Source organism: Scophthalmus maximus, chromosome 17 (assembly GCF_022379125.1).
Source record: "Scophthalmus maximus strain ysfricsl-2021 chromosome 17, ASM2237912v1, whole genome shotgun sequence".
NCBI classification, from domain to species: Eukaryota; Metazoa; Chordata; class Actinopteri; order Pleuronectiformes; family Scophthalmidae; genus Scophthalmus; species Scophthalmus maximus.
Genome location: NC_061531.1, coordinates 1,693 through 62,640, shown reverse-complemented (window position 1 = coordinate 62,640; position 60,948 = coordinate 1,693). Strand labels below are relative to the sequence as shown.

The 60,948-nt window shown below is 48.6% G+C and overlaps 1 protein-coding gene and 1 long non-coding RNA gene across 2 annotated transcripts; one reads left to right on the top strand and one right to left on the bottom strand.

Moving 5' to 3' along the window:
• Window positions 1-607: 607 nt before the first annotated feature.
• gps1 (G protein pathway suppressor 1) lies at window positions 608-13,801 on the top strand. The gene is made up of 14 exons (XM_035615669.2): window positions 608-763; window positions 3,249-3,341; window positions 4,096-4,277; window positions 5,840-6,004; window positions 7,418-7,553; window positions 7,821-7,898; window positions 8,036-8,096; window positions 9,414-9,499; window positions 11,044-11,138; window positions 11,240-11,345; window positions 11,738-11,818; window positions 12,023-12,160; window positions 12,246-12,380; window positions 13,392-13,801. Exons 1-14 carry the CDS (start codon window positions 665-667, stop codon window positions 13,464-13,466), a joined length of 1,530 nt encoding a protein of 509 aa, XP_035471562.1. The 5' UTR covers window positions 608-664; the 3' UTR covers window positions 13,467-13,801.
• Window positions 13,802-29,257: 15,456 nt separating this feature from the next.
• On the bottom strand, window positions 29,258-30,744 carry LOC118289484. Its single transcript, XR_004786075.1, has 3 exons — window positions 30,624-30,744; window positions 29,602-29,759; window positions 29,258-29,447 (listed from the first exon to the last, which is right to left on the bottom strand). It is a non-coding gene; the product is annotated as an uncharacterized LOC118289484 (long non-coding RNA).
• Window positions 30,745-60,948: the final 30,204 nt, after the last annotated feature.

Below are 60,948 nucleotides of genomic sequence, written 5' to 3'. Positions count from 1 at the left end.
GTCTAGTTATGGTGGTTTTCAATCTGGAACTGGTCTCATGTGGTCTAGCGTTGAAAAAAGATGTGAAATCACCCCCTTTTGGCATTTTTGCAAATAGAATAAAGGTTTCACAAATCTGAAAATATGTTTTAAAGAATATTTGGCCTCCCTGTGACCATCTTGTCCAGATTTGACAAGTCTAGTTATAGTGGTTTCTATCTGAACCTGGTCTCATGTGTCCTTGAGGTGAAAACAGCTGCAAAATCCCCCTTTTTTGGCATTTTCACAAATAGAATAAAGGTTTCACTAATCTGAAAATATGTTTTAAAGAATCTTTGGCCTCCCTGTGACCAACTAGTCAAGATTTGACAAGTCTAGCTATAATAGTTTTCTATCTGGACCTGGTCTAATGTGGTCTTGAGGTTAAAAAAGCGGCGAAATCACCCTTTTTTTCTTTTCTTTTTTTACCATTTTCACAAATAGAATAAAGGTTTCGCAAATCTGAAAACATGTTTTAAAGAATCTTTGGCCTCCCTGTGACCATCTTGTCCATATTTGATAAGTGTAGTTATAGTGTTTTTTTCTATCTGGACCTGATACAATACGGAGGACAGGTCGCTCAGCATCGTAAGTTAAGTTCCCCTTAACTACCCCCTTAACTGGCGAAACGGAAGCTGCGAATCGGATGCTAACTTCAGCGTCGTGTGTATACCCTGTGACGGTAAAGACGCTGAAGTCAGAACAGAATAAGATGCCTTTGCCTGTCCAAGTGTTTAACTTTCAGGTACGTTTTAGGATTGCTGTTTATGTCACCTTCTACCAGCGAAGGTTGCTCTCATGTTCAGTTGACAGTGGGGTAACCTTAGCTAGCAGTTAGCTAGCTGGGCTAAGATTCCGGCAACTATGACTGGCATGGTTAGAGATTGACATCGCCATCATTTGTTCCTTGTGTTGTATTTGTCATATGAATAATTTACGAAGATTCACCTTGAAATATCAGGTTTTAAATGTGTTGGGCGTTCTTTGTGAATGCTCTTTCCTTAGCGTGGCTACCATGTTTATATCTTACTCAAAGAAAACGGAATAGCTAATGTGATTTGTATTGGGTTGATTCCTGTTTGGAGCATTGGATTATGCCGAATTGAAGAATGTCTCTTATATTTTCTTAGAAACGTTTAAGATGCGTGTGTGTCTGCCAGGAAGTCAAGCCATTTCATTCGCACAGATTATTTTAATGGAGTTTTAAAGTGAAGGCTAACAACTGGTTGAAGGCCTCTATTGGATAATAACATCAACAGCGTTGGTAGCGGCGTTGTTGCAGCGGAGACATACACCGACAAAACAACAAATGACGCTAGTAGTGAGCAGTAACAGAGATAACATTTTGGATTGCTCAGCCAATGCAAAACCCAACCTAGACTGGAGAAAGATTCATCATCTTAGCCTGCAGTTAACGAGATTTAGTATTACCAAGCTAACTTCCTGTTACTAACACTTATCAGTCATATGAGCCCCAAATAGTAGCTACTGTTGCCAAATATTTTGCCATTTATATTACTCCTGCGACACGTTTCTCTCCGCAAAGGTGGCTTTATCTTAACGACAGTAACCAAGTCTGAATAGTACACCCTCCACTTCATCAGCCCGATAACCTGTCACAAAGCTTACGCGGCTAACTGCTGCTAACGTCCCTTCAGCTTTTCAGCACGGACATTTTTACTTTTGCTGGTAACTACAGTACATCCTGTTTAGAACAAGACTATGGAGCTGCTTTGCATAGTTATTGTACACAGTTGACATTGGCATATACTGTATATAATTTAAAGGACAACGTTTCCAGTACAACTAATTCTCACATGGCCCTTCACCAATACACTGACTACTAGTAATAGCAATATAAACCAGCTCTCGAAGTGGTTTTAGGATTGCAGTTTGGTGCAGACAGTTATTTTGTAATGGTAGAACATAGTTAATTGCATTTTTTTTTACCATATTCTGATTCAAACCCCAGTGGACTGCAAACTGATTGATTGATAGATAGATAGATAGATAGATAGATAGATAGAGCAGCAGCAGGGGATTTCTGACTCTGTGACTTGTTGTGTATACTGAGGACAGCTCCTGAGGCCGACAGCAGGGAGTGAGATTAGAGGGTAATTCAGCTCTCTTTGGACATATCTCCGGTTAATTTATGAGGATCAGACCGAATACCTGCCAACAGTCAAACAACTGATCAAACGCATTTCTGGGAAAATTGAGTCATCATTTTTACAGTACAGACATGGATGAAAAATAAACCTGATTAGATTGATAAATAATTAAAAGCAATAGATGTTTAAATGAGTAATACCAATAAAAACTGACTTTTATCAGCAAAATAACGGACACAGTGAAATATTTCCCATGATTACAAATGCACCATTTCAATCAGATAGAGTATCAGACATAAACTACTTTCCTTTTCCTCTCTCCTCTCGGCAGTAACAGTCATATTACTTTTATCTGCGTCACATTCAGAAAAGTTTTTCGGTTCCTGTGATTATTTAAAGCCTCCAACTTCTTTTAATATGCTTACATTATTTCAAGTGCCTCTAAAGAAGAATTACAGTTCACCTCAATAAATGTCACTTTCTGCCATCGCTGTAACAAAACTGATTGGCAGGTATATTACAGTTCCACCTCATCTCATATTAGTCTCTTCATTCATGGTGCTGACTGTATTGCTTGTAGGTAACAACTCTGTCTCTTTCACCTCGTTGTGCTCGTAGCCCAACAGGAAACCCCAGAGTTAACTGAGCTGATAACCAGCTTCATGATACAGGTTAAACAGGATGACCGATGTTAGGCTCAGTGGACCCAGATAACCTGACAAGCACTAGGAGATAACCTGACAAGCACTAGGCTAAGGTGAATTTGCTTTGTGATACCTGAAATAAGGTTGCTTGTTTAAGTTGTGATGGCCCCAAATAAGCCAGCATCACTTATTTCTGTCTGATAATTTTTACAAAGCTTAGCTGCTGGAACAGACTGCTGTGTCCTCTTTGTTGTGGTTGTAAATAATTAAGTGGTTGACAGTCTAAAATGTTCATTCCATCTTACAGCATTAGAGCAAAGAAAAAGGATTTGCTTATTGGAAATAGGAAAGTAGGCATGTTCTCAATGCATACTAAATTTACTACAGTATTATTTGTTGTACTTTTATTTTAATGTTATTGAGCGCTCACATATATGACATCTGCTAAACTCTGTGCCTGCTGTATTTCTGTCAGGGGTCTGTGGAGCCCATGCAGATCGATGCCGACCCCCAGGATGACCAGCAGAATGCTCCAGACACCAACTACATAGTGGAGAACCCAACACTGGTATTAATCTGACAGACTTTCATAGGCACTTATACTAACCCATAATGATGGTACAGCAGTGATGTAACAGTTTGTCTAATTACAGCAATGATTTACATGATGCCTTTGTGCCAGTGATGTGAAGCCCATTTGTTAAAGGGCATTACCTGTGTCAAATCAATACCTGGTATCCAACAATGCCAGATAACAGCACGGCAGGCTGTAAACCAGAGCTGGACAGATAAAACTTTTGCGGGGCAGATGCTGCTACAATATTAGGGATTAAAAAAATATTCCATATTTATGTATCGGACGATTTATATAAAAATATATATATTTTTTACCTTTTTAAACCCATATGTCAAAGAAATTGAGGCTTGATATTTTACAGATTTACCATGAACTTTCTGATGAATAACTTTAATTAAAAAGAAAACAAATATATAAAACAAAATAAACAGATTTATTTTCATAACAAATATAAACATAAATGCTGATACTGATATTTCTGCCGAAGACTCATATTGGCCAACATTATCAGCCTACTAATGTATCAGTCAGGCTCTACTGTAATTGTTTAGAGTCTTGTCTCAAAGATACCTTACTACCAAACTAACTGGGAACAGAGAGCAGGGTGACAAATAAATCACTTGCTGCTGTGATGTTCCTTCTCTGCTTCTGAATGCTCTTACAAATCATGTCACCTGAACATTTTAGTGGAGCAGTTTTGCCATTGTTTTAATGTGATCTCTCACCTGTCCCTCACTTTGTGTAGGACCTGGAGCAATATGCGACCAGCTACAGTGGATTAATGCGCATTGAGAGGCTTCAGTTCATTGCTGAGCACTGTCCTCAGCTCCGGGTGGAAGCCCTGAAGATGGCCCTCACCTTCGTCCAGAGGACCTTCAACGTTGACACTTATGAGGAGATCCACCGCAAACTCACCGAGGCCACGCGGTATTTGTAGGCTTTTGAAAGAGTGCAAACTTAGCATGTTAAAAATTATAAAGATGTGGTCTTACCTAAGTCATTGATGTTTTTCTAGCTGTCCGTTTACCTAAAAGGAACACTGTAATTTACATACTCATTGTCACAGGTTTTGCTTTTGTGCCACTGCTTTCGTACTCCACCACACTTTGCTCTCTTGCACATAGATCTCAGCACTGCTCACTGCTCGGCACTGTACTAAATTGAAGTTCAGGTCCTATTTTTTATAATGGAACAAATGCAGAACCTCATTTGCAATTAAACATGGCAAGTAACTGAGGACTTGTTTGGCTAAACATTGAATTTAACTTTTAGATTGATAATATGTGATGGTGCTTTGACCACATTTGTAAGTAGCATTGGTATTTTCAAAGTATCAAACTGGTTGAAATTGTGCTTGCTAATGAAATCTATTTTTTACCATGCTTTTTCTGTCACCTTCATTGACATTCATACACTGCAGAAAGAGCTGTCATGGGCAATTTAGGGTTAACGGTCTTGCCCAAAGACACATCGGCATGTGGATTAGGGGAAGTGGAGATCGAACTGCCGGGTTAGTGGCGATCGAACTGCCGGGTTAGTGGACGACCGTCTCTACTTCCTGAGCCACAGCCTCCCGAACTGGTGTATTCTTTCCTCCATTCTGTTGACCTCCTTGTGCTTGTAGGCGCAGGTATAAATTAAATATACTGACACTTTGTGTCATTACATGTAAATGTGAAAGAAAAGCTCTTTTTGGGTGTTTTCACACCTACCTTGTTTGGTCCGGACCTATGGACTATTCAGTTTAGCCCAAACCCCAAAAAATGGTGCGAAAGGTGCCTCGGACCACAGTCAACAGACCCAAGATAAGTCCAACTAATAGAGTTGGTCTCGGTCTTGATCAAACTAAACTTTGGTTTGGTCTTTGCAGTGTGAAAATACTTTATTGGATAGTTTGTACTTTCAGACCAATTGCAGGAAGTTGAGACGGCATTAAACGATTGAAAAGAAGCAGAAGTTTTACTTTGAAACTTGAGGGAATGTTTAGGCTGAGTTAATCAAAGCTTAGTTTCTGTCATGATACCGCTTTGGGCGGCTGTGGCTGTGGCAGGAGGTAAAGTCGGTCGTCCACTAACCCGAAGGTTGGCGATTTTATCTCAGCTTTCCTTAGCCCACATGCCGTTGCCCTTGGGTAAGACACTTAACCCTAAATTGCCTCTGACGACTTCCGACAGTTTATGAATGAGACAAAAAAAGCGCAGCAGCTTTGTATGAATATAGGTGAATGTGATTTGTCCTGTAAAGCGCTTCAATAGTACTAGAAAAGCACTATGTAAAAATGGTCCATATATAAACAAAGTCTATTTAAATTGGACAAAATGATCATGATAAAAAATGTTTTGCCATGTCCATGAGCCCCAGGTCAATGCAGTGGAAATGTGAAAAAGTGAATGTGTAAACTGGGGGAGTCACAGTGTACTGCACCACAGTATTTTGGCCAATACATTGCTTTTTCACCTGTCAATAAATATGAATTGTTTTACATCTAGAGAAGTACAAGGTGTGCAGGACACAGTGCCTGAAGGCGGGGTTGTTCCTCCTCCCCTGGACTCGGCATGGGCTGAGTCCACCAGGAAAAAGGCCCTGCTCAAACTGGAGAAGCTGGATACAGATCTCAAGAACTACAAGGGAAACTCCATCAAAGAGAGCATCAGGTATGATTGAAGAATCCGTAGTGTTTTGAGTGTAGTATGTGCTCTGACAGAAGAAATGTATTTTCACAATTTTCTATTGAATAAGAAGATTAAAAAAGCTTATCAGGTCAGTGAATATTAAAGGAATACAGGTTCAGGTTAAAATGTGGTCAGGAAAGCAACAGTAAATGATAATTTCATCACCACATGGCCACTGTGTGTGTTCAGAATAGCAACAATAACTGTAAAGGAGCACAGTAGAATTTACTGAGACAAAAATAAAGTTGTAGCTATTATTCCACCTGGGTCTTACATCCAGATCAAAAAAGCTGTACAGATACAGCAAGAATGTCTGTTGTTGTTAAGAATAGATTTGCTGGCTTAGCCCTAGGGATGAAAAAACTGCATTAACTTCTTACTTAAAGGTCCAGTGTGTAGGATTTAGGGAGGTCAATTGGCAGAAATAATTATATTTTCACCAGTATTCACCTTGAACTACAGCTCATTGGTTTTTTTACCTTAGAATGAGCAGATGAGAACTGATATGATTAATGTCAAATTACCGGATAGATGAGCAGTATCAATATGTGTAGCATCCGTACCGTAACGTTTTACAATTCAATTATATTTAATTTATAGAGCGGCAAGTCACAACATACATTTTCTCAAGGCACTCTACATAGTGAGGTCAATATTACTAATAGTCCAGGGAAAACCCAACAAATCCCACAATGAGCAAGCACTTGGTGACTGTGGATGAGAAAAAACTCCCTTTTAACAGGAAGAAATCTCTGGCAAAACTCAACTCAGTTGTGTGCAGCCATCTGTCTCGACCGGTTGGGGTGAGGAGAAAAATGGGGGAGAGAGGAGAGGTGGGCAGAAAGAGGGGGAGAGGAGAAAAGAGAGAGAGAACAGTTGTACAACCGCATCTTTAATCTCTACCAGACTGATAATTATTATTACGGAAATAATACTGATACTTAAAAATGTAATGATGTTATTAATAATAATAATAGTAATAGTAATAATAACTAACTAATGATTGGTTTGGATCCTTCAGCTCTGGGGTCAGAGATACACAAGGAGAGAGAGAAAACAGAGTTAGTGGCATGTAATGGAAATACATGGGGGCGGAGGGGAGAGAGATGCTCATGATATAAGTTCCTCAAGAAGTCTAGGCCTATAGCAGCATATACAGAAATGGTTTAGTAAACAACTGAGCAGCTTTAACTATAGGCTTTATCAAAGGAGCCTGGTGGCTGAAGGCTCTGCCTCCCATTCTACTTTTACAGACTCTGGGAACCACAAGTAGTCCTGAGTTTCCCAGAGTTTTAATGATAGTTATCCCTTTTCAGTCATTGAAAACAACTTGGAGAGCCTGGCTAATTACCAGTCTTTTCTTACAGTGACCCTCTATCTGTCCTTGCTTTCAAGGAGGGGCCATGATGACTTGGGGGACCATTACCTGGACTGTGGTGACCTCAGTAACGCCCTCAAGTGCTATTCCCGAGCCAGAGACTACTGCACCAGTGCTAAGCATGTCATTAACATGTGTCTGAATGTCATCAAGGTATAGCAAGACATCTGCTGCATTCATGTCATACTGCAGTAACTACTGTAACAACCAGTAGTTTTTTTTTTAAGGCTTGTTTTGCTTCGCTTGGCGAATGTCTATACAAGCATGTCATTCCTTACCATTGTCTGTTATATGTAAGCTTTTTGTGACTCATAAGTTAAACCTGACATCTGTGTTCATGAGTAGGAACAGTGGCTTCGTGCAACATGACAAGAAAGCAAAGGGGTGTGAACAAGTAAATCCTCTGCTATGTTCCCACAGGTTAGTGTTTACCTCCAGAACTGGTCCCATGTTCTGAGCTATGTCAACAAGGCAGAATCCACGCCAGAGATAGCAGAGGTGAGCAGACTTTGTTTCATATGCTGTGTGTACCAAATGTGTTTGACTGAGAGAAAAACTTGACTTTTAATTCCAGCCTTGTTTGTGAGATGATAAAATGCCTTTGGGTGATGCTAATTCTGTTTGTTTTTGTTTAGCAAAGAGGAGAGCGAGATAGCCAGAATCAAGCAGTCCTCACCAAATTAAAGTGTGCTGCAGGTAAGGCAGCGCTTTGCTCACCCAGTACAACCTGAAGTTTATTCAATTCAATTCAAAGAGCTTTACTGGCATGAAAGTTTAAATAACAATGTTGCCGAAGCATAAACATACAATTGTACGTACATTTGGACAGAACACAACAAACAGTAACACGAACATTAACACAACATTAAGATTGATTTATATTCATTATATGTATATATATATATATATATATATATATATATATATATATATATACACACACACACACACACATATATATACACATATATATATATATATATATAAACACATATATATATATATATATATACACATATTTAGTGTGTGTGTGTGTCTGTGTCGGTCATTCACTGTGTGGCACTTGTGGCATGTTAAAACATTGCGCAGCAACATTTGCTCTGTCTCCTTCTCCCATGAGTATCTTTAGTTTTGAGACGTCGTTGAGCTCTTTGAAATCTGACATCACAGAGTTCAACTTTTTGAAATGTATATTCCTTGTTTCATTGAATGTTTTACAATGTAGGAGAAAGTGCATCTCTGGTTGAACCTCACCTGTGGAACAGTGACCATATGTCCTGTTTTCTTTTGGTTTACATGATCTTTTGTGTCTTCCTGTTTCGATGGCCAGTTTGTGGTCACTGAGCCTGTAGTTGGTTAGGATCTCTCTGCTTTTTGTCAGTAGAGAGATATTCTGCTAAAGTATAAGCTCTTTTTAGGGCCAGATAACATAATAATGTACTTTGGCTTTTAGTTTCTTCTTTCCAATGTTCCAGATAGGTTTCTTTACATTGTGTTATGATTTGATTTACTCCGATAGGTGTTTGGAGAGCAGTGTTGTTGTGAGGCTGGTCAGACTGTGTCTGAGAGGGGGCAATTAGCCTCAGGACCAACTGACATTGGGACTCTTTTCTGGGCTCAGCTCTTAAGTTTGCATGGCTTTGGAGTGGAGGGTGTCTCTAGGGATGGATTTCAGGTGGTTAAAAGTTGAGCGTTCTCTTTTGAATGTTAATTTTCAGTGGGTATCTGCCTAATTCTGCTCTACATATGTTTGTTGGTGTGTTTCTGTGAACATGTGAAATGTATCTGCAGAATTCTGCATGTAAACATTCTGTTGGATGTTTGTCCCAACGGATAAAGCTCTGATGACCGTATAGCACAATTTATACTGTCACTGAAAATACCTCTTGAGAGCAGCCAGTAACAGCTGCTCAGTCTGTTTAGAGCAATTATGTATCATTTTTGGGAAATCAAGTGGTAGATATTGTTTTGATACTTATTATCTAAGTCTTCTCCTGTTTGTTGGTGTTTCAGGCCTTGCAGAATTGGCGTCCAGAAAATATAAACCAGCTGCCAAGTGCTTCCTCCAGGCGTCCTTTGACCACTGTGACTGTCCAGAGGTGAGTTGATGACCTTCACTGATGTTGCTCCAGTACAGACAATAACGAATGGTCCTTTCAGTATAGTTTTGAGTAGGGGTTGACGGATTATCAGCCTGGTCATTTATCTGCGGCAATATCAACCATTTACTTAACTTTAGCAATGTCCCGTACATGTTTGTTTGTTCAACTTCATAATAATGCTAAACATATGCTTTAATGCATTTCAACAAATTTTTGTGTTAAGAGTTTGTGTTATTCTAATTTTGAGACTTTTTTACTGCAGACAAATATCAGTTTCAAATATCGGTTAGCAGTCTCTTAGATTAGTAATAATCGGTATCGGCCCTGAAAAAGCCATAGTGGTGACCCCTAGTTTTGAGATACTTGAAAAAAAAAAATTCTTTCAAAGGATAAATGAGATATAGTTGGTGTAATCCCAGAACTCACAAAGTTGAAGTATTGGCCCTCCAGTGTCTTTTCGATAGTCTTTTCTGTAAATTATTATATTTTTGAAACAAGAAGAAGTTTGTATTGTACTGGAAATGTATGAGTGAAAGCATATTGGGAAGACTAATTTAACTGAGGAAACTGCTGTGACCCCAGTTGGTTTCCCTCACATCTCCTGACACTGCCAACATTAAGTTCAGGGGGAAGTACTCTTAGGAAAATTGACGTAGACTCTGTGTCCAGATGATGAATCCAAAGTGGCAGTGACTGAAGCCTGTATTCTCTGGAATGAAAAGCAGAGGGCGACTGGTTGAAAAAAAGAAGACTATGACTATGACGAAATTACTCTAATTCTCACTACATTTATAACGTCAGTAAACATTTTCCTGAGGAGTTTATGGTTCAATCTTTAGTTTCAAGTCTTCTTCAATCCAGCATGATATTCATTTTGTAAATTGTGGTTTCATTTTGAGTAAAATAGATGATGTAGCACCATATACATTGGGGCATAGATACAGCATCATTGTAATCTAGAACCCTCCAATGGGTGCAGGTCGCTAGTCGCTCCTCCAATTGCGGTTATGTCTGGTTAAAAAAAACAAAACAAGATGGCGCTGGCCAAACTGCCAAACTTGAGGCTTTAAAATGGCAGTTCACAAACCAATGGGTGATGATCGGTTTCCACTTGGATGTACTGTTGTGTTTGTCTGCATTTTTAGTTAAGTAATGTCACCTGGTATTATTGCATTGTGGAGCTTTACATAACAATGTTCATGCTGATATACAGCCTTTGAACGTGTGTGTGTGTGTGTGTGTGTGTGTGTGTGTGTGTGTGTGTGTGTGTGTGTGTGTGTGTGTGTGTGTGTGTGTGTGTGTGTGTGTGTGTGTGTGTGTGTGTGTGTGTGTGTGTGTGTGTGTGTGTGTGTGTGTGTGTGTGTGTGTGTGTGTGTGCGTGCGTGCGTGCGTGCGTGCGTGCGTGCGTGCGTGCGTGCGTGCGTGCGTGCGTGCGTGCGTGCGTGCGTGCGTGCGTGCGTGCGTGCGTGCGTGTACGTGTGTGCGCGTGTGTGTGTGTGTGTGTGTGCGTGCGTGTGTGTGTGTGTGCGCGCACCCTTCAGCTTCTGTCACCCAGTAATGTAGCTGTATATGGGGGTTTGTGTGCTTTGGCCACATTTGACAGACAGGAGCTCCAGCGTAACGTCATCTCCAGCAGGTAAGAGCTAGTAGTTTAGTTAATTGCAACTTAAAAATATGTGGGTGCATGTCATGAATAGAAATCTTTATTCATAATCTTTTTTTTTTTCCTGTCCTCAGCTCCTTTAAGTTATTTCTAGAGTTGGAACCTCAAATCCGTGACATCATCTTCAAGTTCTATGAGTCCAAGTACGCGTCTTGTCTCAAGCTACTGGATGAAATGAAGGTTGGAGCCGAAAGAAATGTGTTACGACTTTCATGGAAATTGTCTCCTCTCCTGTGTGACAGACTGTACTTAGTGCACTGTGCAAGGTCCTCTTAACCTTGGCAGGCCTGGACAATTTATGGTTAGCTGAAGGCTGTCCCTAAGCATCATAGTCTAAGGAACTATGGAGCACAAATTTCCTCAATATTTAGCTCCTGTAATAACTACTTCTGCTTAAGACATCTACGGTCTCCGTCTTACTGATTCAACTGCATACATTTTTCCATTACAATGACAACACACAGTAAAGTTATGACAGATGGCAGTCGAGTGAGCACATTACATGTCAGTGTATTATGTAATTATTTTGGACTTGCATGTATTAAGATAAGTAACTATGGGCATTTTTCCAGGATAACCTCCTTCTGGACATGTACCTGGCCCCGCATGTCAAGACCCTCTACAGCCAGATCAGGAACAGAGCCCTCATCCAGGTGAGACAGACACTGTGTACACTGCCTTTCTCTCTATGAAACAGGTCACTTTAGTACATGAGAACGTTAATCGTATCCACACTTATTTTTGGACTTTGTCTTTGTCTGATTATTTTTCTGATAAAGTAGGTATTGAAGAATAAGTCACAACTGTTTAATAGCAGACAGACGTGTGTGTGTTTGTGTTTTTTCGTGTTTTCTCAGTATTTCAGCCCGTACGTGTCAGCAGACATGACTAAGATGGCTCAGGCCTTCAACACCACAGTAGCAGCTCTGGAGGACGAGCTGACCCAGCTCATACTGGAGGGGCTCATCAACGCACGGATTGACTCCCACAGCAAGGTGAAGAACCCACACATATGGCAAATGTTGAAATGAGTCACTTCACTTTGTCTCACTACAAACCCTTGCTCTTACATATTGGTAGATTCTGTATGCGAGGGACGTGGACCAGAGGAGCACCACATTTGAGAAGTCACTCCACATGGGCAAAGAGTTCCAGAGAAGAGCCAAAGCCATGATCCTCCGAGCTGCTGTACTGCGCAACCAGATCCACGTCAAGGTAAAAAAAAGTTAATTCACTGGATAAAAAGTGAAATGGTATTACCATTAACAATTAAGTGCAATACTAAATTATTTAAATTCTAATTTTCATTTCCATCTGTATTCAAGGGGAATTCAGTAAAGTCTGCCCTGCAGTCAAAGGTGTATTTCGCTAATTGTAACTTGACTTTGACGTTTGAGCTTAACTGTGCAGAATCGTGTGCTGTATGTGCAGTTTGTTTTCACATTCACCTACTGAAGGGGGCCCTCTCTCTGTGCTCAGGGAGGTGACACATATTAGCTAGTGTACCAATCAATAGCATTGACCGTTCCCTCCATAGATTAATGTTTTTACTGTACACATTGAAATGCAGAATCCAACAGCACTCAGTCTTTAAGGGACATCAGAATGTGACGACTATGGGTCATATTTGTGCTGTCCTAGACCAGGGCCATGACAAGAGAAAAAGATTTAAAAGAGTGGTCAGAATCTGTGCTCGCTTCTGTCCTATACTAACTTTTTGTTAATACCATATGTTGCCATAATGCAAAATAATCAGCGTTATGGTCTCAGACCTGACTACGCTCCTTCACAGAAAGAAGACTTGCTTTGTTATATATTATGTTTTCATAGGCTGGAACATTAGTCCTCATAATTTGACAACTCAGTTTCAGTTTCTGTCCGTCCAGCCTTAATCACAAACTCACACTTTTCAAACTAAAACCAGCAGTTTCCAAAAGTCTCCATTTTCAGGGTAGAAAACTCTGTTATACTTTGGACGCTAGGCGTACATGAAGCAGCAGTGATGTGTTTTAAAACTTAAACATATCAGTCTGGATGTCGTCTCAGTCCTCTCCACATGGTTTCATTTGTAAATTGTTATAATACCAAAATATTAATACCAGTCAATTTAACAATTGTATTGATGATTACAGACGATAAGTGTAGCAGCTTTGAACGGTGTGACACAGCACTGATACTTGTGAAAACACGTGTGAGAGTGCCTCACAAATCTTTTCCCCTCTTCAGTCTCCACCCAGAGAGGGCAGCCAGGGTGAACTGACACCAGCCAACAGCCAGACTAGGATGAGCACCAACATGTGAGGAGGAAGTCCTGTTCATCGTCGGCATGCCGACTGCTGACAAAGAGGGGAATCACCCATACACCAACACCCATCACAAAACCTATAGTATCTCAGCTGAAGACGGAAGCAACACAATGTAAAGACTCTAATGTTCTCAGATGATCTGTTGTCCCTGTAAGACGATCCAGGGAATGAAACCTTTTGTTAGTCTCATGTTGTGGAGGTTTGGACAAAATGAAAATGTTTTTTGATTAAAGCGCAGCACTTATGCTGTAAGTTGGCTTGTAGGACACACACTGTGGAGACCTCATCAACACAAACAAGGTTTTAAAATAAAAACGCCTACCGAACATATACTCCCTGGTCGTTTTTATATGTTAGTGCCATTTTCAGTTTGACCGATAGCTGGAAGTTAACGGTTTGAAGGATACCACTATTGTATCCATTATTTGTATGGTAAGTACTGTTGCTCTGCAGTGTAAACTTGAAGCTGGGTTTATTCATGGTTTTTTAAGCCCTGTTGCTGTGTATTCCTCACTCCTCAAACTGTTTATGTAGTTTGGGTTTAAAAACCTGATCCAGTTCAGAGCTCAGTACAGGTAGTTTTCGGCAGCTCAAGTCATTTCATTCTTTACTAAAAGTTCAGTTTTTCCACAGGGCATAATTATATCAAAGTAACTTGGCGTCAAATCAGTGGCCTACATTTAAAAGGTGCCTTATCTTACTTACATGATTTGAGATTGCAGATACAGGCTTTCTGATCATCTGAAAAACTGTCAATTCATATACTGTATGAATACTGTATGTATAAGTCCTGGACCTTCATTGAGAATATTGCAGGGCGAATTTTGGAAGGTGTGACTTGAGCTGCTAAGTCACCTGAGGCTGAGAGTCAAGAAGAACCACATTGTAACTGAAACTACAGGAGCTGCTCCAAAAATTTGAATATTGTGGAAAAAGTCAATATTTACCTACCTTTTTATTTAAAAAGTGAACATTTAATATATCCTAGATTCATTACATGTTAACAATAATGTTTCAACCATGTTTTCATTTTAACCAGGGTCGCATCTTACGCCTCTTCTTTGGAGGAGGCCGGTCGTAAAACAGATATAGCTCTGAGTCTGCATTACGGCTCCTGGGCTTTTATCGACAGTGGAAAGACCACCGACTGTGCTAAAAAGCCGGGTTTTACAGAGAGCATTAGCTCCACCGACGTAAACACAACCTCACCAGGAAAGACCTGTCCAATCGGCGAGAACCATGTGATACAGACCACTCCCTTTCCGGTAGACGTTGATGGCGTAGTGTTTACTCTTTCGGCGTAGTGAGTTCTCTTTCGGCGTAGTGTTTACTCTTTCAGCGTTGTTTTTTATTTCGGCTTTGTATTTTCTCTTTCGGCGTAGTTTTTACTCTTTCTCTTCGCTGCCCCTGGATGGAGGTATCAAAGTGATGATGTGAAAGGCAGCCATATACTTGACTACCTGTCCCTCACTGCCATGAAACATTATACAGATTATTGGGCAAAACTCAAAATAGAAGGTTTAATCACAGAAACAAAGGTACCCTCAGATATTTTATTCACGTATACCCATGCAGCTCAGTGGCTGAAAAGAGTAGATGGATGGCGGCATTGGTCAGTTGATATATCACTTTGGTCCAGACTGAAATAATTCAACAATGGTTGAAATTGCTGACATTCGTGATAAAAAAAGCCCTAACCCTGTATATCAAAAGGCTCCACTTTCACTACCTGATAAACATAATTATGAAGTTTCATGAAAATCTCAAAATGGTTTTCAAGTTCTGTTCCACAAATTAAATGACTACAGACGTATGGACGCCTTGATGTCACATTCCTGCTTATACTACAGTGGGTTTATCACAAAAACTCAGTTCACAAAAAAATACAAGAAAAATTGGGACGGCGGGGCGTTTTGCGCTCAAAGCGGCGCATCATTTGGGTAAACCTGCCATACACAGGACTCAAAAGTATCATTTGGGTGAACATGCCATGCACAGGACTTAAAAGTGTAGAGCGTGCTACTTCCTGTTGCCAGCAGGTGGCGCTGTGACATGTTGTCAATATTGACATGTAGCTGTGTTGAGGCCGGGCCTATTATGATGCTTGAGAAATTTGGGACCGATCGGACCTAGTAGTGTAGAGCGTGCTACTTCCTGTTGCCAGCAGGTGGCGCTGTGACGTTTGGTCAATATTGACATGTAGGTGGCTTGAGGGCCGCACTAGTATCATGCTTGAGAAATAAGGGACAGATCGGACCATGCATGTGTGATTACGAGCCACTTCCTGTTGGCAGCAGGTGGCGCTGTGACTTGCGGCCAATAATGAAATGTAGGTGGGGTGAGGGCGACATGCTACTGCCTATTGGTAGCAGGTGTTGCTGGAGTAATTCGTTATAGTAAAATGTGAAAAAATACCCCAAAGTGGTACTCGCTGGATCCAAAATGGCCGCTTTTCCTCAAAGAGCAGTACATTTGTAGAAACTGGATCCAAAATGTCGCCCGTCGGTCGTCAGAGATGAACGTGGAAGTTTGCGCCGAGCCCACGGCCACACCGTTGCAGTGAATGAAATTCTTTTGATATCGTTTGATCACCAAAGTCTGTAGATAATACCGAGCGAATATGGAGTTACTGCGATTAATCGCCTAGGAGTAGTTCGATCAAATAGGACGTCTGAAAATGGCCCGTAAAGCAAGAATTTGGCCCATGTAATTGCAAATGGTTGACTTCCTGTTGGTTTGACGTCATGGTGCCCATGGGGTATTTTCTAGGTCCCGGGAGGATACATGTCCACAAATATTTTCATGATTTTGGATCAAAGTGAAAGGTGGTGAAATTGACATTGAAGGCACTTTGAAGGTCTGTAGGTGGCGCTATCGAGCCATTTTGACACAGAGCGGCCTAAAAAATGACACAGACGGGCTCCCGGCTCCCAGGCGGGCTCCTGGCTCTGAACATGGTAGCCAAGTTTCGTGAGATTCCGAGTATCCCAAGTCCCTCAAACACACCATTTTAGGTAAAAGTTCAGAAAGCGTCGCTACGGCAACGACCTTTGCTCAAGAGGTCAAATTTGGCACATTCAATGCCAATTTCCCGTGTTTGTGTACGTCTGAGGTCATGGCTCCAAGAGGCTTTTTTGTAGGTCCTCCCATGCTGCAGGTGCTCACCAAATTTGGTTCAGGTAGCTCAATGTTTAAGGTGGGGGCTTTTAGTTTTAAAGGTTTTAAGGGGCGTTATGGCGCCCTGTGGAGCCATTTTGACACAATTACGCCTAAAAACCATTTCTGATCCCAGAATTGGGCCCTGTCAACGTGTGTGTGAAATTTCAATAAGCTCCAAGAATTTTGAGTCCCTCAACCATGTATTCGTATTTTCGTGGCAATTATAGAGCCGCCACAGGAACAGCGTTTAAGATATGGCGCCGAGGCCCTAAACGTGACAAGACCAATTTGTCAGAAGCACGCTGACCGAATCTGAGGCCGGTGCGGTCATCCTGGCATGTACGGGACTCAAAAGTGTAGAGCGTGCTACTACTTTTTCCCAGCAGGTGGCGCTGTAGCGTGTGGCTAATATTGACATGAGGATGTGTTGAGGGTCCCCCCAGTATCATGCTTGAGAATTTTGGGGCAATTCGGACCAATGCATGTGAAATGAAGAGCCACTTCCTGTTTACTTCCTGGTTGGCGGCGAGGGTTCGGCGGAGGTTAAAACTTTATCAAGGAATAACGTCCAGGCCCTCTGGTGAAAAGTCAGGATTTTCTCTTGATTTGATCCCACGGATGTGGAGTTGACGCGCACCAACTTTGAAGTCGCTGGTGTGAAATGTTTCCGAGCCGTTGGCCAAAGAATGATGACGGAAAAGGTCCGGATATGCCGAAATTTTGCTGATGGAATCCAAAATGGCGGAAGCCCTGGAGGTCAAAGGTCATGGCTGCAAGAGGTTTCTTCGTGTGTCTTGGGATAATACACGTGCTCACCGATTTTCGTAAATTTTGGCGAAACTATTTGATTTATGAGGGTATTTTGCAACTTTGTAGGGGGCGCTAGTGAGTCATTTTGCCACGCTATTTTCCGGGACCCCTAAAATATCAAATTTTTCACCAGTTCTGATGTGTGTGCAAATTTTTACAACTTTTTGAGTATGTTTAGGGGCTCTAATTAGCGATTAATTTGCCTGAAAAATAATAATAATAATAAGAATCATTACGATTACAATAGGGCTCTCGCCAGCTTAGCTGGCTCGGGCCCTAATTAAGGCTGCAAGCAGCAGTGGACGGGCCCGAGTACTCGAGGGGCGCGCGGGACAGCGGGGGGTGTCGCGGTCAAAGTGGCGCATCATTTGGTTAAACCTGCCATGCTCAGGACTCAAAAATATCATTTGGGTGAACATGCCATGCACAGGACTCAAAAGTGTAGAGCGTTCTACGTCCTGTTTCCAGCAGGTGGCGCTGTGACGTGTGGTCAATATTGACATGTAGCTGTGTTGAGGCCGGGCCTATTATGATGCTTGAGAAATTTGGGACCGATCGGACCTAGTAGTGTAAAGCGTACTACTTCCTGTTGCCAGCAGGTGGCGCTGTGATCTGTGGTCAATATTGACATGTAGCTGTGTTGAGGCGGGGCCTAGTATGATGCTTGAGAAATTTGGGACAGATCGGACCATGCATGTGTGATTACGAACCACTCCCTGTTGGCAGCAGGTGGCGCTGTGACGTGTGGTCAATATTGACATGTAGCTGTGTTGAGGCCGGCCTATTATGATGCTTGAGAATTTTGGGACAGATCGGACCTAGTAGTGTAGAGCATGCCACTTCCTGTTTCCAGCAGGTGGCGCTGTGACGTGTGGTCAATATTGACATGTAGCTGTGTTTAGGCCGGGCCTATTATGATGCTTGAAAAATTTGGGAGGGATCGGACCATGCATGTGTAATTACGAGCAACTTCCTGTTGGCAGCAGGTGGCGCTGTGGCTTGTGGTCAATATTGACATGTAGCTGTGTTGAGGCTGGGCCTTTTATGATGCTTGAGAATTTTGGGACAGATCGGACCTAATAGTCTAGAGCGTGCCACTTCCTGTTTCCAGCAGGTGGCGCTGTGGCGTGTGGTCAATATTGACATGTAGCTGTGTTGAGGGCAACATGCTACTTCCTGTTGTTACCAGGTGTTGCTGGAGTAATTGGTTATAGTAAGATGTGAAAAAATGCCCCAAAGTCCTACTCGCTGGATCCAAAATGGCCGCTTTTCCTCAAAGAGCACTACATTTGTGGACACTGGACCCAAAATTTCGCCCGTCAGTCGTTGCAGATGAACGTGGAAGTTTGCGGCGAGCCCACGGCCACACCGTTGCAGTGACTGAAATTCTTTTGATATCGTTTGATCAACAAAGTCTGTAGATGATACTGAGCGAATATGGAGTTACTGCGTTTAATCGTCTAGGAGGAGTTCGATCAAATAGGACGTCTGAAAATGGCCCGTAAAGCAAGAATTTGGCACATGTAATTGCAAATGGTTGACTTCCTGTTGGTTTGACGTCATGGTGCCCTGGGGTAATTTGTAGGTCCTGGGAGGATACACGTCCACAAATATGTTCATAAGTTTGGATCAAAGTGAAAGGTGGTGAAATTGACATTGAAGGCACTTTGAAGGTCTGTAGGTGGCGCTATCGAGCCATTTTGACACAGAGCGGCCTAAAAAAATACGACACAGACGGGCTCCGGGCTCTGAACATGGTAGCCAAGTTTCGTGAGATTCCGAGCATCCCAAGTCCTTCAAACACACCATTTTTAGGTAAAAGTTCGCAAAGCGTCGCTATGGCAACGCTTTGCTCAAGAGGTCAAATTTGGCACATTCAATGCCAATTTCCCGTGTTTGTGTACATCTGAGGTCATGGCTGCTTTGTAGGTCCTCCCATGCTGCAGGTGCTCACCAAATTTGGTTCAGGTAGCTCAATGTTTAAGGTGGGGGCTTTTAGTTTTAAGGGTTTTAGGGGGCGTTATGGCGCCCTGTGGAGCCATTTTGACACAATTACGCCTAAAAACCATTTCTGATCCCAGAATTGGGCCCTGTTAACGTGCGTGAATTTTCAAGAAGCTCCAAGAATTTTGTGCCTCAACCACGTATTCGTATTTTAGTGGCGATTACAGCGTCGCCACGGGAACAGCTTTTGAGATATGGCACCGAGGCCCTAAACGTGACAAGACCAATTTGTCAGAAGCATGCTGACCAAATTTGAGGCCGGTGTGGTCATCCTGGCACGTACGGGACTCAAAAGTGTAGAGCGTGCTACTTCTTTTTCCCAGCAGGTGGCGCTGTAGCGTGTGGCTAATATTGACATGAGGATGTGTTGAGGGTCCCCCCAGTATCATGCTTGAGAATTTTGGGGCAATTCGGACCAATGCATGTGAAATGAAGAGCCACTTACTGTTTACTTCCTGGTTGGCGGCGAGGGTTCGGCGGAGGTTAAAACTTTATCAAGGAATAACGTCCAGGCCCTCTGGTGAAAAGTCAGGATTTTCTCTTGATTTGATCCCACGGATGTGGAGATGACGCGCACATACTTTGAAGTCGCTGGTGTGAAATGTTTCCGAGCCGTTGGCCAAAGAATGATGACGGGAAAGTTCTGGAAATGGCAAGATTTTGGTGATGGAATCCAAAATGGCGGAGGTCCTGTAGGTCAAAGGTCATGGCTGCAAGAGTTTTTTTTGTAGGTCCTGCCATGATACACGTGTTCCCCAATTTTCGTACATTTTGGCGAAACTAATTGATTTAAGAGGCTTGTTTGCAATTTGTAGTTGGCGCTAGAGAGCAATTTTGCGACACTATTGCCTGGGACCCCTAAAATACGAAAATTTTCAGCAGTTCTGATGTGTGTGCAAAATTGATCAACTTTCCGAGTATGTTTAGGGCCTCTAATAAGCGATTCACTGGAGGTACAAATAATAATAATAATCATTGCCATTACAATAGGGCTCTCGCCAGCAGTGCTGGCTCGGGCCCTAATAATAATCCTAACGGATTCAATAGGGCTCTCGCCAGCTTAGCTGGCTCGGGCCCTAAATATAGATGAGACAGTTAACGATGGATAAAGAGCAATATGTGCACAAGATCAAAAGAGCAAATTGTTGGAGATGCTGATGAATGTTTTTTTTTTAAAGTTTTTCAGATTAATCCCACCCGTATTTTCTAATTGGGGAAGCGGTTTTAACAATAACCCTTTTTCTGAATGGACTTTAAGTACATTTTGTCAAAAGGGATGTATATAAGTCCCCCAAGTAAAAACACCTAGTGCTCGAAAAACAATTTTCAGGTCGGGACACAAGATAGTTGTTTAGTTCCCCAAAGAAACACTTCGAACTCCACACTTGAGTTGCATGCAAAAAAACCCACTGCAAAGCAAAAGGGAAAATTAAGGCACTCAGTAAATTTTTGTAGCACAGCACACTTAATGGTTCACTCATCCGCTAGGGGAGAACAAACAGCTGAATCAAGGTTCCCTCAAACCTAATAAAAAAGAAAACCTAATCGAGTCTTTGTGTTTACAAGTCAAGGCACAATGTTTTTTTCAGAGGAGAATAGTCAGTGGTAAGTGCACACATCTCACCTAATATAGTAAATAAATACCCACCCCAAGTCTCTCATCTTCATCAAAAGAAGGTTTTGGCCAGCCTCCCAGCATCTGATCCCAATCAGTAATCAGCACCCACTTGGCTGTTCAGGGTTGTTAATCATCCGCAACTGGTACAAAAGCCCCCAGCTAAGTGTGCTCAGACGATTTGGTTTTTAGAAAAAGAAGCAACACCCATGGCACTGGCCGGCTAGGTTTGGGAAAGAAAAGATGTTTTAAAAAGGGGGAGCCCACTGACTCTCTCCATTGCACAGCCACATGGGGTTTTCCTCCTTCATTTTCAATAGGATATCACAACAGTGAAAGACTGGGTTTTCGGGGACCAGAATACCATTGTTGGTAGACTGGTCACCCTCCATCCACCATTGCACAACAGCCTGTAGAGCCCTCATCATGTAGCCCAGAATACCAAGTTGGTAGACTGGGCTCATTTATTTTGACCATCTGCAACTTCCTGTCTCCTGTCTGCAGTCCCCCAGTTCAGACGACCTCATTGAGGCCAGTAGGAATACCTGTTTTTAATTTGGCAATCCAGAACCTCTCGGCCCGTACTCTCTGGGCTGCTGACCATTGGGGCTGGCCTTCCAGGCCTGCAATAATCAAATGATCTGCCCCATGTGTCTGGAAAGGATCATACAGTGCAGACACTTTGGTAGATTTGTTGATGTGATAAAGGTGCTGTTTTAGTCGGTACAATAATTAGGGCACGAGCCAGCTAAGCTGGCGAGAGCCCTATTGTAATCATAATGATTATTAGGGCCCGAGCCAGCTAAGCTGGCGAGAGCCCTATTGTAATCGTAATGATTCTTCTTCTTATTATTATTTTTCAGGCAAATGAATCGCTAATTAGAGCCCCTAAACATACTCAAAAATTTGTAAAAATTTGCACACACATCAGAACTGGTGAAAAATTTGATATTTTAGGGGTCCCGGAAAATAACGTCGCAAAATGACTCACTAGCGTCCCCTACAAAGTTGCAAAATACCCTCATAAATCAAATAGTTTCGCCAAAATTTACGAAAATCGGTGAGCACGTGTATTTTCCCAAGACACACGAAAAAACCTCTTGCAGTTATGACCTTTGACCTCCAGGGCTTCCACCATTTTGGATTCCATCAGCAAAATTTCAGCATATCCGGACCTTTTCCGTCATCATTCTTTGGCCAACGGTCGGAAACATTTCACACCAGCGACTTCAAAGTTGGTGCGCGTCAACTCCACATCCGTGGGATCAAATCAAGAGAAAATCCTGACTTTTCACCAGAGGGCCTGGACGTTATTCCTTGATGGGGGGACCCTCAACACATCCTCATGTCAATATTAGCCACACGCTACAGCGCCACCTGCTGGGAAAAAGAAGTAGCACACTCTACACTTTTGAGTCCCGTACGTGCCAGGATGACCGCACTGGCCTCAGATTCGGTCAGCGTGCTTCTGACAAATTGGTCTTGTCCCGTTTAGGGCCTCGGCGCCATATCTTAAACACTGTTCCTGTGGCGGCTCAATAATCGCCACGAAAATACGAATACATGGTTGAGGGACTCAAAATTCTTGGAGCTTCTTGAAATTTCACACACACGTTGACAGGGCCCAATTCTTGGATCAGAAATGGTTTTTAGGCGTAATTGTGTCAAAATGGCTCCGCAGGGCGCCATAACGCCCCCTAAAACCCTTAAAACTAAAAGCCCCCACCTTAAACATTGAGCTACCTGAACCAAATTTGGTGAGCACCTGGAACATGGGAGGACCTACAAAAAAGCCTCTTGGAGCCATGACCTCAGACATACACAAACACGGGAAATTGGCATTGAATGTGCCAAATTTGACCTCTTGAGCAAAGGTCGTTGCCGTAGTGACGCTTTCTGAACTTTTACCTAAAAATGGTGTGTTTGAAGAACTTGGGATGCTCGGAATCTCACGAAACTTGAATACCATGTGCAGAGCGGGGAGCCCTTCTGTATCATATTTTTTTTAAGTCGCTCTGTGTCAAAAAGGTTCGATAGCGCCCCCTACAGACCTTCAAAGTCCCTTCAAAGACCACTTCACCACCTTTCACTTTGATCCAAAATTATGAAAATATTTGTGGACGTGTATCCTCCCGGGACCTAGAAAATACCCCATGGGCACCATGACGTCAAACCAACAGGAAGTCAACCATTTGCAATTACATGGGCCAAATTCTTGCTTTACGGGCCATTTTCAGACGTCCTATTTGATCGAACTCCTCCTAGACGATTAAACGCAGTAACTCTATAATCACTCAGTATCATCTACAGACTTTGGTGATCAAAAGGTATCAAAAGAATTTCAGTCACTGCAACGGTGTGGCCGTGGGCTCGTCGCAAACTTCCACGTTCATCTCGGACGACTGACGGGCGACATTTTTGATCCAGTTTCTACAAATGTAGTGCTCTTTGAGGAAAAGCGGCCATTTTGGATCCAGCGAGTAGGACTTTGGGGCATTTTTTCACATCTTACTATAACCAATTACTCCAGCAACACCTGGTAACAACAGGAAGTAGCATGTTGCCCTCACCCCACCTACATTTCATTATTGACCAGACGTCACAGCGCCACCTGCTGGAAACAGGAAGTGGCATGCTCTACACTACTAGGTCCAATCTGTCCCAAAATTCTCAAGCATCATAATAGGCCCGGCCTCAACACAGCTACATGTCAATATTGACCACACGTCAAAGCGCCACCTGCTGCCGAAAGGAAGTAGCACGCTCTACACTACTAGGTCCGATCGGTCCCAAATTTCTCAAGCATCATAAAAGGCCCGACCTCAACACAGCTAAATGTCAATATTGACCACACGTCACAGCGCCACCTGCTGCCAACAGGAATGGCTCGTAATCACACATGCATGGTCCGATCTGTCCCAAAATTCTCAAGCATCGTAATAGGCCCGGTGTCAACACAGCTACATGTCAATATTGACCACACGTCACAGCGCCACCTGCTGGAAACAGGAAGTGGTTCGTAATCACACATGCATGGTCCGATCTGTCACAAAATTCTTGAGCATCATAATAGGCCCCGTCTCAACACAGCTAAATGTCAATATTGACCACACGTCACAGCGCCACCTGCTGGAAATAGGAAGTAGCACGCTCTACACTTTTGAGTCCAGTGCATGGCAGGTTCACCTAAATGATGCGCCGCTTTGACCGCGACACGCCCCGCCGTCCCGCACGCCCCGCGAGTCCTCGGGCCCGTCCACTGCTGCTTGCAGCTTTAATTAGGGCCCGAGCGAGCTATGCTGGCGAGAGCCCTATTGTAATCGTAATGATTCTTATTATTAGGGCCCGAGCCAGCTAAGCTGGCAAGAGCCCTATTGTAATCATAATGATTCTTATTATTATTATTATTTTTCAGGCAAATGAATCGCTAATTAGAGCCCCTAAACATACTCAAAAAGTTGTAAAAATTTGCACACACATCAGAACTGGTGAAAAATTTGATATTTTAGGGGTCCCGGAAAATAGCGTCGCAAAATGACTCACTAGCGCCCCCTACAAAGTTGCAAAATACCCTCATAAATCAAATAGTTTCGCCAAAATTTACGAAAATCGGTGAGCACGTGTATTATCCCAAGACACACGAAAAAACCTCTTGCAGCCATGACCTTTGACCTCCAGGGCTTCCGCCATTTTGGATTCCATCACCAAAATCTTGCCATTTCCCCACCTTTTCCGTCATCATTCTTTGGCCAACGGCTCGGAAACATTTCACACCAGCGACTTCAAAGTTGGTGCGCGTCATCTCCACATCCGTGGGATCAAATCAAGAGAAAATCCTGACTTTTCACCAGAGGGCCTGGACGTTATTCCTTGATAAAGTTTTAACCTCCGCCGAACCCTCGCCGCCAACCAGGAAGTAAACAGTAAGTGGCTCTTCATTTCACATGCATTAGTCCGAATTGCCCCAAAATTCTCAAGTATGATACTGGGGGGACCCTCAACACATCCTCATGTCAATATTGACCACACGCTACAGCGCCACCTGCTGGGAAAAAGAAGTAGCATGCTCTACACTTTTGAGTCCCGTACGTGCCATGTTCACCGAACCGACCTCAAATTCGGTCAGCGTGCTTATGACAAATTGGTCTTGTCACGTTTAGGGCCTTGGCGCCATATCTTAAACGCTGTTCCTGTGGCGGCTCTATAATCACCACGAAAATACGAATACATTGTTGAGGGACTCAAAATTCTTGGAGCTTCTTGAAATTTAACACACACGTTGACAGGGCCCAATTCTGGGATCAGAAATGGTTTTTAGGCGTAATTGTGTCAAAATGGCTCCACAGGGCGCCATAACGCCCCCTAAAACCCTTAAAACTAAAAGCCCCCATCCTTAAACATTGAGCTACCTCCACCAAATTTGGTGAGCACCTGCAGCTTGGGAGGACCTACAAAAAAGCCTCTTGGAGCCATGACCTCAGACGTACACAAACACGGGAAATTGGCATTGAATGTGCCAAATTTGACCTCTTGAGCAAAGGTCGTTGCCGTAGCGACGCTTTCTGAACTTTTACCTAAAAATGGTGTGTTTGAGGGACTTGGGATGCTCGGAATCTCACGAAACTTGGCTACCATGTTCAGAGCCGGGAGCCCGTCTGTGTCATATTTTTTTAAGGCCGCTCTGTGTCAAAATGGCTCGATAGCGCCACCTACAGACCTTCAAAGTGCCTACAATGTCAATTTCACCACCTTTCACTTTGATCAAAAATTATGAAAATATTTGTGGACGTGTATCCTCCCGGGACCTACAAAATACCCCATGGGCACCATGATGTCAAACCAACAGGAAGTCAACCATTTGCAATTGCATGTGCCAAATTCTTGCTTTAAGGGCCATTTTCAGACGTCCTATTTGATCGAACTCCTCCTAGACGATTAAACGCAGTAACTCCATATTCCCTCAGTATCATCTACAGACTTTGGTGATCAAATGATATCAAAAGAATTTCAGTCACTGCAACGGTGTGGCCGTGGGCTCGCCGCAAACTTCCACGTTCATCTCCAACGACCGACGGGCGACATTTTGGGTCCAGTGTCCACAAATGTAGTGCTCTTTGAGGAAAAGCGGCCATTTTGGATCCAGTGAGTAGGACTTTCGGGCATTTTTTCACATCTTACTATAACCAATTACTCCAGCAATACCTGGTAACAACAGTAAGTAGCATGTTGCCCTCACCCCACCTACAGTTCATTATTGACCACACGTCACAGCGCCACCTGCTGCCAACAGGAAGTGGTTCGTAATCACACATGCATGGTCCGATCTGTCCCAAAATTCTCAAGCATCGTAATAGGCCCTGTGTCAACACAGCTACATATCAATATTGACCACACGTCACAGCGCCACCTGCTGCCAACAGGAAGTGGCTCGTAATTACACATGCATGGTCTGATCTGTCCCAAATTTCTCAAGCATCATAATAGGCCCAGCCTCAACACAGCTACATGTCAATATTGACCACACGTCACAGCGCCACCTGCTGGAAACAGGAAGTGGCATGCTCTACAGTACTAGGTCCGATTTCTGTCCCAAAATTCTCAAGCATCATAATAGGCCCGGCCTCAACACAGCTAGATGTCAATATTGACCACATGTCACAGCACCACCTGCTGGCAACAGGATGTAGTACGCTCTAAACTTTTAAGTCCTGTGCATGGCAGGTTCACCCAAATGATGCGCTGCTTCGACCGCGACACACCCCGCTCTACACTTTTGAGACCTGTGCATGGCATGTTCACCTAAATGATGCGCCGCTTTGACCGCGACACGCCCTGCCGTCCCGCGCACCCTGCGAGTCCTCGGGCCCGTCAACTGCTGCTTGCAGATTTAATTTATTTTGTGATTGCCTGACATACAGTTTTCCACACAATTTACACTCAATCAAATGCACCACATTCCTGGAATCCAGCTGGATCCTTTGCCATACTGGAACATCCAATGCTGTATATCTATTGAAGGCAAATGTAATCACCCTAAAATGTCTGTTTCTATGTTGTGGTGGAGTAGATGGTAGGGAGACATGAACCAACAAATCTTTTAAAAGCAGAAATGACTCTAAAATCCGAGAGAGGATCCATGACACTTTGTAGCCTTTAAAATCCGAGAGAGGATCCATGACACTTTGTAGCCTTTTAAAGTTTGTTTTAACACAGGAATTGAGTTGGAGGGACTATGAGGAGAAGTTGGACACCAGAGGAACCAAGTTTTTATTCTGTTCCACTCTGGTGATCCACTCTCCGCCCTCGAAGCCTCTCTCCACTTCCATCTTTATAGACCTCAGAAAAGTGCAACCATAACCTCTCTTCTTGAGAGCACTAAAGAGTATTGTCGTTGCCCTTTCGACATCATCCCGCCTAGTACAAATCCTTTGTAACCATATGCCTTTAAGGGGATTGTTAAATCCCAAATTATGTTTAGGATGAAAGCTGTTCTTATGTAACAGAGCGTGTGTGTCCGTGGGTTTAAAGAACACTCTGGTCCCTAATGTCCACTTTTGTGGGTCTTTCATGATAAAAACTCAATCTGTAAAGTTTGTAAGTTATACTTCACTTTTATTGAATCATGATGGCTATTTAAAGTGTCAATGTAATGTTTAAAATCCAACTCTGGATGGTTCCAAACTCCAAATATATCATCCAGATACCTCACCTGGAAAAACTGAGTTTTAAGGTACTTGGGAAGGAGGGTTCGTTCCCAGTCAGCCATATAGATATTGGCATATGCCGGGGCGAACCTTTTCCCCATGGTCGTGCCGTGTATCTGGAGGTAAGACTTGGAGTCAAAGACAAAGTCATTACGTGTCAATCCTAATTCTAAAAGCTGGAGGAGGGCATCATCTGGTCTGTGCGAATCTGGATAACGGTCAAAAACTTGTGAAACTGCCATCAGGCCAAGCTTAGTATCTATATTTGTATACAAAGCGTCTATGTCAACAGTGAAAAGCATGGCTCCAGGAGGGCCAGCAATGGTTTGGATCTTATTCACAAACTCATACGTGTCTTTGATATAACTTCCATGCTTCTGGGACAAGGGATTCAAAAAACCGTCAATATATTCAGCGGCTCTACATGATTCACTCCCAGTCGGACACAATCGGCCAGCCCGGGGGAATGGTGTGCCGAACCGTCCAAGTGCTCGGATACTTATGGATCTTTGGGAGCAGATATAATTTTCTTGGACGGGGAGGATCTTGACCAAACAAATAAAACCTTTGTTTAGAAGAGATGTATTTCTTCCTGTACAATTCCTCCACAATCCCCCGGACCAAGACCCGAGTCTCCGACTGTAGGGAGCGAGAAAGTGGCTCATAATGAGCCACATTATGTAGCTGTCTGTTGGCTTCAATAAGATATTGTGTTTCATCCATAATCACAATTTTGGAACCCTTGTCCGCAGGCTTAATAACTACATCATGTTTCTACAAAAGGTTATCCAATGCTCCTCTCTGCTAGATCTGCCTGCCTGCGGTGGAAAGGAAGAATCTTTCTTCTCCATCCATCTCGTCCTCCACATCCCTCTTGCGTTTCCTGGTGGGTCTCACCAGTCTGTAGTACACATCAAACCACTTTTGGCAGAGGAGAAAGGGGAATTAAGATTACTTTCTGCTGTAACAGAAATTATGTTCTGACAGGTTCTGACAGGAAATGTGATGAACTTACATGCTCCTCCTCTGACAGGGCAAACATGGCCACTTGCTGTGCTGCTGTCTTGTGCTCCTTTACCCCAATTATGGAATGTGAATCACATTTTCTCCTGGAAAGCCACTCCCTGAACTGTAAAAAATGAGGATATTACATTAATTAGTAGAGTTAATGACTAAAATATCAGGGGGAAATTTACCAATGCAGACCAACATAGCACAGAAACACTCACAGTCATGTATTCCACCACGACACCATCGGTCGTTTGAGGTGTTGCAAGATCACAACAGCCTCGAGGTAATAGACCACAAAGATGTTCTGGACAGACTCCAGGGTGTCAGAACTACTGTCAGACAGTTTACCTATAACTGCCAAGAAGGAATTTTTCTTGGCAGTACAGCCATGCAGTTTTTTGTTGACAACTGATTTTTGTCAATCAACATTCTATGCCTATGAGAAAAAAATATCAAATTTATTAACAAATCATATTACAGCAGGCAGAGAGAGGACTACCAGTTCTTGACCATTTATATGGGTACAAACCTCTTTTGGGTGATCTCTTTCTTTGAGTGCTTGGCAAGGATGTGCTGCAAAGAACCAATGAAGGCAATGAAGTGCTGGCACACTTTATGGAGTGGCAAATCCTCATTTCTCAGGTCGGTTTGGAGAGTGTGGAAAACCAGGAATCTGTCAGAGGAAGTAAGAGGATTTAAGAATGTACATGTACTAACAACCGGTCATGCTGCTGAGTAAGGTTCAGAATGTGCAACAAAATACAGAATCTTGGCTGAAAGGGTAATTTACTACACTGTTGACATCATAATAAAAAACTGCTACCAACCTTTTCAAGCTCTTGAGGTAATTCTTCTGTGTTGTCTTTTTCATTTTTGCCTCAGAGAGGTCACAGAGGTACTGTCGGATATTCTCTCTGTCATTGACAAACTGCAGGGATGGTGCCTGTGGGTCAGCATAATAGAGATACCGAGCAACATTTTCAACCTGAAAATAAGAGATCATGTTAAATTACCTTCTAGTCATGACTGTTTTGCTTCATCTTTTATTAACCTGCATATAAAGTTTCTAATAAAAACAGTGTTTAATGGTGGTCCTCACCTCCTTTGTAATTCTCATTGAGTAGATCAAGTCATTCAGCAGTGGATGGTCCAGAGCATGCCTCTTATAAAGGCCCTTCTCAAGCATGAGCTGCTTGACCGGGTTAGAATACTTTGCATCTTGGAGACTGCAATGTGGGATAAGAGTTTTGTTATAATAGTGCATACTAGTTATTGATGTGAGCCACATACCAAAAACAACCATTAGATAAGTTGTGAAACTAAGTCTCTCACCATTGAATCACCTTGCCACTGTCAACAGAGGCCTCATCAGACAGTTCACCCTCTTGACTGTCAGTAGTCTGTCTTGTGGATGGTCCAGCTGTAAGCATTGGCATTGGGCAGTGTGTGAGCAGCTCCAGTTGGCTGTCTGGGGGATGGTCCAGCTGTAGCATTGGCATTTGGCAGTGTGTGAGGAGCTCCAGTCACAATCAAGTGATGACGCTCCAGCTCCTCAGTCAATCTTTCAATGAGAAAAACAAGATATTTGAAAATGGTCAATGAACTAAAGTGTGTGAAACTAAACTCAAAGAAATAGTAAAAGGGGATTGTGATGAAAGCAAAATAATAGTTTTGAGTGTGAACGCTTTTCACACACACTCACACAGCAGCACAGAGCTATCAACCAGAACAAAAGGAGGGCCATTAACCAAAACAAAGCATGTGGCCCATTGGGGGATGGGATATGAGCAGTGACATGACCTCTCACAGGAACTCTGATTGAACAAGAAGTATTGTGGGAGCCACCAACCTTTGGATTGGATTTGCATCTGCCATAATTTGAGTAATGACTGCATAACTAAAAGCCCTGCCATTCTTCAGGAGGTCCACAACGTCCAACTTGGCCTTTTCAACCATGGCGTCAATGGCTGCTTCAGTCCTGTTCTTCAAGCATGCCCTCAGCAGATGGCATGACAGGGTCTCGTGTTTTAAGACACAATGGGCAAAGCAGATAGTGGCTGTATGCAGATTTCCTGGAAAAAGAAAAAAAAGGCATTAAGCATAATGTGGTTGATATAGGAATAATAATATGTTAATTAATAATAGGTTGATTAAATAAGGTGCATGAAATGTACAAACTAAAAAAAACACAATTGGTCTAATTCAAAAGCTAGGGTTAGGGTTAGCTCGCACTTTGCCGCGTGACGACGGTTTGGTTTCTCCCAGAGCCGATGGCCTCCAGGGGGCGGCCAGGGCACTTTGCCGGTTCTTTTTTTCTCCCCTCTTCCCGGCCCCGGACTCCTGGACAGTGGGTCGGTGACCAAGCCGGGCTGCGGTGCTCCGTGGCTGCGCGTGTGCGGTGGTGGTCGGAGCTTGCACTTTGCCGCGTGACAAGCATATACTCTGAACATTGCAAAAGCAAAACCATCTGCACCTATTTACAATCCAGTAATAAAAGAAAAAAAAAAAAAACAAGGTAAAACTCTGGAACTTAGAAGCAATGAAAACTTATTTTCGTAGAAGAATAGAAGGTAGGATTTCCCCAGTATATTATTCTGAAAATTGCTGTTGTCACTTGTCTGTAGATCTCTGGCACAGTCTCCAGTGCGTCAGTCTCAGGTTCAGTGAAGTGAGTGGCCTGGTTTGATATGTACCAACCATATGACAATATAGAGAGGACCTAAGAGAAGATGCAGGTGAACAAAAGACGTGTTGATGGGTGGGGATAACCTGTGGGTGGGGCTATTTACAGGTTGTCCAGAGTTTGCTTTACTCATAACCCTAACCCGGTGAAATGTAACTGAATTGTCTTGGTCATCTCTGCCTCGATCTTCACCTCCAAAGCCAGTGAATTTCACATTCTTAACTGTATACTACTGTCTACACTGCACTGTATGTCACATCATCTCATCTTCAACCGCTTATCCGGGGTCGCAGCTTCAGTAGGGGGCCCCAAACTTCCCCTTCCCCGGGCCACATTAACCAGCGGCCACTTGTACTCGCGATCTCGTTTTTCGGTCAAGACCAATCCTTCATGACCGTGACGGTAGGAACAAAGATTGACCGGTAGATCGAGAGCTTTGCCTTCCGGCTCAGCTCCCTTTTTGTCACAACGGTGCGGCAAAGCGAGTGCAATACCGGCCCCGCTGCTCCAATTCTCCGGCCAATCTCACGCTCCATTGTCCCCTCACTCGCAAACAAGACCCCGAGGTACTTAAACTCCTTCACTTGAGGTAAGGGCTCATTCCCTACCTGGAGTAGACAGTCCACCGGTTTCCTGCTCAGAACCATGGCCTCAGATTTTGAGGTGCTGATTCTCATCCCAACCGCTTCACACTCGGCTGCAAACTGATCCAGTGAGTGCTGAAGGTCACAGACCGATGGTGCCATCAGGACCACATCATCTGCAAAAAGCAGTGATGAGATCCCCAGCCCACCGAGCTGCAACCCCACCCCACCACGACTACACCTCGATATCCTGTCCATGAATATTTCACTAACAGGATTGGTGACAAAGCGCAACCCTGGCGGAGACCAACCCCCACCGGGAACGAATCCGACACTTCTTGCTTTGAGTATACAGGGATTGGATGACCCCAAGAAGTGACCCCCTCACCCCATACTCCCGCAGCACCTCCCACAGTATCTCCCGGGGGACCCGGTCATACGCCTTCTCCAAATCCACAAAACACATGTAGACTGGATGGGCATACTCCCAGGCCCCCTCCAGGATCCTTGCAAGGGTAAAGAGCTGGTGCGTTGCTCCACGTCCAGGACGGAATCCACATTGTTCCTCTTCAATCTGAGGTTCGACTATTGGCCGAACCCTCCTTTATGGCACCTTGGAGTAGCCTTTCCCTGGGAGGCTGAGAAGTGTGATACCCCTGTAATTGGCACACACTCTCTGGTCCTCCTTTTTGAACAGGGGAACCACCACCCCCATCTGCCACTCATTTGGGTCTGCCACTCGTTTAGCACTGTACCCGACTTCCACGCAATGTTGCAGAGACGTGTCAACCAAGACAGCCCCTCCACACCCAAAGCTTTCAACATTTTTGGGCGGATCTCATCAACCCCCGGGGCTTTGCCACTGTGAAGTTGTTTGACTACAACAGTGACCTCCGCCAGGGAAATTGACGATGATCCTCCATCAGCCTCCAGCTCTGCCTCTGCCATAGAGGGTGTTTAAGTTGGATTCAGGAGTTCCTCAAAATGCTCCTTCCACCGCCCGATTACCTCCCCAGTTCAGGTCAACAGTGTCCCATCCAGAAGCATCTTGGTGCCGACCTAAAGTCCCTCTCCATGACTTCTCCGAACTTCTCCCACATCCGCTGTTTTGCCTCTGACACGGCAGAGGCTGCAGCCTTTCGGGCCCGTCAGTACCTTGCAACAGCTTCCGGAGTCCTCTGGGATAACATATCCCTAAAGGACTCCTTCTTCAGTCGGACAGCTGAAGAAGGAGTCCGACTGAAGGTGTCCACCACAGTCCCTACCACCGGTGTCCACCACGGTGTTCGAGGGTTACCGCCCCTTGAGGCACCTAAGACCTTGAGATCGCAGCTCACCGCCACAGCTTCAGCAATGGAAAATGGAAGCTTTTTACATTTCCCACTCGGGTTCAATGCCCCCAACCTCCACAGGAATGCCAGAAAAGCCCCGCCGGAGGTGTGAGTTGAAAATCCCCTGGACGGGGGCCTCCTCCAGATGTTCCCAGTTCACCCGCACTACACGTTTGGGCTTACCAGGTCTATCCAGAGTCGTCCCCCACCCCCGGATCCAACTCACCACCAGATGGTGATCAGTTGACAGCTCCGCCCCTCTCTTCACCCGAGTGTCCAAAACATGCGGCCTCAGATCGGATGAAACGATCACAAAATCGATCATCGACCTTCGGCCTAGGGTGCTCTGGTACCATGTACACTTATGAGCATCCTTATGTTCGAACATGGTTTTCATTATAGACAAACCATGGCTAGCACAGAAGTCTGATAACAAACAACCACTTGGGTTCCGATCAGGGAGGCCGTTCTTCCCAATCACGCCTCTCCAGGTGTCTCCATCATTGCCCACGTGGGCGTTGAAGTCTCCCAGCAGAACAACAAACTCACCTACTGGGGTCCTATGCAGGACTCCATTCAGGGTCTCCAAGAAGGCCGAATACTCTGAACTGCTGTTTGGTGCATATGCACAAACAACAGTCAGAGTTTTCCCCCCCACCACCCGAAGGCGTAGGGAGGCGACCCTTTTGTCCAGCGGGGTAAACTCCAGCACAGCGGCGCTCAGCCAGGGGTTTGTGAGTATCCCCACACCCGCCATCGCCTCTCCCCCTGGGCAACTCCAGAAAAGAAAAGAGTCCAACCCCTATCCAGGAGTTGCACTTCCACCAAGTGGACATGTTTCTCCCCCCCCTGAGGAGGACTATGCTGGCCGGGTGGCTCGTGTCCATTTGGTGGAAGTGCCACGTCCACCAAGTGGAAGAGACCACCTTGCCATTGTCCAATTGGGATACCCGGATCCGAGCTCTGAGGTATTTGAAGTGTACATCCCACTTGCAATACCTTAGAGCTGAGGTCAGGGTATTCCAAGTGGACGATGGCAAATCATTGCTATTCGACACTGGGTGTCAACACTTGGTGACAGTACGGGACCTAAAAAGCAATTGGGAGATATGCCCTCTGTCCTCCCAGATCCAATCATAGACATCGGAGCAAGTCGATTTGTCCACTATATGCAGCTTTAAGGAAGGATTACAAAAAATAAAAAAACATCTTTGCAATGGAATGGGCCACACGTGAAAATTTAACCATGTCATCCTCTCCTCATACAGAACACATGGTGTAAATATCAAAAAAATCGGAACAAGTGAAATCCCTGTCCACGTTGTTCTTGCTCGTTAATTGGTTGTACACTCTGATTGGCTGGCCTATTGAAGCATGCCTGCTACAGAAGTGGAGCGTTGAATGCCATTTATTATTATTATTATTATGACTGATTTGACAATGGTCCATGTAATGGATTAATTAATTGAAGGGAGGTCAGATCATCTTTAGGTAGACTCGGGCACATCGATAAGCCTCGCGTCCGGGGCCGCGGACCAGTCAAGGGACACTTGTGGGGAGTCGCAACACACACAAAGGCGAAGGCCTTGATCGCGAGAGTGCCCGTCTGTGTCCCTTTGGTGAGAAGCCCGGACCCCGAGGCTCCGGGGCGGTTTGTCCAACCCGGGGGTTGGGGTCAGAGTAGCCCAGAGGCTCCGGGGGGTGTCCGGGGATCCGAGAGACCCAGAGGGCCTATGAAAATTACACGCGTGGCAAGCGGAAGGGTTATGGCGAATGATAAGGGCGTCGTCATCCATGGGGGGCGCCGCAAACATAAAGTATTTCAATGCGAAAACGTTAGTTTTGACACAACAGGTGATACTGTTTCAAAACTGACGTATTTCAATGAGAAAACAGCTGCTTGGTGCAAAAATAAGTTGAACCATCTGATACTGTATCAAAACTGACGTATTTCAATGAGAAAACGCTGGTTTTGACACGATAGGTTCAAACCAGTGATATTGTCAAAACTGTCGTATTTCAATGAGAAAACAATAGTTTGGACACAACAGGTGATACTGTTTCAAAACTATCGCATTTCAATGAGAAAACAGCAGCTTGGTGCAAAAAGAAGTTGAACCATCTGATACTGTATCAAAACTGACGTATTTCAATGAGAAAAAGATGCTTTTAACACAATAGGCTCAAACATGATACTGTGTCAAAACTGTCGTATTTCAATGAGAAAACGTTTGTTTTGACACAACAGGTGATACTGTTTCAAAACTGACGTATTTCAATGAGAAAACGCTGGTTTTGACACAATAGGTGATACTGTTTCAAAACTATTGTATTTCAATGAGAAAACGCTAGTTTTGACACAATAGGTGATACTGTGTCAAAACGGACGTAACTCAATGAGAAAACGCTAATTTTGACACAATAGGTGATACTGTGTCAAAACGGACATAACTCAATGAGAAAACGCTGGTTTTCACACAATATGTTCAAAACTGTGATACTGTGTCAAAACTGTCGTATTTAATGAGAAAACACTAGTTTTGACAGAATAGGTGATACTGTTTCAAAACTATCGTATTTCAATGAGAAAACGCTAGTTGTGACTTAATACGTGATATTGTGTCAAAACCAACGTAACTCAATGAGAAAACGCTGGTTTTGAAACAGTAAGTTCAGAACTGACGTATTTCAATGAAAAAACGATCGTTTTGACACAATAGGTTCAAAACTATGATACTGTGTCAAAACTGTCGTATTTCAATGAGAAAACGCTGGTTTTGACAGAATAGGTTCAAAACTGTGATACTGTGTCAAAACTGACGTATTTCAAGTAGAAAACGCTGGTTTTGATAAAATAGGATCAAAACTATGATAATGTGTCAAAACTGTCATATTTCAATGATAAAACGCTGGTTTTGATAGAGTAAGTTCAAAACTGTCGTATTTCAATGAGAAAATGCTGGTTTTGACATATTAAGTTCAAAACTATGATACTGTGTCAAGACTGACGTATTTCAATGAAAAAACGCTGGTTTTGACACAACACGTTCAAAACTGTGATACTGTGTCAAAACTGACGTATTTCAATGAGAAAACGCTGGTTTTGACACATAGGTTCAAAACTGTCGTATTTCAATGAGAAAATGCTGGTTTTGACACAATAGGTTCAAAACTATGATACTGTGTCAAAACTGTTGTGTTTCATTGAGAGAACGCTGGTTTTGACACATAGGTTCAAAACTGTCGTATTTCAATGAGAAAATGCTGGTTTTGACACAATAGGTTCAAAACTATGATACTGTGTCAAAACTGTCGTGTTTCATTGAGAGAACTCTGGTTTTGACATATTAAGTTCAAAACTGTCGTATTTCAATGAGAAAACGCTGGTTTTGATACAATAGGTTCAAAACTATGATACTGTGTCAAAACTGTCGTATTTCAATGAGAAAACGCTGGTTTTTACACAGTAAGTTCAGAACTGACATATTTCAATGAGAAAACGCTGGTTTTAACACAATACGTTCAAAATTATGATACTGTGTCAAAACTGTCGTATTTCAATGAGAAAACGCTGGTTTTGACACAATAGGTTCAAAACTATGATAATGTGTCAAAACTGTTGTATTTCAATGAGAAAACGCTGGTTTTGACACAATAGGTTCAAAACTATGATACTGTGTCAAAACTGAAGTAACAAAATGACAAAACGCTGGTTTTGACATAAGTTCAAAACTATGATACTGTGTCAAAACTGACGTATTTCAATCAGAAAACGCTGGTTTTGACACAGTAAGTTCAGAACTGATGTATTTCAATGAAAAAACAATGTTTTTGACACAATAGGTTCAAAACTATGATACTTTGTCAAAATTGTCGTATTTCAATGAGAAAACGATGGTTTTGACAAAAGTTCAAAACTATGATACTGTGTCAAAACTGGCGTATTTCAATGAGAAAACGCTGGTTTTGATACAATAGGTTCCAAACTACGATACTGTGTCAAAACTGTTGTATTTCAATGAGAAAATGCTGGTTTTGATACAATAGGTCCAAAACTATGATACTGTGTCAAAACTGAAGTAACAAAATAACAAAATGCTGGTTTTGACATAAGTTTAAAACTATGATACTGTGTCAAAACTGACGTATTTCAATGAGAAAACGCTGGTTTTGATACAATAGGTTCAAAACTATGATACTGTGTCAAAACTGTCATATTTCAATGAGAAAACGCTGGTTTTGACACAATACGTTCAACATTATGATACTGTGTCAAAACTGTCGTATTTCAATAAAAAAAAAGCTGGTTTTGACACAATAGGTTCAAAACTGTCGTATTTCATTGAGAAAACGCTGGTTTTGAAACAGTAAGTTCAGAACTGACGTATTTCAATGAAAAAACGATCGTTTTGACACAATAGGTTCAAAACTATGATACTGTGTCAAAACTGTCGTATTTCAATGAGAAAACGCTGGTTTTGACAGAATAGGTTCAAAACTGTGATACTGTGTCAAAACTGACGTATTTCAAGTAGAAAACGCTGGTTTTGATAAAATAGGATCAAAACTATGATAATGTGTCAAAACTGTCATATTTCAATGATAAAACGCTGGTTTTGACAGAGTAAGTTCAGAACTGACGTATTTCAATGAAAAAACGCTGGTTTTGACACAGCACGTTCAAAACTGTGATACTGTGTCAAAACTGACGTATTTCAATGAGAAAACGCTGGTTTTGACATATAGGTTCAAAACTGTCGTATTTCAATGAGAAAATGCTGGTTTTGACACAATAGGTTCAAAACTATGATACTGTGTCAAAACTGTCGTGTTTCATTGAGAGAACGCTGGTTTTGACACATAGGTTCAAAACTGTCGTATTTCAATGAGATAATGCTGGTTTTGACACAATAGGTTCAAAACTATGATACTGTGTCAAAACTGTCGTGTTTCATTGAGAGAACTCTGGTTTTGACATATTAAGTTCAAAACTATGATACTGTGTCAAGACTGACGTATTTCAATGAGAAAACGCTGGTTTTGATACAATAGGTTCAAAACTATGATACTGTGTCAAAACTGTCGTATTTCAATGAGAAAACGCTGGTTTTTACACAGTAAGTTCAGAACTGACATATTTCAATGAGAAAACGCTGGTTTTAACACAATACGTTCAAAATTATGATACTGTGTCAAAACTGTCGTATTTCAATGAGAGAACTCTCGTTTTGACATATTAAGTTCAAAACTATGATACTGTGTCAAAACTGACGTATTTCAATGAAAAAACGATGGTTTTTACACAATAGGTTCAAAACTATGATACTGTGTCAAAACTGAAGTAACAAAATGAGAAAACGCTGGTTTTGATAAAATAGGTTCAAAACTATGATACTGTGTCAAAACTGTCGTATTTCAATGAGAAAACGCTGGTTTTGAAAAAATAGGTTCAAAACTATGATACTGTGTCAAAACTGAAGGAACAAAACGAGAAAACGCTGGTTTTGATGAAATAGGTTCAAAACTATGATAATGTGTCAAAACTGTCGTATTTCAATGAGAAAACGCTGGTTTTGACACAATAGGTTCAAAACTATGATACTGTGTCAAAACTGAAGTAACAAAACGAGAAAACGCTGGTTTTGATGAAATAGGTTCAAAACTATGATACTGTGTCAAAATTGTCGTATTTCAATGAGGAAACGCTGGTTTTGACATATTAAGTTCAAAACTATGATACTGTGTCAAAACTGTTGTATTTCAACGAGAAAACGCTGGTTTTGACACAATAAGTTAAAAACTGACGTATTTCAATGAAAAAACTATGGTTTTGACAAAATAGGTTCAAAACTATGATACTGTGTCAAAACTGTCGTATTTCAATGAGAAAACGCTGGTTTTGACACAATAGGTTCAAAACTATGATACTGTGTCAAAACTGAAGTAACAAAACGAGAAAACGCTGGTTTTGATGAAATAGGTTCAAAACTATGATAATGTGTCAAAACTGTCGTATTTCAATGAGAAAACGCTGGTTTTGACACAGTAGGTTCAGAACTGAGGTGTTTCAATGAGAAAACGTTGTTTTTTACACAATAGGTTCAAAACTATGATACTGTGTCAAAACTGAAGTAATAGAATGACAAAACGCTGGTTTTGACATAAGTTCAAAACTATGATACTGTGTCAAAACTGACGTATTTCAATGAGAAAACGCTGGTTTTGACACAGTAAGTTCAGAACTGAGGTGTTTCAATGAGAAAACGCTGTTTTTTACACAATAGGTTCAAAACTATGATACTGTGTCAAAACTGAAGTAACAAAATGACAAAACGCTGGTTTTGACATAAGTTCAAAACTATGATACTGTGTCAAAACTGAAGTAACAAAATGACAAAACGCTGGTTTTGACATAAGTTCAAAACTATGATACTGTGTCAAAACTGACGTATTTCAATGAGAAAACGCTGGTTTTGACATATAGGTTCAAAACTGTCGTATTTCAATGAGAAAATGCTGGTTTTGACACAATAGGTTCAAAACTATGATACTGTGTCAAAACTGTCGTGTTTCATTGAGAGAACGCTGGTTTTGACACATAGGTTCAAAACTGTCGTATTTCAATGAGAAAATGCTGGTTTTGACACAATAGGTTCAAAACTATGATACTGTGTCAAAACTGTCGTGTTTCATTGAGAGAACTCTGGTTTTGACATATTAAGTTCAAAACTATGATACTGTGTCAAGACTGACGTATTTCAATGAGAAAACGCTGGTTTTGATACAATAGGTTCAAAACTATGATACTGTGTCAAAACTGTCGTATTTCAATGAGAAAACGCTGGTTTTTACACAGTAAGTTCAGAACTGACATATTTCAATGAGAAAACGCTGGTTTTAACACAATACGTTCAAAATTATGATACTGTGTCAAAACTGTCGTATTTCAATGAGAGAACTCTCGTTTTGACATATTAAGTTCAAAACTATGATACTGTGTCAAAACTGTCGTATTTCAATGAGAAAACGCTGGTTTTGAAAAAATAGGTTCAAAACTATGATACTGTGTCAAAACTGAGGGAACAAAACGAGAAAACGCTGGTTTTGATGAAATAGGTTCAAAACTATGATAATGTGTCAAAACTGTCGTATTTCAATGAGAAAACGCTGGTTTTGACACAATAGGTTCAAAACTATGATACTGTGTCAAAACTGAAGTAACAAAACGAGAAAACGCTGGTTTTGATGAAATAGGTTCAAAACTATGATAATGTGTCAAAACTGTCGTATTTCAATGAGAAAACGCTGGTTTGGACACAGTAAGTTCAGAACTGAGGTGTTTCAATGAGAAAACGCTGTTTTTTACACAATAGGTTCAAAACTATGATACTGTGTCAAAACTGAAGTAACAAAATGACAAAACACTGGTTTTGACATAAGTTCAAAACTATGATACTGTGTCAAAAATGACGTATTTCAATGAGAAAACGTTGGTTTTGATACAATAGGTTCAAAACTATGATAATGTGTCAAAACTGTCGTATTTCAATGAGAAAACGCTGGTTTTGACACAGTAAGTTCAGAACTGAGGTGTTTCAATGAGAAAACGCTGTTTTTTACACAATAGGTTCAAAACTATGATACTGTGTCAAAACTGAAGTAACAAAATGACAAAACGCTGGTTTTGACATAAGTTCAAAACTATGATACTGTGTCAAAACTGACGTATTTCAATGAGAAAACGCTGGTTTTGATACAATAGGTTCAAAACTATGATACTGTGTCAAAACTGTCGTATTTCAATGAGAAAACGCTGGTTTTGACACATAGGTTCAAAACTGTCATATTTCAATGAGAAAACGCTGGTTTTGACAAAATAGGTTCAAAACTATGATACTTTGTCAAAACTGTAGTATTTCAAAGAGAAAACGCTGGTTTTGACACAATACGTTCAACATTATGATACTGTGTCAAAAATGACGTATTTCAATGAGAAAACGCTGGTTTTGATACAATAGGTTCAAAACTATGATAATGTGTCAAAACTGTCGTATTTCAATGAGAAAACGCTGGTTTTGACACAGTAAGTTCAGAACTGAGGTGTTTCAATGAGAAAACGCTGTTTTTTACACAATAGGTTCAAAACTATGATACTGTGTCAAAACTGAAGTAACAAAATGACAAAACGCTGGTTTTGACATAAGTTCAAAACTATGATACTGTGTCAAAACTGACGTATTTCAATGAGAAAACGCTGGTTTTGATACAATAGGTTCAAAAATATGATACTGTGTCAAAACTGTCGTATTTCAATGAGAAAACGCTGGTTTTGACACATAGGTTCAAAACTGTCATATTTCAATGAGAAAACGCTGGTTTTGACAAAATAGGTTCAAAACTATGATACTTTGTCAAAACTGTAGTATTTCAAAGAGAAAACGCTGGTTTTGACACAATACGTTCAACATTATGATACTGTGTCAAAACTGTTGTATTTCAATAAAAAAAAGCTGGTTTTGACACAATAGGTTCAAAACTGTCGTATTTCATTGAAAGAACTCTGGATTTGACATAAGTTCAAAACTATGATACTGTGTCAAACCTGACGTATTTCAATGAGAAAACGCTGGTTTTTACACAGTAAGTTCAGAACTGACGTATTTCAATGAAAAAACGCTGGTTTTGACACTATAGGTTCAAAACTATGATACTGTGTCAAAATTGTCGTATTTCAATGAGGAAATGCTGGTTTTGACATATTAAGTTCAAAACTATGATACTGTGTCAAAACTGTTGTATTTCAACGAGAAAACGCTGGTTTTGACACAATAAGTTAAAAACTGACGTATTTCAATGAAAAAACTATGGTTTTGACAAAATAGGTTCAAAACTATGATACTGTGTCAAAACTGTCGTATTTCAATGAGAAAACGCTGGTTTTGACACAGTAAGTTCAGAACTGAGGTGTTTCAATGAGAAAACGCTGTTTTTACACAATAGGTTCAAAACTATGATACTGTGTCAAAACTGAAGTAACAAAATGACAAAACGCTGGTTTTGACATAAGTTCAAAACTATGATACTGTGTCAAAACTGACGTATTTCAATGAGAAAACGCTGGTTTTGATACAATAGGTTCAAAACTATGATACTGTGTCAAAACTGTCGTATTTCAATGAGAAAACGCTGGTTTTGACACATAGGTTCAAAACTGTCATATTTCAATGAGAAAACGCTGGTTTTGACAAAATAGGTTCAAAACTATGATACTTTGTCAAAACTGTAGTATTTCAAAGAGAAAACGCTGGTTTTGACACAATACGTTCAACATTATGATACTGTGTCAAAACTGTTGTATTTCAATAAAAAAAAAGCTGGTTTTGACACAATAGGTTCAAAACTGTCGTATTTCATTGAAAGAACTCTGGATTTGACATAAGTTCAAAACTATGATACTGTGTCAAAACTGACGTATTTCAATGAGAAAACGCTGGTTTTTACACAGTAAGTTCAGAACTGACCTATTTCAATGAAAAAACGCTGGTTTTGACACTATAGGTTCAAAACTATGATACTGTGTCAAAATTGTCGTATTTCAATGAGGAAACGCTGGTTTTGACATATTAAGTTCAAAACTATGATACTGTGTCAAAACTGTTGTATTTCAACGAGAAAACGCTGGTTTTGACACAATAAGTTAAAAACTGACGTATTTCAATGAAAAAACTATGGTTTTGACAAAATAGGTTCAAAACTATGATACTGTGTCAAAACTGTCGTATTTCAATGAAAAACGCTGGTTTTGACACAATAGGTTCAAAACTATGATACTGTGTCAAAACTGAAGTGACAAAACGAGAAAACGCTGGTTTTGATGAAATAGGTTCAAAACTATGATAATGTGTCAAAACTGTTGTATTTAAATGAGAAAACGCTGGTTTTGACACAGTAAGTTCAGAACTGAGGTGTTTCAATGTGAAAACGCTGTTTTTACACAATAGGTTCAAAACTATGATACTGTGTCGAAACTGAAGTAATAGAATGACAAAACGCTGGTTTTGACATAAGTTCAAAACTATGATACTGTGTCAAAAATGACGTATTTCAATGAGAAAACGCTGGTTTTGATACAATAGGTTCAAAACTATGATAATGTGTCAAAACTGTCGTATTTCAATGAGAAAACGCTGGTTTTGACACAGTAAGTTCAGAACTGAGGTGTTTCAATGAGAAAACGCTGTTTTTTACACAATAGGTTCAAAACTATGATACTGTGTCAAAACTGAAGTAACAAAATGACAAAACGCTGGTTTTGACATAAGTTCAAAACTATGATACTGTGTCAAAACTGACGTATTTCAATGAGAAAACGCTGGTTTTGATACAATAGGTTCAAAACTATGATACTGTGTCAAAACTGTCGTATTTCAATGAGAAAACGCTGGTTTTGACACAGGTTCAAAACTGTCATATTTCAATGAGAAAACGCTGGTTTTGACAAAATAGGTTCAAAACTATGATACTTTGTCAAAACTGTAGTATTTCAAAGAGAAAACGCTGGTTTTGACACAATACGTTCAACATTATGATACTGTGTCAAAACTGTTGTATTTCAATAAAAAAAAGCTGGTTTTGACACAATAGGTTCAAAACTGTCGTATTTCATTGAAAGAACTCTGGTTTTGACACTATAGGTTCAAAACTATGATACTGTGTCAAAATTGTCGTATTTCAATGAGGAAACGCTGGTTTTGACATATTAAGTTCAAAACTATGATACTGTGTCAAAACTGTTGTATTTCAACGAGAAAACGCTGGTTTTGACACAATAAGTTAAAAACTGACGTATTTCAATGAAAAAACTATGGTTTTGACAAAATAGGTTCAAAACTATGATACTGTGTCAAAACTGTCGTATTTCAATGAGAAAACGCTGGTTTTGACACAGTAAGTTCAGAACTGAGGTGTTTCAATGAGAAAACGCTGTTTTTTACACAATAGGTTCAAAACTATGATACTGTGTCAAAACTGAAGTAACAAAATGACAAAACGCTGGTTTTGACATAAGTTCAAAACTATGATACTGTGACAAAACTGAAGTAACAAAATGACAAAATGCTGGTTTTGACATAAGTTCAAAACTATGATACTGTGTCAAAACTGACGTATTTCAATGAGAAAACGCTGGTTTTGATACAATAGGTTCAAAACTATGATACTGTGTCAAAACTGTCGTATTTCAATGAGAAAACGCTGGTTTTGACACATAGGTTCAAAACTATGATACTGTGTCAAAACTGAAGGAACAAAACGAGAAAACGCTGGTTTTGATGAAATAGGTTCAAAACTATGATAATGTGTCAAAACTGTCGTATTTCAATGAGAAAACGCTGGTTTTGACACAATAGGTTCAAAACTATGATACTGTGTCAAAACTGAAGTAACAAAACGAGAAAACGCTGGTTTTGATGAAATAGGTTCAAAACTATGATACTGTGTCAAAATTGTCGTATTTCAATGAGGAAACGCTGGTTTTGACATATTAAGTTCAAAACTATGATACTGTGTCAAAACTGTTGTATTTCAACGAGAAAACGCTGGTTTTGACACAATAAGTTAAAAACTGACGTATTTCAATGAAAAAACTATGGTTTTGACAAAATAGGTTCAAAAGTATGATACTGTGTCAAAACTGTCGTATTTCAATGAGAAAACGCTGGTTTTGACACAATAGGTTCAAAACTATGATACTGTGTCAAAACTGAAGTAACAAAACGAGAAAACGCTGGTTTTGATGAAATAGGTTCAAAACTATGATAATGTGTCAAAACTGTCGTATTTCAATGAGAAAACGCTGGTTTTGACACAGTAGGTTCAGAACTGAGGTGTTTCAATGAGAAAACGTTGTTTTTTACACAATAGGTTCAAACTATGATACTGTGTCAAAACTGAAGTAATAGAATGACAAAACGCTGGTTTTGACATAAGTTCAAAACTATGATACTGTGTCAAAACTGACGTATTTCAATGAGAAAACGCTGGTTTTGACACAGTAAGTTCAGAACTGAGGTGTTTCAATGAGAAAACGCTGTTTTTTACACAATAGGTTCAAAACTATGATACTGTGTCAAAACTGAAGTAACAAAATGACAAAACGCTGGTTTTGACATAAGTTCAAAACTATGATACTGTGACAAAACTGAAGTAACAAAATGACAAAACGCTGGTTTTGACATAAGTTCAAAACTATGATAATGTGTCAAAACTGACGTATTTCAATGAGAAAACGCTGGTTTTGACATATAGGTTCAAAACTGTCGTATTTCAATGAGAAAATGCTGGTTTTGACACAATAGGTTCAAAACTATGATACTGTGTCAAAACTGTCGTGTTTCATTGAGAGAACGCTGGTTTTGACACATAGGTTCAAAACTGTCGTATTTCAATGAGAAAATGCTGGTTTTGACACAATAGGTTCAAAACTATGATACTGTGTCAAAACTGTCGTGTTTCATTGAGAGAACTCTGGTTTTGACATATTAAGTTCAAAACTATGATACTGTGTCAAGACTGACGTATTTCAATGAGAAAACGCTGGTTTTGATACAATAGGTTCAAAACTATGATACTGTGTCAAAACTGTCGTATTTCAATGAGAAAACGCTGGTTTTTCCACAGTAAGTTCAGAACAGACATATTTCAATGAGAAAACGCTGGTTTTAACACAATACGTTCAAAATTATGATACTGTGTCAAAACTGTCGTATTTCAATGAGAGAACTCTCGTTTTGACATATTAAGTTCAAAACTATGATACTGTGTCAAAACTGTCGTATTTCAATGAGAAAACGCTGGTTTTGAAAAAATAGGTTCAAAACTATGATACTGTGTCAAAACTGAGGGAACAAAACGAGAAAACGCTGGTTTTGATGAAATAGGTTCAAAACTATGATAATGTGTCAAAACTGTCGTATTTCAATGAGAAAACGCTGGTTTTGACACAATAGGTTCAAAACTATGATACTGTGTCAAAACTGAAGTAACAAAACGAGAAAACGCTGGTTTTGATGAAATAGGTTCAAAACTATGATAATGTGTCAAAACTGTCGTATTTCAATGAGAAAACGCTGGTTTTGACACAGTAAGTTCAGAACTGAGGTGTTTCAATGAGAAAACGCTGTTTTTTACACAATAGGTTCAAAACTATGATACTGTGTCAAAACTGAAGTAACAAAATGACAAAACGCTGGTTTTGACATAAGTTCAAAACTATGATACTGTGTCAAAAATGACGTATTTCAATGAGAAAACGCTGGTTTTGATACAATAGGTTCAAAACTATGATAATGTGTCAAAACTGTCGTATTTCAATGAGAAAACGCTGGTTTTGACACAGTAAGTTCAGAACTGAGGTGTTTCAATGAGAAAACGCTGTTTTTTACACAATAGGTTCAAAACTATGATACTGTGTCAAAACTGAAGTAACAAAATGACAAAACGCTGGTTTTGACATAAGTTCAAAACTATGATACTGTGTCAAAACTGACGTATTTCAATGAGAAAACGCTGGTTTTGATACAATAGGTTCAAAAATATGATACTGTGTCAAAACTGTCGTATTTCATGAGAAAACGCTGGTTTTGACACATAGGTTCAAAACTGTCATATTTCAATGAGAAAACGCTGGTTTTGACAAAATAGGTTCAAAACTATGATACTTTGTCAAAACTGTAGTATTTCAAAGAGAAAACGCTGGTTTTGACACAATACGTTCAACATTATGATACTGTGTCAAAAATGACGTATTTCAATGAGAAAACGCTGGTTTTGATACAATAGGTTCAAAACTATGATAATGTGTCAAAACTGTCGTATTTCAATGAGAAAACGCTGGTTTTGACACAGTAAGTTCAGAACTGAGGTGTTTCAATGAGAAAACGCTGTTTTTTACACAATAGGTTCAAAACTATGATACTGTGTCAAAACTGAAGTAACAAAATGACAAAACGCTGGTTTTGACATAAGTTCAAAACTATGATACTGTGTCAAAACTGACGTATTTCAATGAGAAAACGCTGGTTTTGATACAATAGGTTCAAAAATATGATACTGTGTCAAAACTGTCGTATTTCAATGAGAAAACGCTGGTTTTGACACATAGGTTCAAAACTGTCATATTTCAATGAGAAAACGCTGGTTTTGACAAAATAGGTTCAAAACTATGATACTTTGTCAAAACTGTAGTATTTCAAAGAGAAAACGCTGGTTTTGACACAATACGTTCAACATTATGATACTGTGTCAAAACTGTTGTATTTCAATAAAAAAAAGCTGGTTTTGACACAATAGGTTCAAAACTGTCGTATTTCATTGAAAGAACTCTGGATTTGACATAAGTTCAAAACTATGATACTGTGTCAAACCTGACGTATTTCAATGAGAAAACGCTGGTTTTTACACAGTAAGTTCAGAACTGACGTATTTCAATGAAAAAACGCTGGTTTTGACACTATAGGTTCAAAACTATGATACTGTGTCAAAATTGTCGTATTTCAATGAGGAAACGCTGGTTTTGACATATTAAGTTCAAAACTATGATACTGTGTCAAAACTGTTGTATTTCAACGAGAAAACGCTGGTTTTGACACAATAAGTTAAAAACTGACGTATTTCAATGAAAAAACTATGGTTTTGACAAAATAGGTTCAAAACTATGATACTGTGTCAAAACTGTCGTATTTCAATGAGAAAACGCTGGTTTTGACACAGTAAGTTCAGAACTGAGGTGTTTCAATGAGAAAACGCTGTTTTTTACACAATAGGTTCAAAACTATGATACTGTGTCAAAACTGAAGTAACAAAATGACAAAACGCTGGTTTTGACATAAGTTCAAAACTATGATACTGTGACAAAACTGAAGTAACAAAATGACAAAATGCTGGTTTTGACATAAGTTCAAAACTATGATACTGTGTCAAAACTGACGTATTTCAATGAGAAAACGCTGGTTTTGATACAATAGGTTCAAAACTATGATACTGTGTCAAAACTGTCGTATTTCAATGAGAAAACGCTGGTTTTGACACATAGGTTCAAAACTGTCATATTTCAATGAGAAAACGCTGGTTTTGACAAAATAGGTTCAAAACTATGATACTTTGTCAAAACTGTAGTATTTCAAAGAGAAAACGCTGGTTTTGACACAATACGTTCAACATTATGATACTGTGTCAAAACTGTTGTATTTCAATAAAAAAAAAGCTGGTTTTGACACAATAGGTTCAAAACTGTCGTATTTCATTGAAAGAACTCTGGATTTGACATGAGTTCAAAACTATGATACTGTGTCAAAACTGACGTATTTCAATGAGAAAACGCTGGTTTTTACACAGTAAGTTCAGAACTGACGTATTTCAATGAAAAAACGCTGGTTTTGACACTATAGGTTCAAAACTATGATACTGTGTCAAAATTGTCGTATTTCAATGAGGAAACGCTGGTTTTGACATATTAAGTTCAAAACTATGATACTGTGTCAAAACTGTTGTATTTCAACGAGAAAACGCTGGTTTTGACACAATAAGTTAAAAACTGACGTATTTCAATGAAAAAACTATGGTTTTGACAAAATAGGTTCAAAAGTATGATACTGTGTCAAAACTGTCGTATTTCAATGAGAAAACGCTGGTTTTGACACAATAGGTTCAAAACTATGATACTGTGTCAAAACTGAAGTAACAAAACGAGAAAACGCTGGTTTTGATGAAATAGGTTCAAAACTATGATAATGTGTCAAAACTGTCGTATTTCAATGAGAAAACGCTGGTTTTGACACAGTAAGTTCAGAACTGAGGTGTTTCAATGAGAAAACGTTGTTTTTTACACAATAGGTTCAAAACTATGATACTGTGTCAAAACTGAAGTAATAGAATGACAAAACGCTGGTTTTGACACAGTAAGTTCAGAACTGAGGTGTTTCAATGAGAAAACGCTGTTTTTTACACAATAGGTTCAAAACTATGATACTGTGTCAAAACTGAAGTAACAAAATGACAAAACGCTGGTTTTGACATAAGTTCAAAACTATGATACTGTGACAAAACTGAAGTAACAAAGTGACAAAACGCTGGTTTTGACATAAGTTCAAAACTATGATACTGTGTCAAAACTGACGTATTTCAATGAGAAAACGCTGGTTTTGATACAATAGGTTCAAAACTATGATACTGTGTCAAAACTGTCGTATTTCAATGAGAAAACGCTGGTTTTGACACATAGGTTCAAAACTGTCATATTTCAATGAGAAAACGCTGGTTTTGACAAAATAGGTTCAAAACTATGATACTTTGTCAAAACTGTAGTATTTCAAAGAGAAAACGCTGGTTTTGACACAATACGTTCAACATTATGATACTGTGTCAAAACTGTTGTATTTCAATAAAAAAAAAGCTGGTTTTGACACAATAGGTTCAAAACTGTCGTATTTCATTGAAAGAACTCTGGATTTGACATAAGTTCAAAACTATGATACTGTGTCAAAACTGACGTATTTCAATGAGAAAACGCTGGTTTTTACACAGTAAGTTCAGAACTGACGTATTTCAATGAAAAAACGCTGGTTTTGACACTATAGGTTCAAAACTATGATACTGTGTCAAAATTGTCGTATTTCAATGAGGAAACGCTGGTTTTGACATATTAAGTTCAAAACTATGATACTGTGTCAAAACTGTTGTATTTCAACGAGAAAACGCTGGTTTTGACACAATAAGTTAAAAACTGACGTATTTCAATGAAAAAACTATGGTTTTGACAAAATAGGTTCAAAACTATGATACTGTGTCAAAACTGTCGTATTTCAATGAAAAACGCTGGTTTTGACACAATAGGTTCAAAACTATGATACTGTGTCAAAACTGAAGTGACAAAACGAGAAAACGCTGGTTTTGATGAAATAGGTTCAAAACTATGATAATGTGTCAAAACTGTTGTATTTAAATGAGAAAACGCTGGTTTTGACACAGTAAGTTCAGAACTGAGGTGTTTCAATGTGAAAACGCTGTTTTTACACAATAGGTTCAAAACTATGATACTGTGTCGAAACTGAAGTAATAGAATGACAAAACGCTGGTTTTGACATAAGTTCAAAACTATGATACTGTGTCAAAAATGACGTATTTCAATGAGAAAACGCTGGTTTTGATACAATAGGTTCAAAACTATGATAATGTGTCAAAACTGTCGTATTTCAATGAGAAAACGCTGGTTTTGACACAGTAAGTTCAGAACTGAGGTGTTTCAATGAGAAAACGCTGTTTTTTACACAATAGGTTCAAAACTATGATACTGTGTCAAAACTGAAGTAACAAAATGACAAAACGCTGGTTTTGACATAAGTTCAAAACTATGATACTGTGTCAAAACTAACGTATTTCAATGAGAAAACGCTGGTTTTGATACAATAGGTTCAAAACTATGATACTGTGTCAAAACTGTCGTATTTCAATGAGAAAACGCTGGTTTTGACACATAGGTTCAAAACTGTCATATTTCAATGAGAAAACGCTGGTTTTGACAAAATAGGTTCAAAACTATGATACTTTGTCAAAACTGTAGTATTTCAAAGAGAAAACGCTGGTTTTGACACAATACGTTCAACATTATGATACTGTGTCAAAACTGTTGTATTTCAATAAAAAAAAGCTGGTTTTGACACAATAGGTTCAAAACTGTCGTATTTCATTGAAAGAACTCTGGATTTGACATAAGTTCAAAACTATGATACTGTGTCAAACCTGACGTATTTCAATGAGAAAACGCTGGTTTTTACACAGTAAGTTCAGAACTGACGTATTTCAATGAAAAAACGCTGGTTTTGACACTATAGGTTCAAAACTATGATACTGTGTCAAAATTGTCGTATTTCAATGAGGAAACGCTGGTTTTGACGTATTAAGTTCAAAACTATGATACTGTGTCAAAACTGTTGTATTTCAACGAGAAAACGCTGGTTTTGACACAATAAGTTAAAAACTGACGTATTTCAATGAAAAAACTATGGTTTTGACAAAATAGGTTCAAAACTATGATACTGTGTCAAAACTGTCGTATTTCAATGAGAAAACGCTGGTTTTGACACAGTAAGTTCAGAACTGAGGTGTTTCAATGAGAAAACGCTGTTTTTTACACAATAGGTTCAAAACTATGATACTGTGTCAAAACTGAAGTAACAAAATGACAAAACGCTGGTTTTGACATAAGTTCAAAACTATGATACTGTGTCAAAACTGAAGTAACAAAATGACAAAACGCTGGTTTTGACATAAGTTCAAAACTATGATACTGTGTCAAAACTGACGTATTTCAATGAGAAAACGCTGGTTTTGATACAATAGGTTCAAAACTATGATACTGTGTCAAAACTGTCGTATTTCAATGAGAAAACGCTGGTTTTGACACATAGGTTCAAAACTGTCATATTTCAATGAGAAAACGCTGGTTTTGACAAAATAGGTTCAAAACTATGATACTTTGTCAAAACTGTAGTATTTCAAAGAGAAAACGCTGGTTTTGACACAATACGTTCAACATTATGATACTGTGTCAAAACTGTTGTATTTCAATAAAAAAAAAGCTGGTTTTGACACAATAGGTTCAAAACTGTCGTATTTCATTGAAAGAACTCTGGATTTGACATAAGTTCAAAACTATGATACTGTGTCAAAACTGACGTATTTCAATGAGAAAACGCTGGTTTTTACACAGTAAGTTCAGAACTGACGTATTTCAATGAAAAAACGCTGGTTTTGACACTATAGGTTCAAAACTATGATACTGTGTCAAAATTGTCGTATTTCAATGAGGAAACGCTGGTTTTGACATATTAAGTTCAAAACTATGATACTGTGTCAAAACTGTCGTATTTCAATGAGAAAACGCTGGTTTTGACACAGTAAGTTCAGAACTGACGTATTTCAATGAAAAAACGATGGTTTTGACAAAATAGGTTCAAAACTATGATACTGTGTCAAAACTGTCGTATTTCAATGAGAAAACGCTGGTTTTGACACAATAGGTTCAAAACTATGATACTGTGTCAAAACTGAAGTAACAAAACGAGGGGGGGGGGGGGGGGGGGGGGGGGGGGGGGGGGGGGGGGGGGGGGGGGGGGGGGGGGGGGGGGGGGGGGGGGGGGGGGGGGGGGGGGGGGGGGGGGGGGGGGGGGGGGGGGGGGGGGGGGGGGGGGGGGGGGGGGGGGGGGGGGGGGGGGGGGGGGGGGGGGGGGGGGGGGGGGGGGGGGGGGGGGGGGGGGGGGGGGGGGGGGGGGGGGGGGGGGGGGGGGGGGGGGGGGGGGGGGGGGGGGGGGGGGGGGGGGGGGGGGGGGGGGGGGGGGGGGGGGGGGGGGGGGGGGGGGGGGGGGGGGGGGGGGGGGGGGGGGGGGGGGGGGGGGGGGGGGGGGGGGGGGGGGGGGGGGGGGGGGGGGGGGGGGGGGGGGGGGGGGGGGGGGGGGGGGGGGGGGGGGGGGGGGGGGGGGGGGGGGGGGGGGGGGGGGGGGGGGGGGGGGGGGGGGGGGGGGGGGGGGGGGGGGGGGGGGGGGGGGGGGGGGGGGGGGGGGGGGGGGGGGGGGGGGGGGGGGGGGGGGGGGGGGGGGGGGGGGGGGGGGGGGGGGGGGGGTGGGGGGGGGGGGGGGGGGGGGGGGGGGGGGGGGGGGGGGGGGGGGGGGGGGGGGGGGGGGGGGGGGGGGGGGGGGGGGGGGGGGGGGGGGGGGGGGGGGGGGGGGGGGGGGGGGGGGGGGGGGGGGGGGGGGGGGGGGGGGGGGGGGGGGGGGGGGGGGGGGGGGGGGGGGGGGGGGGGGGGGGGGGGGGGGGGGGGGGGGGGGGGGGGGGGGGGGGGGGGGGGGGGGGGGGGGGGGGGGGGGGGGGGGGGGGGGGGGGGGGGGGGGGGGGGGGGGGGGGGGGGGGGGGGGGGGGGGGGGGGGGGGGGGGGGGGGGGGGGGGGGGGGGGGGGGGGGGGGGGGGGGGGGGGGGGGGGGGGGGGGGGGGGGGGGGGGGGGGGGGGGGGGGGGGGGGGGGGGGGGGGGGGGGGGGGGGGGGGGGGGGGGGGGGGGGGGGGGGGGGGGGGGGGGGGGGGGGGGGGGGGGGGGGGGGGGGGGGGGGGGGGGGGGGGGGGGGGGGGGGGGGGGGGGGGGGGGGGGGGGGGGGGGGGGGGGGGGGGGGGGGGGGGGGGGGGGGGGGGGGGGGGGGGGGGGGGGGGGGGGGGGGGGGGGGGGGGGGGGGGGGGGGGGGGGGGGGGGGGGGGGGGGGGGGGGGGGGGGGGGGGGGGGGGGGGGGGGGGGGGGGGGGGGGGGGGGGGGGGGGGGGGGGGGGGGGGGGGGGGGGGGGGGGGGGGGGGGGGGGGGGGGGGGGGGGGGGGGGGGGGGGGGGGGGGGGGGGGGGGGGGGGGGGGGGGGGGGGGGGGGGGGGGGGGGGGGGGGGGGGGGGGGGGGGGGGGGGGGGGGGGGGGGGGGGGGGGGGGGGGGGGGGGGGGGGGGGGGGGGGGGGGGGGGGGGGGGGGGGGGGGGGGGGGGGGGGGGGGGGGGGGGGGGGGGGGGGGGGGGGGGGGGGGGGGGGGGGGGGGGGGGGGGGGGGGGGGGGGGGGGGGGGGGGGGGGGGGGGGGGGGGGGGGGGGGGGGGGGGGGGGGGGGGGGGGGGGGGGGGGGGGGGGGGGGGGGGGGGGGGGGGGGGGGGGGGGGGGGGGGGGGGGGGGGGGGGGGGGGGGGGGGGGGGGGGGGGGGGGGGGGGGGGGGGGGGGGGGGGGGGGGGGGGGGGGGGGGGGGGGGGGGGGGGGGGGGGGGGGGGGGGGGGGGGGGGGGGGGGGGGGGGGGGGGGGGGGGGGGGGGGGGGGGGGGGGGGGGGGGGGGGGGGGGGGGGGGGGGGGGGGGGGGGGGGGGGGGGGGGGGGGGGGGGGGGGGGGGGGGGGGGGGGGGGGGGGGGGGGGGGGGGGGGGGGGGGGGGGGGGGGGGGGGGGGGGGGGGGGGGGGGGGGGGGGGGGGGGGGGGGGGGGGGGGGGGGGGGGGGGGGGGGGGGGGGGGGGGGGGGGGGGGGGGGGGGGGGGGGGGGGGGGGGGGGGGGGGGGGGGGGGGGGGGGGGGGGGGGGGGGGGGGGGGGGGGGGGGGGGGGGGGGGGGGGGGGGGGGGGGGGGGGTGGGGGGGGGGGGGGGGGGGGGGGGGGGGGGGGGGGGGGGGGGGGGGGGGGGGGGGGGGGGGGGGGGGGGGGGGGGGGGGGGGGGGGGGGGGGGGGGGGGGGGGGGGGGGGGGGGGGGGGGGGGGGGGGGGGGGGGGGGGGGGGGGGGGGGGGGGGGGGGGGGGGGGGGGGGGGGGGGGGGGGGGGGGGGGGGGGGGGGGGGGGGGGGGGGGGGGGGGGGGGGGGGGGGGGGGGGGGGGGGGGGGGGGGGGGGGGGGGGGGGGGGGGGGGGGGGGGGGGGGGGGGGGGGGGGGGGGGGGGGGGGGGGGGGGGGGGGGGGGGGGGGGGGGGGGGGGGGGGGGGGGGGGGGGGGGGGGGGGGGGGGGGGGGGGGGGGGGGGGGGGGGGGGGGGGGGGGGGGGGGGGGGGGGGGGGGGGGGGGGGGGGGGGGGGGGGGGGGGGGGGGGGGGGGGGGGGGGGGGGGGGGGGGGGGGGGGGGGGGGGGGGGGGGGGGGGGGGGGGGGGGGGGGGGGGGGGGGGGGGGGGGGGGGGGGGGGGGGGGGGGGGGGGGGGGGGGGGGGGGGGGGGGGGGGGGGGGGGGGGGGGGGGGGGGGGGGGGGGGGGGGGGGGGGGGGGGGGGGGGGGGGGGGGGGGGGGGGGGGGGGGGGGGGGGGGGGGGGGGGGGGGGGGGGGGGGGGGGGGGGGGGGGGGGGGGGGGGGGGGGGGGGGGGGGGGGGGGGGGGGGGGGGGGGGGGGGGGGGGGGGGGGGGGGGGGGGGGGGGGGGGGGGGGGGGGGGGGGGGGGGGGGGGGGGGGGGGGGGGGGGGGGGGGGGGGGGGGGGGGGGGGGGGGGGGGGGGGGGGGGGGGGGGGGGGGGGGGGGGGGGGGGGGGGGGGGGGGGGGGGGGGGGGGGGGGGGGGGGGGGGGGGGGGGGGGGGGGGGGGGGGGGGGGGGGGGGGGGGGGGGGGGGGGGGGGGGGGGGGGGGGGGGGGGGGGGGGGGGGGGGGGGGGGGGGGTGGGGGGGGGGGGGGGGGGGGGGGGGGGGGGGGGGGGGGGGGGGGGGGGGGGGGGGGGGGGGGGGGGGGGGGGGGGGGGGGGGGGGGGGGGGGGGGGGGGGGGGGGGGGGGGGGGGGGTGGGGGGGGGGGGGGGGGGGGGGGGGGGGGGGGGGGGGGGGGGGGGGGGGGGGGGGGGGGGGGGGGGGGGGGGGGGGGGGGGGGGGGGGGGGGGGGGGGGGGGGGGGGGGGGGGGGGGGGGGGGGGGGGGGGGGGGGGGGGGGGGGGGGGGGGGGGGGGGGGGGGGGGGGGGGGGGGGGGGGGGGGGGGGGGGGGGGGGGGGGGGGGGGGGGGGGGGGGGGGGGGGGGGGGGGGGGGGGGGGGGGGGGGGGGGGGGGGGGGGGGGGGGGGGGGGGGGGGGGGGGGGGGGGGGGGGGGGGGGGGGGGGGGGGGGGGGGGGGGGGGGGGGGGGGGGGGGGGGGGGGGGGGGGGGGGGGGGGGGGGGGGGGGGGGGGGGGGGGGGGGGGGGGGGGGGGGGGGGGGGGGGGGGGGGGGGGGGGGGGGGGGGGGGGGGGGGGGGGGGGGGGGGGGGGGGGGGGGGGGGGGGGGGGGGGGGGGGGGGGGGGGGGGGTGGGGGGGGGGGGGGGGGGGGGGGGGGGGGGGGGGGGGGGGGGGGGGGGGGGGGGGGGGGGGGGGGGGGGGGGGGGGGGGGGGGGGGGGGGGGGGGGGGGGGGGGGGGGGGGGGGGGGGGGGGGGGGGGGGGGGGGGGGGGGGGGGGGGGGGGGGGGGGGGGGGGGGGGGGGGGGGGGGGGGGGGGGGGGGGGGGGGGGGGTGGGGGGGGGGGGGGGGGGGGGGGGGGGGGGGGGGGGGGGGGGGGGGGGGGGGGGGGGGGGGGGGGGGGGGGGGGGGGGGGGGGGGGGGGGGGGGGGGGGGGGGGGGGGGTGGGGGGGGGGGGGGGGGGGGGGGGGGGGGGGGGGGGGGGGGGGGGGGGGGGGGGGGGGGGGGGGGGGGGGGGGGGGGGGGGGGGGGGGGGGGGGGGGGGGGGGGGGGGGGGGGGGGGGGGGGGGGGGGGGGGGGGGGGGGGGGGGGGGGGGGGGGGGGGGGGGGGGGGGGGGGGGGGGGGGGGGGGGGGGGGGGGGGGGGGGGGGGGGGGGGGGGGGGGGGGGGGGGGGGGGGGGGGGGGGGGGGGGGGGGGGGGGGGGGGGGGGGGGGGGGGGGGGGGGGGGGGGGGGGGGGGGGGGGGGGGGGGGGGGGGGGGGGGGGGGGGGGGGGGGGGGGGGGGGGGGGGGGGGGGGGGGGGGGGGGGGGGGGGGGGGGGGGGGGGGGGGGGGGGGGGGGGGGGGGGGGGGGGGGGGGGGGGGGGGGGGGGGGGGGGGGGGGGGGGGGGGGGGGGGGGGGGGGGGGGGGGGGGGGGGGGGGGGGGGGGGGGGGGGGGGGGGGGGGGGGGGGGGGGGGGGGGGGGGGGGGGGGGGGGGGGGGGGGGGGGGGGGGGGGGGGGGGGGGGGGGGGGGGGGGGGGGGGGGGGGGGGGGGGGGGGGGGGGGGGGGGGGGGGGGGGGGGGGGGGGGGGGGGGGGGGGGGGGGGGGGGGGGGGGGGGGGGGGGGGGGGGGGGGGGGGGGGGGGGGGGGGGGGGGGGGGGGGGGGGGGGGGGGGGGGGGGGGGGGGGGGGGGGGGGGGGGGGGGGGGGGGGGGGGGGGGGGGGGGGGGGGGGGGGGGGGGGGGGGGGGGGGGGGGGGGGGGGGGGGGGGGGGGGGGGGGGGGGGGGGGGGGGGGGGGGGGGGGGGGGGGGGGGGGGGGGGGGGGGGGGGGGGGGGGGGGGGGGGGTGGGGGGGGGGGGGGGGGGGGGGGGGGGGGGGGGGGGGGGGGGGGGGGGGGGGGGGGGGGGGGGGGGGGGGGGGGGGGGGGGGGGGGGGGGGGGGGGGGGGGGGGGGGGGGGGGGGGGGGGGGGGGGGGGGGGGGGGGGGGGGGGGGGGGGGGGGGGGGGGGGGGGGGGGGGGGGGGGGGGGGGGGGGGGGGGGGGGGGGGGGGGGGGGGGGGGGGGGGGGGGGGGGGTGGGGGGGGGGGGGGGGGGGGGGGGGGGGGGGGGGTGGGGGGGGGGGGGGGGGGGGGGGGGGGGGGGGGGGGGGGGGGGGGGGGGGGGGGGGGGGGGGGGGGGGGGGGGGGGGGGGGGGGGGGGGGGGGGGGGGGGGGGGGGGGGGGGGTGGGGGGGGGGGGGGGGGGGGGGGGGGGGGGGGGGGGGGGGGGGGGGGGGGGGGGGGGGGGGGGGGGGGGGGGGGGGGGGGGGGGGGGGGGGGGGGGGGGGGGGGGGGGGGGGGGGGGGGGGGGGGGGGGGGGGGGGGGGGGGGGGGGGGGGGGGGGGGGGGGGGGGGGGGGGGGGGGGGGGGGGGGGGGGGGGGGGGGGGGGGGGGGGGGGGGGGGGGGGGGGGGGGGGGGGGGGGGGGGGGGGGGGGGGGGGGGGGGGGGGGGGGGGGGGGGGGGGGGGGGGGGTGGGGGGGGGGGGGGGGGGGGGGGGGGGGGGGGGGGGGGGGGGGGGGGGGGGGGGGGGGGGGGGGGGGGGGGGGGGGGGGGGGGGGGGGGGGGGGGGGGGGGGGGGGGGGGGGGGGGGGGGGGGGGGGGGGGGGGGGGGGGGGGGGGGGGGGGGGGGGGGGGGGGGGGGGGGGGGGGGGGGGGGGGGGGGGGGGTGGGGGGGGGGGGGGGGGGGGGGGGGGGGGGGGGGGGGGGGGGGGGGGGGGGGGGGGGGGGGGGGGGTGGGGGGGGGGGGGGGGGGGGGGGGGGGGGGGGGGGGGGGGGGGGGGGGGGGGGGGGGGGGGGGGGGGGGGGGGGGGGGGGGGGGGGGGGGGGGGGGGGGGGGGGGGGGGGGGGGGGGGGGGGGGGGGGGGGGGGGGGGGGGGGGGGGGGGGGGGGGGGGGGGGGGGGGGGGTGGGGGGGGGGGGGGGGGGGGGGGGGGGGGGGGGGGGGGGGGGGGGGGGGGGGGGGGGGGGGGGGGGGGGGGGGGGGGGGGGGGGGGGGGGGGGGGGGGGGGGGGGGGGGGGGGGGGGGGGGGGGGGGGGGGGGGGGGGGGGGGGGGGGGGGGGGGGGGGGGGGGGGGGGGGGGGGGGGGGGGGGGGGGGGGGGGGGGGGGGGGGGGGGGGGGGGGGGGGGGGGGGGGGGGGGGGGGGGGGGGGGGGGGGGGGGGGGGGGGGGGGGGGGGGGGGGGGGGGGGGGGGGGGGGGGGGGGGGGGGGGGGGGGGGGGGGGGGGGGGGGGGGGGGGGGGGGGGGGGGGGGGGGGGGGGGGGGGGGGGGGGGGGGGGGGGGGGGGGGGGGGGGGGGGGGGGGGGGGGGGGGGGGGGGGGGGGGGGGGGGGGGGGGGGGGGGGGGGGGGGGGGGGGGGGGGGGGGGGGGGGGGGGGGGGGGGGGGGGGGGGGGGGGGGGGGGGGGGGGGGGGGGGGGGGGGGGGGGGGGGGGGGGGGGGGGGGGGGGGGGGGGGGGGGGGGGGGGGGGGGGGGGGGGGGGGGGGGGGGGGGGGGGGGGGTGGGGGGGGGGGGGGGGGGGGGGGGGGGGGGGGGGGGGGGGGGGGGGGGGGGGGGGGGGGGGGGGGGGGGGGGGGGGGGGGGGGGGGGGGGGGGGGGGGGGGGGGGGGGGGGGGGGGGGGGGGGGGGGGGGGGGGGGGGGGGGGGGGGGGGGGGGGGGGGGGGGGGGGGGGGGGGGGGGGGGGGGGGGGGGGGGGGGGGGGGGGGGGGGGGGGGGGGGGGGGGGGGGGGGGGGGGGGGGGGGGGGGGGGGGGGGGGGGGGGGGGGGGGGGGGGGGGGGGGGGGGGGGGGGGGGGGGGGGGGGGGGGGGGGGGGGGGGGGGGGGGGGGGGGGGGGGGGGGGGGGGGGGGGGGGGGGGGGGGGGGGGGGGGGGGGGGGGGGGGGGGTGGGGGGGGGGGGGGGGGGGGGGGGGGGGGGGGGGGGGGGGGGGGGGGGGGGGGGGGGGGGGGGGGGGGGGGGGGGGGGGGGGGGGGGGGGGGGGGGGGGGGGGGGGGGGGGGGGGGGGGGGGGGGGGGGGGGGGGGGGGGGGGGGGGGGGGGGGGGGGGGGGGGGGGGGGGGGGGGGGGGGGGGGGGGGGGGGGGGGGGGGGGGGGGGGGGGGGGGGGGGGGGGGGGGGGGGGGGGGGGGGGGGGGGGGGGGGGGGGGGGGGGGGGGGGGGGGGGGGGGGGGGGGGGGGGGGGGGGGGGGGGGGGGGGGGGGGGGGGGGGGGGGGGGGGGGGGGGGGGGGGGGGGGGGGGGGGGGGGGGGGGGGGGGGGGGGGGGGGGGGGGGGGGGGGGGGGGGGGGGGGGGGGGGGGGGGGGGGGGGGGGGGGGGGGGGGGGGGGGGGGGGGGGGGGGGGGGGGGGGGGGGGGGGGGGGGGGGGGGGGGGGGGGGGGGGGGGGGGGGGGGGGGGGGGGGGGTGGGGGGGGGGGGGGGGGGGGGGGGGGGGGGGGGGGGGGGGGGGGGGGGGGGGGGGGGGGGGGGGGGGGGGGGGGGGGGGGGGGGGGGGGGGGGGGGGGGGGGGGGGGGGGGGGGGGGGGGGGGGGGGGGGGGGGGGGGGGGGGGGGGGGGGGGGGGGGGGGGGGGGGGGGGGGGGGGGGGGGGGGGGGGGGGGGGGGGGGGGGGGGGGGGGGGGGGGGGGGGGGGGGGGGGGGGGGGGGGGGGGGGGGGGGGGGGGGGGGGGGGGGGGGGGGGGGGGGGGGGGGGGGGGGGGGGGGGGGGGGGGGGGGGGGGGGGGGGGGGGGGGGGGGGGGGGGGGGGGGGGGGGGGGGGGGGGGGGGGGGGGGGGGGGGGGGGGGGGGGGGGGGGGGGGGGGGGGGGGGGGGGGGGGGGGGGGGGGGGGGGGGGGGGGGGGGGGGGGGGGGGGGGGTGGGGGGGGGGGGGGGGGGGGGGGGGGGGGGGGGGGGGGGGGGGGGGGGGGGGGGGGGGGGGGGGGGGGGGGGTGGGGGGGGGGGGGGGGGGGGGGGGGGGGGGGGGGGGGGGGGGGGGGGGGGGGGGGGGGGGGGGGGGGGGGGGGGGGGGGGGGGGGGGGGGGGGGGGGGGGGGGGGGGGGGGGGGGGGGGGGGGGGGGGGGGGGGGGGGGGGGGGGGGGGGGGGGGGGGGGGGGGGGGGGGGGGGGGGGGGGGGGGGGGGGGGGGGGGGGGGGGGGGGGGGGGGGGGGGGGGGGGGGGGGGGGGGGGGGGGGGGGGGGGGGGGGGGGGGGGGGGGGGTGGGGGGGGGGGGGGGGGGGGGGGGGGGGGGGGGGGGGGGGGGGGGGGGGGGGGGGGGGGGGGGGGGGGGGGGGGGGGGGGGGGGGGGGGGGGGGGGGGGGGGGGGGGGGGGGGGGGGGGGGGGGGGGGGGGGGGGGGGGGGGGGGGGGGGGGGGGGGGGGGGGGGGGGGGGGGGGGGGGGGGGGGGGGGGGGGGGGGGGGGGGGGGGGGGGGGGGGGGGGGGG

Coding starts and splice junctions, on each gene's coding strand:
- gps1 (XM_035615669.2), top strand. CDS start 665: ATGCTAACTTCAGCGTCGTGTGTATACCCTGTGACGGTAAAGACGCTG. Junction 6,005..7,417: donor TCCATCAAAGAGAGCATCAG/GTATGATTGAAG, acceptor CTTGCTTTCAAG/GAGGGGCCATGATGACTTGG. Junction 12,381..13,391: donor GCAACCAGATCCACGTCAAG/GTAAAAAAAAGT, acceptor TCCCCTCTTCAG/TCTCCACCCAGAGAGGGCAG.